The 52,629-nt window shown below is 36.0% G+C and overlaps 2 protein-coding genes across 2 annotated transcripts; one reads left to right on the forward strand and one right to left on the reverse strand.

Moving 5' to 3' along the window:
• Positions 1-5: 5 nt before the first annotated feature.
• Positions 6-16,715, forward strand: LOC148278789 (1-phosphatidylinositol 4,5-bisphosphate phosphodiesterase classes I and II-like; the record flags this gene model as incomplete). The annotated part of the gene is given in 14 exon segments (XM_088230888.1): positions 6-33; positions 999-1,156; positions 2,139-2,281; positions 3,500-3,728; positions 4,539-4,718; positions 6,446-6,599; positions 8,338-8,453; positions 8,455-8,598; positions 10,247-10,277; positions 10,280-10,523; positions 12,252-12,435; positions 13,226-13,360; positions 14,687-14,806; positions 15,438-16,715. Coding segments are annotated over 14 exon segments (1,944 nt in total), but the record flags the coding sequence as incomplete, so codon positions are not given.
• Positions 16,716-21,022: 4,307 nt separating this feature from the next.
• Cap-D3 (Chromosome associated protein D3) lies at positions 21,023-45,885 on the reverse strand. The gene is made up of 18 exons (XM_088230877.1): positions 45,118-45,885; positions 44,531-44,691; positions 43,376-43,495; positions 42,336-42,479; positions 39,677-39,853; positions 38,045-38,212; positions 37,134-37,280; positions 36,596-36,748; positions 35,855-36,042; positions 33,841-33,991; positions 32,125-32,382; positions 31,276-31,396; positions 29,783-29,960; positions 28,412-28,764; positions 27,172-27,254; positions 25,889-26,053; positions 23,975-24,112; positions 21,023-21,791 (listed from the first exon to the last, which is right to left on the reverse strand). Exons 1-18 carry the CDS (start codon positions 45,794-45,796, stop codon positions 21,516-21,518), a joined length of 3,660 nt encoding a protein of 1,219 aa, XP_088087003.1. The 5' UTR covers positions 45,797-45,885; the 3' UTR covers positions 21,023-21,515.
• Between the last annotated feature and the right edge of the window lie 6,744 nt (positions 45,886-52,629).

Raw genomic sequence — 52,629 nt, forward strand, 5'->3', positions numbered from 1 at the left:
TCGTGCACTTCAGCAGCTTTGAGAACTCAGAAAGTAAGACTAATTATGTTTGTAACTATAATGACGACAATATAATAGGTCGTACGGGGTTCAAGTTTCAACAAACTTTTGTTCCTACAAAATAATCCGTCGTAGAATGTCTGCAAATCAGCGGTTAGTACAATAAACGTCAATTAAACCCATGGTTTCTTTGCTTCTTGTCAATTATGTTTCACCATTCAGTTGTGTGTTTTGATCGCTCACCGACCAGAACTCGTGACGTCGCAGGCGGTGTAATTTCAACGTTTCGGGGGGATTTTTAAATTCAAAATTGAAAAAAAATCATAGTTTTATATATTATTTAATTTTTTTTAACTTTGATATGTATCCCTCTAATCAGAGAACTCTACCTAACTGATCAGTAAAGATTTATTCTAACCAATCAGTTGTGATTTATCCTGACCAATCAAATAAGAGAGTAAATGTGATAGCTTACCAATTAGATTACACCAATTCTTACCTTAGATTCTGACCAATTACAGAGTATTAATTCGACCAATGAATGGCCATGGATTCCGGCAAATCAGAACACAGTTTTGAACAATGAAACTGTAACAACTTGAGGCAATACACACACTACGAGTTCTTACCACTTGGGGTGCATGATTTTCAATCCAAACTCCATTTGTTTGTTTGGAGTTACTTCTTAATTTTGATTAAGCAGAATGAAGTCGCATTTTGCACAATTTAATAATTCAATATTCTATCCTTTTGTTATTGTGATTCTGAAACTGTTTGATTGTAGTGAAATAAACAGTAATTGGTAAATCTCTGCCAGGAATCGAACCAGGGGCCTCCAGCGTAGTAGAGGAACGTGCTGACCACTATACTACTAGGCAGACCTATCTTACATTAGTCCGTGGATTTGGTTCTATTTAACACACAGAACTGCATTCTCCATCCGCTCAGGCGCAGAAAATAGACTTACAAATAAATTTAATTGATTTCATATCTTTTAGAAAAGAACCGTTTCTACGAGATGTCATCCTTTGATGAGAAGCAAGCGACCACTCTACTGAAGGAGCGGCCCATAGAGTTTGTGAACTACAACAAGCACCAACTATCTCGTGTCTACCCGGCTGGCACACGCTTTGACAGCTCCAACTTCATGCCGCAGGTTACACCGATATCTAATTAATTAATTTATAAGTTATCCCCCACCCCCCCCCCCCCTTCAAAGCATGCCACAAGTCAAAAAAACTTTGTTTTGAGTAGTACACTGTGCCAGAACTAAAAAAACTCATTAAAATCGCATATGAGTGCATAATACCACTCTAACATGACATTCATACATAACATATTTATTTATTGTCAAAATTAACAATTAAAGATATTTTTTAACAAATAATTGTGGTTATTAAATATATATTACAGTAAAATTATATTTAGAACATTGTTTTATGTTTAAACTTGCTAATGTCAAAATCTTCAAAAACGTTTTTCTCAGATTGACGCATTTAGACTTGTGGGATTCTGGATAGCGGGTGCGATATATGTACAGTTAGTTCTATTGTTTAATACGCCGGTGATAATTTTTTAGTACCTGTCTGTGAACCGAGTAACCGCACTAGGCACACTAGAATATTTTATTTAAAAATGTCCTGTCACGCACACATAAGCAAAGGTTTGTCAAATATTTTAATGGACTGTACATATTTATATATTCTTATTGTTGTAAAGTCGTCTCATACACAAAATATGTCAGTTTTCATCGTCATAATCCGCACCAGATGGTGCGTAGGGCATTTGATTGGAACACCAGATGCAGTTTATTTCGATCATCTGTTACTTGAAGGTAAGGTGCGTGAAACTAGTCCCCGGACAGTGAAATATTGCAGTGTTTAACCACCTTTAAACCTAAACAAACTTGCCAGGAATCGTATCCGGGATCTCCAGCGTCGTGGGTTAATACGCCAACCGCCACAGGGCTGACTTTGCCCCACTCAGTTCTGTTTTCCTCAAATATTTTTTTTTATTGAAGTGTATAAAGTGGCCAATGACAGATCATAAGCCTTGTAAATACCTAGACTTGCATATTCCCGTCTCCCTCTCTGTTGCATTATGAATTTGGTGATTAATCAGAGATCTATCGTGTGCAGGTGTTTTGGAATGCGGGTTGCCAACTGGTGGCCCTGAACTACCAGACCCTGGACTTGGCCATGCAGTTGAATCTGGGAATATTTGAGTACAACATGCGAAGTGGTTACCTGCTCAAGCCGGAGTTCATGAGGCGGAAAGATAGGTAATGCTAAACATCATCTTCTTTACTTTATTAGAATATTTTAGTTGGTTCTGAATCTACGAGAACATCATATTGAGGTAGAGTGGACCATATTTCAAAAGAATCACCGGCAGCTAAGATTTTCCCTTCACTGGTCCCCTCCACGCCAATAATGAATCGGGTTGCGGTCCCGTGGCTAGTGTTGCGGACTCACGGATCAGAGATTCGAGGTTCGGACGCCACTCTACCCTAAGAATGCAAATATTTCCATTTTCTTAAAAAAAAAATAAGAATCTTGATAATAATAAATTCTATGACTCGGATCTAAAAGGGCCAATGTCAGATTTCATTTTTTCTTGCAACATTTTGTAGAGATTTGTAGTCAATTAAAAAATATATGTACTTATTTAACTATTTTGTATACACATGGGTAAGTGGCCATGTTTTTTATTAATATTCATTATCAAACATGTCAAACAGTTCATCATAACTTCACAAAATGGCGGAAAAAATACTTTCCTGTAATATTGCTATTGCAGAATTATTAGCAACACTCGCATAGGTACTATAATGCCTTTTAACTGTCCACAGCAAGCGAGATACAAATTAAATACACAAAAAATATTGGGAAAGATACAAAAGAATGAATAAAATGAAAGCAAAAGATTGGTTTGTACCAAAAATGATGTAGAAGGCTGGACCCTTTTTGTTACAAGTGTTCTTTCATTGAATGATATTGAATTAATTAATACGCTCAACAAGTCTCCAAAGATAGATTTCTCGCTGTCTTTGCATAACTTTTTATACTGTCTACACATGGAAGATGGCGTTATACTCCTAATATCCCGTATTAGAGGAGAAATTAATCAATTCAAATAATTTATTTAAAACAGAACAACCTTAATGGTACTCGTAACACTAAATGGCTAATGATTCCACGAATTATTCTACCATTTCAATAAAATTACTTCAAATTTTGGTATTAAACAGAAAATGTAAACTATAAATCTGTCAATCTTGTTTATTTGTTACATTAATTTCTACAAAAATTTTGTGTTTGCTGTTTTGGTTGTGTTTGACTCAAAACTAGCCAAAATACGAAATAGCCATTCAAAATACATTTATGTATTTATACTTGAGAGTGGTTTCTTAATCATTAAATTTATTGCCTACAAATCATTGAATAATTTGTTTATTCTTTTATAATTTTATAAGTTCACACTGAGTGAATTATTGCAGACGCCTGGACCCGTTTGCGGAGTCTACGGTGGATGGAATAATCGCAGGAACAGTGTCCGTGACGGTCATCTCGGGACAGTTCCTGACGGAGCGCCGCGTGGGGACCTTCGTGGAGGTGGAGATGTACGGCCTGCCGGCCGACACCGTCCGCAAGAAGTTCCGCACCAAGATGGTCCCCAATAATGGAATCAACCCCGTATATGGAGAGGAGCCTTTTGTTTTCAAGAAGGTCATTATTGTTTCTTAGAAATAAGTCGTAGGAACATAGCGAAGAATAGGGTCTTATATAATTATTTTACCATACTAATCTCGAGTTGTTCGCAACGTGTGTTAGTAGCGCATTCGACGGGGGCGGATGAAGGCAACGTGACGTGACGCCGACGGCGAACTGTTGTATATGTCATTGTCTCACAAACTGAAAAATCGTATTTTATATCCAAATCTGCTCTTAATATTTAATGTATTTTTAATGTATTCCCGATTTGTGAAAAAACCCTATTAATGAATATGTTATAGTTGAGCAAACTTTCTGTGCACATCCGGTACTCTTCCCTCAAAAGAACATTTGAGTGTTTTTTCAATATGTTGGTAGTAATGGATATAGTATATACAGAGTATATCATTCAGATATCAACGTCTTTCATATTACTTAAAGAAAATTCAAAAAGGATAGCTTCCTTTTACTTTACTCTATTTACCAGGTATTTTTATTTTACCATATTTCATATTCATATTTTTTTTTTTCTCATGTTATGTACTCCTCAAAATATGTGTTTCACAATGTACGTAAGCGTGTCAAATAAATAAATTGAAATCTTTGTATCGCAAATTATTTTAAAATCTTGGAAATGAGTGGTCTCGGGTTAAGTTGAGTTGATACATCTTTCGCAGAGGGGAGTCGCGGTGACTATTTAGAACCTTTTTTGCCCCTATAAAGTCATCTCTCCTTCGCCGTTGTTATTTGAATCCTTTATGTTTCAAGTAGCGCACATTTGTTTAAATTAAAATTGGACTTTTAAAACACATGTGTTTTATTTAGGTGGTGCTGCCCGACCTGGCGTCCATTCGCCTGGCGGCGTACGATGACAGCGGCAAGTTGCTGGGCCACCGCGTGCTGCCCGTAGTGGGACTCTGCCCCGGCTTTCGTCACGTCAATCTCCGCAACGAGCTCAGCCAACCCGTTCTCATGGCCAGCCTGTTCTTGTTAGTCGTCGTTAAGGTGAGGCAACTCGCTTCCTGATCAAAACTGTTGTATCCTGTATGACCCAATTATTATTATATATGCTGAAAGGCAAAAACTATGCACTCATCTCCGAGCAAAACTATTTTTTATTTTATTTAATTATTCGCACGGTACTAGGTCTTTTACAAGATTCAATAAAATTAAAGTAAACGTGTATGCAAAAATAGACACTAACATGTATAAAAGTAAAAGCAAAAATAATGAGGTATAAATAATAAATTTAAAATGTATATTAATAAATTACAAATTCATAATAATCTATTAAATAAATAAAAGACGCGTGATACTTTAATCCACAAATTTGGAAAATTCAGTGACCGGTTTCATCGCTTTCGCGACATCTTCGAAACTGGTATCTTTATTAAGGAGTTCAATGTATTTATACAAAACAGAGGTAAGGATAGATAATTGAAAATTATATGAAAGTAAATTAAATAAAGTTATTTTTATCTTAAGTATCATTATCAAAAAAATTTCGGGTTAACTAATGAGTTGATATAATGCTATTTCAATGAGTTTAAGTATTTTATTTTTAGTGCCCCATCCTTCATGAGTGTGATTTTTGTCAATTATGATTTCTGAAAAACAAAGGGTAAAACATCATTAGTAAAAATATATTACAATGGGTAATAATAATAATCGTTTATTAATTTATTTTTATTTAGAATATTAAATTTAAAAAAGAAAAAATAAAGTGGGTACAAATAATATGTTATTGCCGTATTAACATTACAGAGTTTGAAAGAAACATTGTATTTATTAAATTTATAACTAAATGTATAAACATGCATAATAAGTATTGAGAAAAATGTAAATAAAACATTGTTAGATTTTATAGTTTAATACAATATTTTTTTAATAGAATAAAAAAAAATATTTAAAAATGCATAAATAAGTAACAAATTAATTATATGTGAATAAAGTCATGAGATTATTTGTATAAAAACACAATTCTTATTTTATTCTTAGCATAAAAAAAAAACGCATTATAGAATTTATACAATGGTTTCAATATGTCGGTAGAAATATATGTATAAAATGCGTCCTAATTACATTATGAGGATAACTTTTACTATAACATAATAATATTTATGCTAAGTACTTGTTATAGTGTATCAGTGTTATTGTACATGTTAGTTGGGGTGAGTATATATATATTGTGTGAGGGTGTGTGTTATATATGTATTGTATATAGCGAAGGAATCAACACTAGAATATGGATTACTTTATTTATTTATTTATTATATATACAGCCTAAGCCAATTACAACAGTTATATGAAGAAACATATACATGAAACTGAACAAAAAGAACATAAAACTATGTATCAAAGACAAACAAGGGCAATAAAATAATGGTATACAATATATTCATAAACACAATAAACATATAGGAGTTCGAGTTAAACCACGCCAATTCATCTTCATCCCACGCTGTTTTAGTGGCGAAGAGATCTATAAATTATCTACTAGATTTACTTCATGTATTTTATTTACGATTGAATTCCTTTTTGCATTAGTATGAGAATGATCTAGAATATACGTAAGGTTTGGCATTTGAAATGACAACAAAGTTTATAGGGTACCTTTATTAATGTTTATACATAAAAAGAGATCAGGGGTATCCAACAAATTGTTTCCAATTTGAATAAAAATATTAAATGAGTCAATGTTCTCCCGTTTGAAAGATCATTTTGGTTTTCAGGATTATGTTCCGGATGGATTATCGGACCTAGCGGAAGCCCTCGCCAACCCTATAAAGTACCAGAGCGAGAGGGAGAAGAGAGAACAGCAGCTCGCCGTCCTCACTGAGGATATGGAGGCTGAGGCTAGTGAAGATCAGCTCGGGAACGCTCCAGGTATCCTCACCGACCATTCTATGATACTGTATAGATGACAATATTTTTAAAATGTCCAAATCTTTGTAGACTAATACTGGAGTGTAACCCTCTTAGGATTTTATCTAGAGATAGATATCTCAACAGAGACTAATTATTAAATTACATGAAAGCAAACCTGCTTTGACTAGACGCAGTGGGGGACAATAAAGAAATCGCACACTTTCAGCCAAATTCTCGTGGTATTTTTTTGTCGATACGTTGTAAATGTAACTCCACACCATGGGTCCCATTCCTCAGTGGTTAATCGAGGATCTGACTCGACCAGGGATTTTATTATATCGTCATCGAATTTTGAAGGCCGTCCAGAGGTCCACCTTTAAGATTTTTTATTACCCGATTTGAACCTTGAAACCAAAATTTACATCTACGTTCTGTTGGCGCTTTGCCGTAAACTTGTTTAATGGCGTCAGTGGCCTTGCTGGCATTCAAGTCCTGGTCGAAAAGAAGTAACATACAGTGCCTGATTGGAAATTTTACAGTGAACAATAATATAGATCTTATTACTTGTAAATAACGCCAAACAATAGTTTGCGACGTGTCAACTTCACCTTCAACATAAAAATGCACTCAAAGGGCAGGTCATAAAACACGATGGAACCCCGAAGTTACGTCCCCGCAATTTATGTATGATTTTTTAAGTCCCATTGAATTTTTAATTTTTAAAAAACCCAGTTTTACGTTTTTTCCGAAATTAATGTTGAAGAAATTTCCAATCCACAAAAAAAACTGACAGATCAAGGATCTGAAGTCAGTCTCTATCATTATACCAAATTATTAGTAATTAAATCAATAGACAAAACTTAGAAAACATCAGTTTATTTTTATTGTGTTTTACGAAACTTTATTGCCACCATTTTCATGTTTTAACTTTAATTTTAAAGATGGTTCAGCCAGTCTGAGAAACATACATTGGTCACTTATCACTTAAAAATTTCCTTTAAAACAAAACAATCTAGGGAGGAAATCCAGCCAGTCTGCAAGCATTTGGACATACTCAAAACATTGCTGAATTAACTACCTGGTAAAAGAAGAAGTATACGAAATTGGAATATTGTTTTCAGGCATTGCCTAGTAGGTGAATTGGTTCAGCCGGATGAATCTCACCCGCATGATAAAGGTTTCAGGTCTTTTACTTCACAAAAGTCAACAGATGGAAGAGTTGAGGAAATGTGGATGTTTAAACATAGGCAGAATGGTGAACGTTACACAGTGTGTATCGTGGCCACTTAAACCAGCCAATGACAGGTCATAAGCCCTGTAAATGCTTAGACTCTCATATTCCCTTCTCAAAAATATTTTCCCTCTCTGTGGCAACAAATTTCATTGTGTTTAACAGGAATGTACTATTTATGAATTCGAGTAAGTTGCAAAAAAAAAAGTTTCAAACATCGCTTTATAACTTTTTTTATAAAAAATAATTTGCTGATTAATTTATTCACTACCCCCTCCATTCACATTTTTTTGCCGGTCCACTGAAAAACATAATTTAGGGATTTTACTGTACACAATTTTTCTATGGTCAACGATGAAAGCACATAGCTCGTTCTTGGGCGAAGATCGTCCTTAAATGATATGTGCCACCTCTGACACCCGTGTCATAGATTACCCATCACTGCCCTTCTTCGTATGTACATCTTCGGAAAACTGGAAATTCGTATAGTCTATACTGCCCTTTGTTAACCCTTTTTCTTTACAGGAACCCTAAAACGAGAATCAGCCACCCCATCGAGCGCGGGCAAGAGCACCAAGGGCTGGTCCCCGCGACACCGTGCCAGCGTGGCCGGGCTGCCACACCAGGTTTCCCTCCAGCAGGGGGCCCCTCGAGCGCTGCGCCCCCTCCCCCCTCCCTGGCGGCGCCTCTTCCTCACCCAACATCGCACACGCGGAGCAGGCCCCCACAGTGCCTGCCTTCTCCTCCATAGACACCGACCAAGAGGTGTCTACTGTTGATGTGCAGGTAATAAAACAAAAGTCAACATCTACTCAATCCTGCTGATGGAACCATATTTTTATATTTACTGAACTGTGGTAAACTGGGCATAAAAATAAATGGTACATATCTGAATCATCTTCGTTTGATGACATAATAATACTTAGCCAATGATCCATCCTTAAAGATAGGCTTGGAAATTAATATGGGGAAAACAAAAATTCCGAGTGCAACCATCACGGAGTTGACATTGACAATAATTGATGATAGTCAACAATTATTTATATCTTGGACACGAAATAACGTTGCAGAAAGAGAACCAAGCTGCGGAAATACCACGGCGAATAGAACTATGTTGGGCCGCTTTTGGAATGTTAAAATGTTTACTTGGAAACAAAGAGGTGCCTATAAAGTTGAAAGCTAAAGTCTACGATTCGTGTCTCTTGCCAGTGAAGACGTATGGCCTGGAAACTATGTCCCTCGCAGAAGCCTATAAAGGTTAAAGCGCGTCCAACGAGCAATGGAAAGACAAATGTTGGGCATCAGTCTACACGATAGAATCAGAAATCAGGAAATTAGACACCGAACAGAGGTCATTGACATTGCAGAAAGAACAGCAAGGCTAAAATGGCAGTGGGCATTGATAATATTGGAAAATATTGAAAACGATTAGAAGAGGCCTATGTCCAGCAGTGGAACGAATGCGACTAGCAGTAAGTAAATAAGTGGCAAACTGCCTCATTTTAGTACAACAAAATAACAATATCAAAAACTTATGTAATTAAATGAAACGCTTTTTATTAGTGAAGAGGAAACTCTTCAGTGGCGATTGGTACAAAGGCAGTGAGTGTATTTCAAGAATCAGACTTATTAGATTTCGATTGTGGATTGAGATAACAAAACGTAAGAGTGATTTGATAAGGGCACTGCTTTTTTAGTCTCCTGAACATCATCATCATTCCCCTATCCACACCCAGTGCTGTTTCATAATATTTCAATTGCAGTGTATCTAGATCATCATTGATTGCAAATTTCAATTTCAATATGAAATACTGGATTTTCCCTAGTTGGAGGGATTTGAGTAGGAAACTCCTTGATGATTTTCTGAATGTTTGAGTTTACTGATTACCATATTGATGTGCCATATATGTATATTTAAAAAATAAAAATGTTTGTGATCCTATATGTAGTGATATACTCATGTGTCTGTGTCAACTAATTGCTCGTCCCATCTCAACACAGGACTTTTAGTCCCATAGAGTTGTGACTTATGACTCAAATAATGTACAATAAACTTATGTGTGTAAATAAATAAATAAATTGTCGGCCTCGTGGTGTAATGGTCAGGTGTTTGCCTACCGTGCTAGAGGTCTCGGGTTTGATTCCCAACACGGTTGGTTTAAAATATTTATTTAAAAGGGTGTTTTTACACTAGAATATTTCATAGTCCCTGGACTGGTACCTGAAGTGTAAGACTGATCATCTTACCTTCATGTAACAAAAAAAATAATAAGATACGCCGCAATTGATGTGTACTAATGCAGTGTCCTATGCACCATTAGGTTTGGAAAGGGAATGATGATGATTTTTTACAACATTCAAGGGATGTGTCCACCTTATTTTACCACTTATTTCTTATGTGATTTGATGATAGGCACTGTTTTGATGTTTTCAGTCCACCCTGGAGCAGTCGCTGAGCGCCGCCGCCGTGGGGAGTCGCTGTCCACCGCGGTACTGGAGGCCGAGTCACTGGAAAAGATCCTCGGCAGCAAAGCCGTGCGGGAGAAACGGCTGGAGCTGGACAAGAAGCTGGAGGCTCTCCGGCGCAAGCATGGCAAGGAGCGAGCTCGCGCCACGCAGCGATCGTGCGACCTCGCGCCGCCGCCCGCAGATCAGCGCCGCAAGTTCTACATAGCCAACAAGCTCGTCAAGCGCCTCTCCAGCAAGAACATGTAATATACATACTACTTGTATCCTTTCAACCTTTTAAAGGAAACACAACTCTATGACAGCGTATCTGAATTATAATGATTAAGAGTGAGGTGATCAGTTTTACGCCTCAGGTGCCAGCAATGAAATATTGCATTAATTGCACTCCCACCCTGCCAGGAAACAATGCCGAGATCTCGGATAGGCGAATACACAAACCACTGTACTAATATTACATGTGTCAAAATTTAGAAAAAACCTCGCTTGGAATATTAATAATTTTCCAAGCTCTAGAATGTAAAACGAAGTAGGCGAAGATCGTCCGTAAACAATGCGCGTCACCCAAAATGTCTTGGCATGTCACCTCTGACAAGCGTGTCATATGTTTCCCGTCACTGCACTTAAAGCGGCCTTATAACTCAGTATGATCTCCTACGAGCTACTACGAAGGTACACTATTGACCCTCTATCTTCAAGTTTTGGGTAGGTGCATCGATATGTACCAAGGGGATGTGTACACATCGGTACACATATCTGCGCATTAAACGTGTCAAAAATTTTGATCGACTGAGCAATTTTTGCTTTAATTACGATTAATTTAAAATACGAAAGAGAAATAAGTGAAATTTATATATAATATTAACATATAGTAGCATTTAACCTTTTGGTTTGAAAACTTGAGGTAATTATCGCACATCTGCATGACCAAGTGACCTTTGAGATTCGGTAAAAATATTGCCAGTATGAAAAATAAATATAATTATTTTATTTTTACCACATTTTTCCCAATCTTCCTGAGAGCACGTATCGACATATGGATAAAGTCAGATTTAGATGGACGGAAAGTTAACTATGCCATTTTAGGAATTGGCAAATGTCATATAAAAATCATATTGGAGCCAGCACTTTTTCCTTTAATTGTGATTTATTAAAAATTTTAATAGTTTTAAAGTGGCTGCTTTTTATCATAGAAGTCTATTTAAAATACAAAAGAGAAATACTTTAATTTTAATTAAGCATTGAACGCGGAATAGTTTTGGCTACACTTATTAGTTGAATTTGATCATATAATGTCTGAGATGACGTAATGAAACCTGTATCGACAGGTTGGTAGAGCATACCAAGGTAGATAAAGATAGTGGGAAAGTTAAGCATACTGTCTCGGTATGTGCTGATGAAGATGGCATTTGTAATTTGCTGCCCTGAGTTTGGGTTTTATTTCACGATTAGAACTTTGTTCTTTATCTGCCTGGAAAGAAAACAGGGGAAATGTTCAATTAGTAGTAAACAATAATTGAAGTACATAATTGTTGGAAATAGAAACTAATCTATTTTCTTTTTTTCCAAGTATATGAAGTGCCCATTTTTTTATTAGGTACTAATTAATAGTACATCAGCAGTTTAAAAAAGATAAGGACGCTGAAAAGGAAAAACTTACCAAGTAACTCTTAGCAACTTTACAGAAGAGATAAAAGTTTTTTTGTTTTTTTTTTTTACATAATAAAAACATCTTATACCTATGTATTATTTAGGCGTGATTCCTACATAAATTAAGTAAAAAAAATTAATGCGAGATTCTTTATTGATCGAAAAAAAAATACTTATTTTTTTTTCTGTAAAGTTGCTACATGTCGCTCAGTAACCTTTTCCTTTCTAACGTGCATTTTCTTTCAACACTTTTTTTTTAATAATAATTCACAAAGCATTCTCAGTGCATCCGAGAATAATGAGAACAGTTTTCCCGCCGGCAGCGAGAACTCGGGGGCAGAGCTGACGGCGGCGGCCGAGGGGGAAGCGGGGGAGGGGAGTGCGCCGCTGCTGCGCGAGCACGGCGCGCAGCTGCACGAGCTGCGCGAGCGCTACCACCACGCCATCTACGGCCTCGCAGACAAGTACCTAAAGCAGTCGCAGCAGGCGCAGCTCAAACTCCTGAGGGTATGTACCACGGCGACTACAGTTGCAATTACAATGGGAATTTAAGGCTGTAGTCTCATAAAAAGTAAGGAAATCATATGATTCAGTCATTTTAAAATGCTGTTTTTTCAAAATCTTTTGATTAATTGCGATTGTGTTATATTATGTAGTCCAAGCCGTTATTTAAAATTATATATTGATGTGCCTTCAAAATTTCCTTTTTGTCGCTTAAATACCCTTTAACTAGCAACATCGCCTTACATCGTTGATCAACCAGGCGGAAAAGTCATAGATTTTGTCTATGGAACAGTCATTAGATGTGTGCATTGGCCGAAATTGCACCAAATATCAAACAAGTTGTGAATATAAATCATTGACTTTCATTGCTTTTAGATTAAAAAAAAAAATGCTAAAAAAAAATATTTTTCTCTGTAATTTAAAGAAAAAAAAATGCAATTGCTCATTTGTTTTTTAAACAAAACTTATTCTGGGATATTTTCTAATATCTAATTATCATTATCATTCCCTTTCCGCTCCTAATGGTGCATAAGGCACTGCATCGGTACACCAATCGCGGCGTATTTTTTTTGTTACATGAAGATAAGATGATCAGTCTTACGCTTCAGGTACCAGTTCAGGGAGTATGAAATATTCTGGTGTGAAAACACCCTTTTAAGTAAAAATTTAACATCAACCATGTCGGGAATTGAACCCGAGACCTCTTACTTGGTAGGCAAACACATTGACCATTACACCTTTGTAATAGCTTGGTAACTGCTAAGTTAGAGTAAGAAATGTGTTCCGGTTGCAGGCACTCCTGGAGCGGGAGACGGGGGAGGCGATGCGGCGGCTGCAGGCGGCGCGGCGGGGGGAGGTGAAGGCACTGGCCAAGGTGCACAAGGACAGGGACGAGCTGGTGCGCATCAAGAGGGAGGTCGCCTCGCAGGTACAAACTTCATATTTACACCAATAAATACTAAGTGTGCCATTACTCAGCGACATATATTTAAAAAAAATATGAAAATATTTTTTTAAATATCATTTCATGGATGTCATTTTGATAAACATTGATGAAAATATTAATATTCATCGTAATTATGATGGAAGAGTTTATCGTCGTTCCAGTGAAACAATGACTTCTTCTTGCACTGCCTTGTCAGGTCCTCTCGAAGCTGGCGGTCACTATAGCGAAAGCATCTTGGTCCTGCGCTACTCGTATATTCCGCAGCCACAACAACTGCTTATTGGATATACTCGCCATTGTGATTCCAGATAAAAGAGGACCAGAGTGGTTTTCCGGTGCCTTCTCTGGTGGATTTTTCTGTCGGGGTTACCTTCCCTTAGTTGGTTGATTTTGGTTTTGAAACGCCAGAAACTCCCCTTTCATCCTCTCGTTATCTGCTATGATCGCACCGCTATACTATGAGTGTGGTTCCATTGCCCGGGGTTCGCGATGTGGATGTTAACGAGTTAGACTAGTCAGTAGTGTTGCTGGTGGAATGCAACTAGGCGTTCGCAGCATTTTAAAGAATCACACCCTTCAGCAAGATGTGACTCACTGCGACGCTACTGGCTACTGACAGTTTAAACCCCGCAACTCCAAATTTCTGTAGTTTTGGCAAAACTTCATTTGTTTCTAAATCGATGCCTCGATACGAAAAGTGAGTGTACCTCGTCCCGTCCTACTAGATGGTAGTTACTTGATTCATTTTTTTTTTCTATGTAATTTATATAAACTATGTATATTCAATTCATATTTATATAAAAATAATTACTAATGTAATTTATTAACTTTTTAAAAACTCGTCTTGTGTCTTGCCTAGAAATATAATATTACCCATAAACAATGCAGTGGAACAATTCGTTATCCTTCAAGAAGAATCAGGTCAAGTGGAGCGTTTCTCCAGATTTTATAAACATCTTATATCTGTTGTGTTTTGTCTCACCATTTTAGCTAATTTATGCCTTATCTCTAAATTTAAAAAAATATATAAATGCACCTCTCCATCCCAGGTACGTATGTACATAAAGTTAGTGCGTGCGGCTCGGGGGAGTATTTATAATGCATAAAGATTAGGCGATACAATGGGAGTGCGTTGCGATGAAAACCAGTGAAAACCATCCCTGTTTGCATAAAGATGCAACATCGCTGGAACAGTAATGCAAAAACAAAGGAGCAAAATATGACTTTCAAAATTGATCTAAAAGCGAGTTTTATAATTCTACATCTCATATCTAGTGTGCCGTGTCAGTAGTTATATTATGTGTTCAGGTGGTGGAGCGCGGTGTAGCCGAGAGAGTGAGACTATCGGAGTTGTACGAACGGCGCCGCGAGACATTATCGCGACAACAAGAGAAGGTTCGCCAGCAGTTGCAAGCGCATAAAGACAAGGTTAGTAATGCGTACACCTTCCTCCGTATTGTCTATAGTCGTGTTAGCAGAAAAGGAAAAATAGAAGAGTATAGAACATTTTATCTGGTTTAAATTATTACTTTATACACTTATAATTGTGCCTGTTTTTGTTACCTGTTATATTATGAAATATAACTATTTTTTTTTATTAAATTTTTTCGCATTATAAACAGTAATAAAAATAATGTGTCCTCATTGGGGTTACAAAAACACTTAACAATATACTTTTTCTTTTTTTTTTACATGTAAGAATATACTAAAAAGCTTTAATATACAGAGAAAAATTACAAAATGTTAAAACAGTTTTATACACTACATATTTATGTTTATATTTAATTTTTGTATACCTGTTTTATTTATATTACACATGATACAAGAACAAAAACATAACATAAACTATACATTGGGGAGCAGATGATTCAATATTGATTTGGGCGAATGAGAAAATCCATTTTACTTCTACCTAGCTCCACTATCCATTTTTTTATAGTCTTTTTGAACATTTTCTCATTACTAATTGTTTTAATGGACAGTGAAAGTAGGTTAAAGTGGTATTAGTTTGTATAATAATTATTATCTCAGTATGTTTGTAGCCTCTGTAATTTTTCAGGACATGGCCACCCTGACCCAAGAGTACGAGTGGTCAGCCACCAGCCCCGAGCGCGGAGAGTCGGGAGTCCAGCTGTAGGCTGACGTTCCTCCCCCACTGCGCCCGCCGCGGGAATGTTCCGTATTGCATATCTGTCAGATTTCTCTTCTGCAAACTTTCCTTCCGAGTGATCGACTTTTGGTCCGTGTATTTAAGGAACTATGTAACTTGTAAATATTCACTCGCCGAACCGAAGTTCGTCCTACGTGGACACAATATGACGTACCTACTATTGCGCTGAACTATGCCGTTCAGTTTCTCACCGATCATCGCTTTAGTCTCATTTCCCGCTGAACTTGTGTATTCTGGACTCTTCGAGAGTTATAACTCTGTATTAGTATTGTAAAACAACACTCGTTATTACGGTGGGGAGAATGAGATTAGAGGGAATAAGAATTAAGACGTATATTATTTTGACCTATTTATTTTTTACAATATGGAAGTACTTTAAGTCTGTTGATTTTAATTTGACTCCTATGTAAGTGTTTTTCTTCCATAAATCTTATAATAAAATGTTAATTCTCCATCGGCTCGATGCTGCACAAGTCGGGGTGATTCTACGCGTAATAGTGCTTATTGCATTTTACCCTATAAGAATGTATTTATTGTAAAAACAGATCTGCTTCATAGTGTAAAGAAAATATTGTATAAATATTATCGTTGTGTTGTTTGGTTGTGGCGTAAGAATATTACTTTTAAATAATTTATTTACAAGCTAACGCTACAACATTGTGCCATTCTTTTCAAACCCATCAATTTATACCGAACACGCACAATATTGTAAACTTTGTATATGGTTGTTTAATTATTTTCATAAGCCTTTAAGTATCTTAAATAATTCTTCGCCAACTGCGAAAGTATTCCACCGATCTTGTTTTCCAATCTAAAATAATATTTTACAGTTTTGAGACTTTTGTGAAAACATTGATTTTCTTTTTTGAAAATTATATTTTACTATAATATTTATTTACAGTTGATGGGGGATTATTTATGTAATATTTTTACTGTACTTAAGATAAAGACAATATTAGACAGGATTTATTGGGGGAGTTTCGACACTATCGTTGTTAGTTATTTTGTCCCTTCCGGCAGTGCTAGTCTATAGAATCTCACTTTACGAGTGTCACATTCACAAGTGTGACATTCTGATGACCAAATTAAAAATGGATTAAAATAACGAGGGTAGTATCGAGGCTACCTACCGAACTGATCTAATCTAATACTTGATTCTCACAAAAATTTACACAAATAACTTTTTACCTAAGAAATTGTGTATGTTGCCGGTAATTAAGTAATTGGGTAATAGTCAATTTACCGAGAGCTTGTTTTTTCTGTTACCAGTATCTGTACAATAGTATGTTGACAAGAAGCGTTATTAAAATGTTTATATATGATATTAAAAGACAAAAAATATAATCGATAATTTGAACAAATTTTATTTTATACTTTATGTTTTGTTATGTAAAATTCAAATATTTAAATTCTGTCATAATGTGATCAATATTATTATTTATATGTAGTTCATAGATATATTATTTATTTCATTTTAAATCATCACAAACTATTTTTTTTTATTATATTGCGCTAAATGAAAAACGCAGACAAAAAGCAGCACACGAGATATAGGCGCACCAGCTAAAGCTGCCTGCCTATAATGAATAGTAATAATAAATTATTCTATCATATTATTTGCGTTGCGTTCTAATCCGGTATAACGAGAGGCTAGTTGCTGCTTTGTGATGTATTTTAGACAAACATTCTGATTGAACAGGATCACACGAGCTTTATTTACAGAAAGAAAACTCGCTTATACCGGAAATGCCGTAACGCGTGCATTCTAAGCTTTAATACAATTGTGTTGTGAGTTCATATTATTTGCTCGAATGTTTTTTAAAACGTCTTATTTGATATATTTTTGCCGTATTGGTTATTTACAAGGTGCCATTGAACGTTTTGTAAATGGAGAAGTCTATTTACACTAACAGAATGCTAGAATAGCGAGTTGTGATATAAGCGAGCCTCAACATCAGACGAGAGCCACAGTGAGGCACCTTCCTATGTCCGCAATAGTCGCCAGTCGCAGGAAGTGTGATATTCCCTCTGTTATATATTGATATTACGTAAGAGTATTACTAAGATAAACTAAGTGAATAAAGTGACGATACAATCATTTTAAAGGATGTGGATCTCCCGCACCGAGTTTAGCCTCTCATTATTGTGTATGTGGATTGTCATAGATTCGGTGCTAAGTGTAAACTGTATCCCGCGTACTCGAGTACGCTCGTTAGGATTGTCGGCTCTACTTTATATTTGCGGGGAAATAGAGGCTTTTAGACTTGTAAGGAATTAAAGACGTCAGTCGGAACAGAGTACGATCCGACAGATCGATGCGCAATAACCAAAACAAACGCCATATTTATGTATTTTATTCTTAGATTAATAGTGAAATATACCACTACGATGGTTTAACGGTAGATGTAAGTGTTAGCGAGGCACCGCTCTCCGGCGGGCTGTTACACTTCTAGTCTTACTAAGTCCCCTATTAGATGACTAAGTTTCCTCGTTCCGTTCCGAGCACCGTGTTGATCACTCGCGCCGGCCCTCCCACTGTCTGCCCTCTGCGTCGGATATGCGAGATGGGACGGGACGCGACGGTGCTTTGCTCGCAGACTTCTCTAGCCACATTCGGTACTCGCCAATATTATGAATATTTCCAGACCCCGACTAGTAATAGGATGCATCGCCATTCCTGTGTGTTTGTGCACACACACTCAGTAGAGAATCTAACGAAGGATCTGTTGTTACATCGCCACTGAAATGTTTATTGATTTACTAAATTTGTTGGTTGTGCTACGAAATAATATTTTATTAATGCTTTCCCTTTCTATCGAAATGCATTTTTCGCATTAGTATTTTACAATAAATTATCCAAATTTTATATCGTAAATCTTACTTCAATATTTTTAAAGTGTATGAAACCAAAATGAACTAAATATATCGGGAGATCTGTACATAAAGTATTCCGCTTATACATAATATTATACATGTGTACCTAACTTTCTGTTCACTCAACCGGCTTTATAATGCTTATGGGGAAAGTATTTTTAGAAAATAAGTTTACAGAGTGCTCCATTCGTGTAACAAATTCATGAATCTTATTTTGGCAAACATATACTATTTTTTTTCTCTTCAATATATGTATTTCAAAACTTGGTATAATCGATGCTGGAAATGAAAAATACTGAAATGCTATTCGGCTTTGTGTAATTTTTATAATTAACTCCAAAATAAAGCATTTGGCATACGGCACTTCGGCGCTTTTTCCTTTCCAAACTTGATATTTGTGTGGACCACGTTTATCTTTAATGTTTCCTGATAATAATACTACATTAGAATTATTTACAATGTTGGTCTCGTATTATGAAAGTACAATGTTAATCCGTATGAACTGTTTATTATTTGCATTTGTATTGTTGACGTTATATTCTCGAGCGTAAGTATTTAGTTATGTTATTGTAAAACTCTGACGAGTTTAATGTTTGATAATGTGTTCATTAAAATTAATGTTTTTTTACTAAATGAAATACGAATTATGTACGACTGTGTTACCGACTTACTATGCCTCGTTCAGTTTATATTTGTTAAGTATTTTTAAAAGAGAATCATGCGAACTGTCTTTTGAGTTGTGATAACCTCGATTTCATTATTTATTTTCTTAAAGACGCGTACAATTTTTTATATTTAAAAACAATTAAGTAAGTTTTAACGCTTGCATCCCCAAAGCGCGGAGGACATGTCTCTAGTATATATATGTATATATATAACATGATTATCCTATAACTATTTGTACTCTCTATAGAACATCCTACGGGTGGTTGTGAGTGAGACAGAAAGATGTAGTACTACTGTTTGACCATTTTTCAGATGTACATTTCTTACAGTAAAATTGTTCTTTTTATAACTAAGTTTTGTCTAAGAAGTGGCGTAAATATTGTGAATTTAAAATTCAGGGTAAATAGCGCAGGTAAACATATGACCTGATATATTTCTCATAAAATCATTATTTACAATCCTCCTTATTGAAGTTGTTACCAGAGTTAGATCCTATTTTTCAAGAAACTTTTCGAGTACTCTCCACGGCCCCAGCGGGGATACGCACGACTAGCGTAGCGACTGTCTATCCGGTATTCCGCCACTCGAGTTGCCGTGCAATTAGGGCCCGGTATATGCAACGTGCGTTAGTTCGCTTGCCCATCATTCGTTAGTGTTTGTCGAACAATGTTATTCTAATTTTAGATGTCTATATTGTTAAATTTCTGTTAGATGATAAAGCCATTGTGTGGCGTGCGGGGCTAGCGGCTGTCAGTGCGGCTACATGTGCTGTTGTTATATCTCGCCTGCTGCTGCTAGGCCCGCACCTGTTAGGGTTACTTCTAGATTACTCATTCGCCGATGTACAAAAGTAAACTAAACTAGACAGCGCAGAATATGGACGGTTCCTTATGAAGGACATCGACATTTTACACTTTCTGTACTGTGACAATTATTTTCAGCATTTATACTGTTATGTATTCAACCCACAGTAGTTTGTATCCAGTGTTACAACATTGATGTAATTTTACCACACTCGATGTTACTCCATCCCCCGCCTGCGTACTACTACGGGCTTCGTAGGAATTATAACCTGTAGAATTGTATACTTTCACATGTCCTTAGTTAGACAGGCTTCGGTAATACGTGCCGAGGGCGCGAGACGAGTACCGTACGGCGCGACCGACTACGCTTCCCCGTTCGGTCCTCACCCCGTGACCGCACCGTGTAGCGCTCTGATCATCACCAGAACTCTCGACACTGTTTACGCTGTCAATAAATGTTGTTAATTATTTGTGAAATTCCATATCAACACATACTTGTGAAATATTTATTAATTGACAACTGTGTTTGTTCCGTTTATTGAAATATTTATTATAGACGTTACACGATGACGTATTCTACATTTTAAATGAACAAATATTTGTAGGACTAAATTTGACTCACTCGTATTAGAATGTGAAGGCCACAAGTTTTCTACTGACAGAGTGACGCCGCAGTACAAGACGGGAAGACGAGAGTACTTCAGGCGGCGTCACTCGCCGCTAGTCACGGGCAAGGCCTTATTCCCTCCCCTTCCCACTGGATAGTGCCATTTGATATTATGTATGTGGATAGTGTAATGATCTATTTACTTCTTGATTCTGTGATTACTTTAATGTTAAAATTCAATATTCCACGTGCGTGAGACGCCACTGGTTCATTGCCATGTATCGTAGTTAAATACTATGTTAGGAATTAGCTAAACAAATGTTTGTGAATGTACGTCAACGTAATAACAATACCCAATTTAATCGAGTTATCAAATAAATTTTCTGAAAGTTGATATTACTATCAAATTTTTGTTTTATTTCTTTCATTCTGTCCATTGTGTGGGTTAAATTATGTGTTATATATCTTTTCAGCGAACGCTTTGTGATTTTCAAAATACTTCAAATTTATAATGAAACATAATCCAGTGTATAAAAATTTAATTTTTGGTATAACTCTCAATATACAAGTAATAGTTTTATATCTTTTTTTGAATAACTTATTCACACAGTCGTCACAAGTTTTCTGGTAAAAATATTTAGATACATAGTAAATATGCATTATGTATATTCAGATATGCGGTAGTTTGTTGTGACAGCGTCCGGTCGAGTTTAAATCAAAATAAGCTGGTCAATATATATTTTTTTAAATGCTTTTAGAAAAATCACTCCAGTATCAATACCAAATGGTGCATAGGGCACTGAATTGGTACACCAATCATAGCATATGTAGAAGACAGATAATCAGTCTTATGGTAAAGTAGCAGTCCGGGGACTGAAATATTGGAGTGTAATAACATATTTTAAAATAAATATTTCATGTCGGGAATCGAACCCGAGATCTCTCGCATGGTAGGCAATCTCACTGACTACGAAGCGGACATATTTAGATAAAAAACCTTAATGTTAAATAAATGTTTCAAGTATCATTATTAAGAATTAAACTCCGTTTGGCCCTCTGTGTTCGCACATTGGTAGATTCTCTCCTCTTTTTCTTGGTGGGTGGTTTTGGTTTTCTGGTCAGAGGAGTGTCCATCATTCCCTCCAAGTCCGGCTCCAGGAAGGACTCGTCCTCGAGGCACAAGGGTATGTTGTCCACCCTGGACTTGTGGCCTGCGAGTGGTGTCGTTCCGCTGTTTTGAAGGATGTTAACTTCTTCCATCAATTCCTTATCTTCCTCCAAGAGTTCTTCGATCTGTAAATTATTATATTTGAAGAAAAATATTAAAAAATCATATCGATGGTAGAGAGGCAAAATTTCCTAAGCGACATGTAGCCAACTTTACAGAAGAGCCAATCAAAGTATTTTTTTTTACTTAATAAAAAAAAAACTATTTTTATTTAAATTGTGTAGGAATCACGCCTAAATAATCGGCATAAAACACGACTCTTCTGTAAAGCTGCTAACATGTCGCTTAGGAACTTTCGACTTTCCACCGTTGATATTCAATTTCAATTTTGAGTTATAAACCAATAATAAAATAGAACAATGAAACATGGGCGTCAACAAAGAATTTACAATGCCAAAAATTGAAACTACCTGTAGCCAAAGATCACCAGCCTCTAAGTAATCATTCAAAACATGTATGTAAAATAAACAAAATGTGAAAATATTCATTGAAACTTCAATTATTTACTTATTAAACTTCTTGTATAATATGTAATAGTGAAAGAACGGCTAAAAAGATTTACGATGTGAATGTTGATGGATGCAGAAAACATGAAGACAGAGAGAAAGGGTATGACCAAATACATGAAGATCTCAAAAGTCGGAATAATCAGCACGCATGCCCGAGATGTATGAATGTAGAGGAAGCGAGGTATGTAGGCAAAGAGAGAGTAAAGCAATAATTTATCTTGTACGCCTACCCCTACAGAGAAAAGGCTTGATGGTTTGTTTGTTTGCAATATCTTCAAAACGTACTAAAATTAGTTGTTCAAGGTTGGTACCAAATTTTAAAGCTGTTTGTAATTAGTGAGCAGAGATTGGTAATAAATAGTGCCATTTTCATCAATTAAAAAGGACACTTTACAAAAGTGATATAATAATAATAATGATTTATTAACAACCGTAAAAATTCCTTAATCTAAATTATTTTTGGTAATAGATCTCTCTGGATTATGTGTAGTCTGCTAGTTAACAGGCGTCGACGACAAGACGGTCAAATGTGAAACTGGTGTCGCGGGTTCGATTTCCACAAGTTGGGAGAAAAGAATCCAAGAAAGATTTTTTCTCAATCGGTCTGGGTGTTGTGTTGTATTTTTTATAACTTCCTTCAGTGCAGTATTCTGTCATTATAGATTATTTTTTGCACTTACAGCATTGTGTCAAAACAAAATTAAGTTCTTATGAATATACAAATGAAATTGATTAAGCCGTGTTAAGCCTAAATGCTATCTTCTTCTTTCTGTGCCATATCAGGTCTCCCCGACGTCGGCGATCACTCTAGAGTAGGCATTCCGGTCCTGCGCCAACTGGAACAGCGCCTCAACCCCGCGCACTCCCGTCCAGTCACGGATGTTTCTCAGCCAGGACATCTGTCGCCTTCCAACTCTTTCCCTCGATCGTTCCCATCATAATCAGCTGTAGAAGTGTATATTTGCTTCCGCGCATGATATGGCCCAGATATGCGAGTTTTCTCTGTTTTATTGAGGACAGGAGTTCTTTTTCGGCACTGGCTCGTCTCAACACCTCCACGTTGGTCACTAAATCAGTCCACGGGATTTTCAGCATTCTCCGGAGAAGCCACATTTCAAAAGCCTCTAATTGGTTCATGGAGTTCACCTTGAGAGTCCATGTTTCAAACCCGTAGAGCAGTATTGACCACACACAGCACTTGACCATCCTCTGTCTCAGTTTTAAATTAAGACTATCACTGCAGAAGAATGATTTCATGCCATTGAATGCTGATCGTGCTATTTCTATTCTGCATCTAATTTCCTTATCCGGATCCAGATCAGAAGTGATTTGACTGCCGAGGTATTTAAAGTTAGTCACTCTCTCGATTGTTTGACCATTTATTCGCAATACAGCATTATTGTGAGGGTTTCGGCTAAACACTATCATCTTTGTTTTGGCCACGTTGATGTTCAAGCCCATTACTCTAACCGCTTCGTCAATTTTACTAAGAAGAAGGACACATGCGTTGTCAGCCAGGATAACGGTATCGTCAGCATATCTGATGTTATTGATAATTTCGCCGTTAATTCTTATTCCCTTCCTGACATCAGAGAGAACATTCTTAAATGCTATATCTATAGGTATTGCCATAATACAGGCGAGCATCCTATAATATATTTGAATATTCCTGTAGAAATGTTGAAATAATTTGGATTAAGTAACAAAGTTTAAAATTATTCCTATAAACAGCAACCGACCTCCTGTTTATAGTCCCGGAGCAGGTCGCTGACGTAGGCCACCAGGTCGGGGATGAGGGGAGAGGAGGATACTCGCAGGCGCCGGTGGAGGCTGATCACAGTTGGGACCACCACTTCCATCACATCCTGTTTCGCTTTCTGTAACATTTGTACCACAAACAATTATGCGTAGAACCCACAAAACAGAGACAAATAAATATGAATATGAAAATATTTAGGTAAAATCTGGACAGCAATTGAATCATGTATTTAGCTATTATTAACATACTTTGTAGTCAGGTCAAAAGAAAGAGTCTTAGGTTGACATCCCGATATATCGGAAGAAAGAAAGCTGTTTCAGTGAAGAAGTTCAGTGTTTTTTCAAAATTATGATGATATTTTTGAGAATCATATTATCGGCGCTATGATTTTTTAATGTTTTGTAATTTTGAAATTACTCCACGTGTAACGTCACAAGTTCTCTTCAATGAGTTCTGCTGATTGATGAATTGGCTTTCCGTAAACCGGAAATCTATCCCAACATCATTGGTTGATTTGGAAGAACTAGTGACGTCATTTAAAGTGGTTTGTTTTAATTTTTTTTCATACATTTTCAAGAAACTTTGCCGTGCAATTTGATGCTCTAATTTTTTAAGAAAACATTTTTTATATCCCATTCCCCGTAGCACTGAACTTCCTTATATGTGAAAGGGGGTTGTAGAGAACGAATAAAGAATTTTCTAAAAAAAAATTTGTAAGTAAAACTATGTTTCATCATCATCATCATTCCCTTTTCGCATAGGATACTGGATTAGTTCACCAATCGCAGCATATCTCGATCAATTTGTTACATGAAGGTAAGGTGATCAGTCTTACGCTTCAGGTTCCAGTCCAGGGACTATGAAATATTCTAGTGTGAAAACAACCTTTAAATAATTATTTCATATCAACCATGTCGGGAATCGAATCCGAGACCTCTTGCATGGTAGGCAAACGCGCTGACCATTACACCACGAGGCCATCGTTGACGAATTATGTTTATTAACCACTAAATGGTAAATCACTTCACTCACGGCAAACTACTGAATTTGGCATACGAATATCGGTGATTATATTTAAATGCACTTTTAACTAGTAATAATGGCAGAAAATCTAAAATCTGCTTTCACTGTCTATTAATGTATTAATGGGCCTAACCAATTACATATTATGATTTCTGTACTTCCGAGGTGCCAGTTTTTGTAAGTTGTCGAACAATCTCAATAATTTATTACAACATGAAGTTAAGACGATCCTTACACTTACCGGTCCAGGGATTGTGACTATTGCAGTGTAAAGCTACTTTTTGAATCATTATTTCATAACTTTATCAGAAATCGAACACAGGACCTCAAACATGGCTGCCAATTGTTAGATAAATCTGCATATATATATTACATGATCGCTTTAGTTTTATTTGGTCAGCCATAGCTAGTGTTATTATACATATGGTAAGTATACTGGCAAAAAGATTCAACTCTCAAATCCCTGTTTTGAGAATTCAAGCATTTAAGTTTTTTTTCCAATTTTACTCTTTTATATCTTATTTAAATATAGTTAGATGCCAAGTGCTCATTTAAGAACATGTTTTTAATTTTTCCGTCTCTTAATTTTATAAAGGTAAATATTAAGTTATTTTAAGCTTTTAGCCTGAATAAAATGCCTGGTATATGACTTAACCTTAAATTTATTTTTAAAACTCCAGATATATGAAATTTAATATGGCTTAGTGTATTTTGCCAGTTTGTAGAGCATTAAAAACTTTACAAAACTGCATCATTAAGTCAAATCCGTATATTTTCGGGTTAACGTTTTTTGCCAGTATACCCACAATATGTTCTTATGTACTTTAATGGTATCAAGCGTTACTAACACAGTGAAGGAATAACTGTATACCTTTGACATGATGTTTGTGGTAACTCTGACTGCCATATCCTCGGACGGGGGTTTGGTTTGTGGAGGCCGGGCAGCACGACGAAGGCAGTACAGCGCGTCACGTAACACTTCTGTTCCCGCATCACCCACCTTACTCAACTCTCCCGCTTCCCGGCAAAGTTTTACCTGAAAATTATGTGTTCATAATAGGAAGCGTGTTATTCATTTTCCTTAAACTATGCATCAGATTTCGATTAGTAATAACTTCAACGGGTTTACTGTGATAAGCACATCAAATGTTGCTTTATACTTTTATTTATAATGAATATAGGTGCATAATTTAACCATTGATGTGTTTTGTAGCTGAAAGACATGCCGCATTCTTATCCTTATCGGTCAGGCATATTTACAATCACATTTACTATTTAATAATTACTAAACGACCCAGTACCTGCTTTTAATATTTTATTTTATTCAAATTATTACCACTTTACATCTATTATTTTTTTTTCACTTTACTATGCTAAGCGTTTTAGTTGAGTAATTTTAACTGCAAACGGGGACTACACCGGGATATGCATTAATGTAGCAAACGGCAAGAGGTGAAGATCGGCGCCTCAAAACCAAACTCCGCATGGCTAAGGGAAAGAAAACCATGACTCGAAACCGGCCGACCCTCGGGGCCCTCGCAGCCCAGGCCGCGAGAGCGTGGAACCAGTATCTTTAAAATCTTTGGATTACGAAAACATCACCATCCACAGTTTCGGATAAAAAATGGCTTCGGAAACAGACCTGGCACATCCCTACCGGAAAAAATAGACAAATCCTCTCTGACCGATCAACCCTGCGCATAGGGACCTACAATGTACGCACCTTGCAGACCCCTGGTAATTACATTACAATTTGCACATATTTGTAGTTTGACCAGGACCCATACTATCACCAAGGAGTGGCAATATTCATATCGTAGCTCAAAGCTCCACCACTGTCCTTCAGTGGCATGCTACCACAGAGGATGCAGACGCCTCTGCCGAAGAGCATTTGTTACACTCTGAGTTATCTAGGGTTCCCAGATAAGATTGTGTAGGGTCCACACGCTCCACTTAGGGAGGGTATAAAAAGAAGAAGAAAGAATTCCAACTGCTCATGCGGTGTATAGCTTTAAGCCCTAGGATTTTTTATTTATTTATTTTGTTTAGTGTTCTCAAGATAATTTTTCTTTAATGGTGCTGTGCTATACAATTCACCGAACTACATAATAATAATAATAATACAAGTGTAAGTTTGGGAAGTTTTAGATTTACCTGAGTGTTTAATCTTTGTACATCACTCATATGGGATAGCATAAGCTCATAGATGGTATGCCGAATTTCACGTTTTTCTTCACCTGCAATAAATATATAAGCTATAGTTTATAATATATATTAAGTACGAGGGCTGTCTGTAAAATAAAGTCTCCAAGGTGCTGCGGTCGCGAGGAACGATTTTACGTGCGATCCGGCAACATTGGCGTGTAGCCTGGTTTCCCTCCACTCCAAATCGCCACCACGTTGCACTCTCTGTGACGTTTAGTCTCGGCGTGGCAGCCGTTTGCGATAAAGCTTCCACTCGCTGCACCCGCCACGTGTGAATTACACTCTGTAACTTGTTTTTCGTGTGCAAAGAACAAAACCCCGGTAGCCATTCAGTCTCAGCTACGTGAAGTGCATGGAGAACAGTGTATGTACAGACGTCCATGATAAAAAGCGTGCCGGATGCATCAGTTTCAGACGAAGTAATTGTTAAAGTGGAAAAAGCAATGCTTGCAGATCGACAGGTGACGGTTCGGGAGCTCTGTGGCATGATTCGTGATGTCAGTAAGACCACTATTGACAAGATTTTAAGAGAACATTTGGGATAATACCACAAGGTCCCCACGCCGCTCATGCACCGCTCTCATTGCCAGATTTGGATGGAATACTCTCACACGCCCCTTCTACAGCCCGCCCAAATGACTATCATCTCTTCCTTGAATTGAAGAAACACCTAGGTGGAATAAATTTTAGTATCCACAAGGAGCTGACAGAAGATGTTGTGCGCTACCTGCGCGACGCGACAGGAGAGTTCTATGACACAGGCATAAAAAAGATGGTACAGCACATGCAAAAATGCAACGATCGCAGTGGAGATTATATAGAAAAATAGGAAAAAGCCCAAGCTTTCTTAAAACGTATGTGTTAATGTAAACAAATGTGTTTTACCGAGTGAAAAATCATTGGAGACCTATTTTACGGACAGCCCTCGTATTTATAAAATCGTAAAAATATTTTTGTAGTGAATTTCACTACTTTAACCGGGTTGTATGGTAGTATTGAAGACTCACGGACCAAAGGTCTGAGGTTGAAATCTCACTCTGCTACAACTCGATATCCATTTTTCCAGCAAAATTTATTTACGACTTTTAGGAAATGGTCTAAAAATTTTAATATTTTTATTATTTGAGTAAATAATAAGAACTCGAGTATTGCTCTTTTTTTTTAAAAAAAAAGTATTCCATAATAAAACCTTGTAAAGTAAACAGTCTCTTTTCCTCTTCAGTGACGTGGAATTTGGCATAGGTGGAATGTCCCTCATAGCGATTGTAGTAAAATATGCACTCCACAAAGTTGTGGTACAGGATATTCTTGTTCCGCTGCACGAGACAGTTGAGCAGGTAGTAGTTGGCGATGTCGCGCACCGCCTCCTCAGGGTCGCACACCAGCGGGAAGTAGTGGAAGTAGAGGGCTCCGCGCAGTCGCAGGAAGTCGCCCACCAGCAGCTGCGTGAGGAGTTGGGCTGCGCAGCGACGCACGCCAGCGTCTGCGCTGCCGAGGCAAGCGCACACGGCGGGAAGCATGGGCTCCACGATGGACGTGAACCTGGAGGTGAACGCCGGATTATTAAGATTTTTATTTTACTTTTACATAAGAAAAACTTAAAATTATTCGATGAGTGGGTACGTCTGTAAAAGTACCCCCTCCATACCCTAAAAAAACATTTTAAAGACGTGGGTCTTCTTATCAGTTTCGCTCATACAAAAAGCAATGTTTTTTTTTGGTAATAAATGAGTTATTCTTCTAAAATTTTCAATTTCATAAATCGTGATTTAAACTGAGTTTATCTCTACTACTTTCACTGCCCCTTCCAATGTGAATTTGGCAAATTATAATTATATGGAAGGCCTTTGTCGGATATTGCCACTCGAATGGTAGCAAAAACTGTGTTTACTCGTATCAAATTCAGTTACAAAAGTCTATGTCCAACGTCTATAGATCGATGACACACACACGCCAAATTCTGTGGGATTTACATTTAAATTGTAAACGCATATGATTGCGCAGGGAAGCCATTTAATATTTCTTACTGATTTCATTCTTCGACAAACAATTTTGGATGCCATCTTATAAGTCAAATAGGTGTTAGTTTTCACTGTAATTTTACACGGGATCACCCAAAAAATATTTTACATTTTTTACATTTTTTTTTTTTTGCACCACAACAGGCCAGTAGGCCTAATTACAGTGGTGAATTACATCACAGAGCATCCAGGCTTGAGAAAAATCACATTTTTATTTTTTGTGAGCTCACCGGGAATCGAACCCGGAACCTTCCGTGCGTGAGTCAAGCGTCTTGACCACTACACCACGGAGGCCGCCATATCTGTATAAGTCATATTGTGTTTCTGTTCATATTTAGTTTTTCTACGTACTTTCAATAGTATCTTCAAATTATATGACATTAACAAAATTTATTATTGAAATAATAAAAACTTATTATATCTCTTCACCTAACCTTCCACAAACCTTATAGAGTGGAACAATATTTTGAGTATTCTCTTTTTTTTGCTGGGATAAAAAAGGGTTAAAATGTCTGTTCTAAATAGAGTTAAAAAAGAACCTTGTGCACAGATCAGCCAACACGCACATGGCGTTGACTTTCAGGGGCAAAGGGCAGTCGGGGATGGCGAGTAACCTAGCACACAAGGGGGCAGCCAGCCCTGCCGTCGTCCGCTCGCGGATGCTCAGCTTGCCGAGCGCAGCAACGGCGCACGCACGCACACTCGAGGGAACTTCGTCTGCAAATTAATTAATCATTAAAAAAAATGATTATGAGGTGCTTTGTGATCGACGCTCATTCTAAAGTAGTCACTATTGTAACCAACCCGTTACAGGAGGGGGAGTGGCTTCGTCTCACTGGTTCCTCGCAATCGGCCTACCTAGAATAAACGGGAGGCCTGGCGAACCGAGAAAGTACTGATCGCTAAGTCAACCTCAAAAGCCCTGACAAGGGCTTTCCAATGGGCCGTGTTGGTGCAGAGATACGATCGCAGTCAGGGCAGTCAAGGCAGCAACCAGCAGCAAAGAGCGAAGTCCGGAGCGGGCGAAGGGCGTCAAATGAAACACACAACTCAAGTGCCTGGAGCAAACTGACTTTGTTTTTTCTATACTTGTTATAAAGCATATTTGGTCTACTGCCCGTCGCCCATATATGGGTCGCCGCTGCGGAAAGGGGGTAAGCGAGGCCCCTAAATTCGCCACCCCCCCACTCTTCCTCTACCTAGCGGCCGGCTACGTAAAAAGCGATATTCAGCCGCGCGTGGGTCTAGTCGGCAGTAGACTCCGCCGGGCACAACATTGATACAATAAATTAACATATAGTATACAAAAATCCCCAAATTACTCAAAAGGATGCCTTGCCACGGTAGATTAAAAGCCCTAGGACTTGCATCATTGGAAGAATGGCGGAAAAGAAGGGACTTGATAGAAACTAATAAGATACTCAATAATAACTGAATAAGAGATACTCAATAATAATGACTGCCCCCTGCATGAGATGTTTCAATTAAATCGCAACACAAATTTACAGGGTCATAACTAGAAGCTCTATCGTCCCCAATTCCACCTCAATCCCAAGAAAAACTTATTTTCCAGCAGGGTAGTTTCAGACTGGAATAAATTGCCGAGTCTAATTGTCCATTCCATTTCGGTCAACCAGTTCAAAAACCGTTTGGATGCTTTTTTGAAGGAAGAAGAACGCAGACAAAAGCAGTACACGAGATATAGGCGCTTCAGCAAAGGCTGCCTATCTTTAACGAATAATAATAAAGATATTATATTTTGTAATCTATATTTTCCTCATGATTTAGCCAAGGCTGAACCCGAAAGTGGAACGAACCACCTTTATTGGGATTCAGCAATTTCAAAGATATTTAAAGCCTTGGCAAAGGAACAGTTGCGATTTAAAACCAATCGATATCATTATTAAAAGTAAGGGATCAACAAAGGAATTTCTCCATAGAGAGATCAGAAACTGATATATAACCCATTTAACTTAAAATAAAATACACATTATAAACAACATTAATTTTATTATATTTATGTTTTACTGACCTGGATGTTCCGCATCAAAAGATCCTATGAGATCTATGAGTAGTTCGATTATGTCCTGTGATGGGCGGCGTTCTGCCGCTAGAGCTAAATCAGCCATAGCTAGCAATGAAGGGCCTTGGATCTAAAGAAAAACAAATATGCATTTTGTGAGAGATGTGGGTGTGACATTGGTAATAGCAATAGATAAGACTTGAGGGACTCCGTTGTGAACTGCTAATTTTGCTTATTGTGATAAACATACTTTTTAATTTTAATATTCTTTTTAATGATTTTTAAAAAATTGTTTTAATGACTTTTTAATTTTTAACACAATATGTTAGCGTGTTCATTGAATGAAACCATTGTGATATAATATGTATATATAAACTTTTTATGCTTTTTTTCCTCTTTTATCTACTGTATTGAAGTGTTTATTTCTACACAATATGTATTTTTTGTATAGTAAAAGGCACTACGTGCCGTGTATATTAATAAATTAATTAATAAATATATCTACGCAAATCACAAGAAGTCACTCATCTCTTTTTAATATATAATATGGTAAACTGGTTAGAAGATTATCTTCAATATCTGTTTTACAGATGTTAGTTTGGATCAATTGTCACGTTACGTTATCAGACATCGGTGTTTTTCATGTAATTTTGTCCATATTACAATTTTTTACAAATAATAATTTATTAGTAGTGTTTAGTTAAACTACTTAATGAGGAAAGAAAGAGTTTCTAGTGTAGTGGAAATTACACATTGGTTTAATTAGTGTCCTTATGAAACCGGACGACGTAGAAAAGTCAGTAAGTGGTTATATACAATTATTTGCGAACATTGAATAATACATTAAAATGAAGGTACCTGCGAGCGGGAGGCCCTCAGGAGGGCGGCCTCCCCCTCTGCCGCGAGGTCTCCCGCCCAGCGCGAGTCCCCGCCCAGGAGGCGCGTGAGGCGCGCGGCCAGCTCCACGGCCCCGCGGCCCGCGCCGGCCGGCAGCGCGTTGTCGCGCACGCCGTGGATGAGACGCGAGCGCAGCACGGCAGCCTCCACCTCGGGAATACTGGCCGACCACTCGCGCAGCACCTCCAGCACCAGCGTTATCAGCCGGCTATCGCTAAACTGAAATTATTATAACTAGTCATTGGTCGGTTTATTATTATTATTATAAATCTGGAATGAAAACATCTGTAAGTAACTACAGACCTATTTCTCTTCGGAATGTTATTTCAAGTTATCGAAAAAGTTTTAAGGGCTCAACTATTAAAATATCTGGAGGACAATAACACTTTATCTAGTTATCAGTTTGGTTTCCAAAAAAATATGAATAACTCTGATACACTTTGTTCTTTGACCTGTCAAGTAATAACTAAATTAGATGAAGGTAAAAGTTGCACAGGAATATTCTTAGACCTAAGTAAGGCTTTCGATACAATATCATATGACAGACTATATGGCAAATTGGATAATCTGAATATCGTTGATACTGAACAAGCATGGATCAAAAGCTATCTTTTAAATAGAACCCAAATAGTGCAAGTAGATGGATATTTGAGTAACCCGCCAATTACTTTTGGGGTACCTAAAGGCAGCGTTTTGGGACCAATCCTTTTTCTACTATACATAAATGATCTATATACTTAAGAGAGAAAACAACGTAAAAATAATAAGTTTTACTGATGACACTGCTCTACTCATTGATGGAAATACCTGGGAAGAAACTTACCAAAAGGCAGAAAAGGCATTATCTGCTATTAAAAATTACTCAAACCTTTTGACTTTAAATGAAGATAAAACAAAATTTGTAAATTTTAGTGTGACAAAAAAGGGAGATCCAAAATGTAATAAATTAATGATTCATACGTGTAAAAGTGTAATGCAGTGTAGTGATGAAAACAAGTGTAAATTTATAAATAAAGCTGATAACATAAAATATTTAGGAGTAATGATAGATTCGAATTTAGACTGGGCCACTCAAATCGACAATTTAACAACAAAAATTTAAAAAACTTTCAACTCTCTAAGAAACATTCTTGACAAAAAAACGTCTAAAAAAGTGTATTTCTCATTATTTCAAAGTCTTATTGAGTATGTTATAATTGAGTGGGGTGAGGCTAGGAAAAATGCTATTCAAGCATTAGAAATTGCACAAAAATGTGTTCTCAAGGCTCTACTCAGGGTCCCTATCAGGACACCTACAGCTGAGGCGTTTGAACGAGTAGGTGTTCTGAACGTCAGGCAACTATATGCTAAGGCACTTCTCGTTCACACTCATAAACATGAAAGAAATCAATTTTACAATACTAGCTATGAAACGCGTCTTAAAACAAAACAGCTATACATGGCACCTAAAATGGCAACATCATTTGGAATCAGCACTAACTTTGTGATTTTACATGTTACCGGTTAATAAATCTGTCATATATCATTGAATTTAGGTGAGCAGTTATATGCGTAGGCATGTGAAATTTTTCCTAGAAAATGTACTTTACAAATAATGTAAAATGATACAATTTCAGCAAAAAATATATACTATAATAATACATAAAACTTTTCATTATTTATTAGTAAGACTATTACCATTATTTCAGGAGTCATCTCATTGTAGTAGTCTAATACAAAATGTACATCCGAGACCTTAATGTGGCGAGTGATGCACGAAAGCAGAACCCAGCAGGCAAAATTATTCTCTGTACCAATATGTGTGTATAGAATATCTACAATACGAAAACTGCAAGAAAAAATACACAAAAATGTCAGTACTTTTACCTAACAACTAAAAACATTAATTTTTTTATTTTCACTGGGCTAAAATAATATGACAAGTAAAAGAAAATATTTAAGGCGTTAAATTGGGACAACGCATCAGGCCGGGAACCCTTGAGCAATGGTCCGATATTATAAAGGTGCAATACTCTTCAATGGCAAGAGTATTTGCCTCTTAAACATAGTTTCGCTGATGTCAATCTCTAAAGTTATCATGTTCAGCTGCACGACTGCTCTTCCTATCGGTGACCAGAGACAAGTTGGTCTTGAAAGCCTGGAGGTAAAATATCCTCGTAAAGGACACTAAGGTGAGCCCTCATTTTTATCTAATGACTAATGACGTCGCTTACAACCGCAATTTTGCTCCGATGGTCCATTCCAGACTTCTGATAATAATATACACTCTATTAATTTTTTGCACAGGGATGCATTCTAGAAACTACCATGGAAAGAAAGTAAAAAATAGACAGGTTTTTCCATATCTCTGGAAATATTAAATGACACTTAAACATACGGAGGCTTTCCTGTAATTTGTATTACTTAATACCTAAAAAGGGTATGACTTTCGCTAAAATAATTTTTAAACTGATTAAATTTATTTAGTTCGGATTTTTTTGCAACACAGAGGGAAAACATTTTCGAGAAGGGAATATGCAAGTCTAGGCATTTACAGAGCTTATGACCACTCATTGGCTGGTTTTAGTGGCCACTTTACACACATCATAAAATTCACCATTGTGCCCATGTTAAAACATCCACACTTCTTCAACTCTTCTATCTGTTGACTTTTGTGAAGTAAAGGAGCTGAAACTATTATCATGTGGGTGAGATTCATCAAGATGAACCAATTCAGTGTTCAAACACGGGCAGAATGGTGAATGTTACACAGTGTGTAAAGTGGCCACTTAAACCAGCCAAAGACAGGTCATAAGACTTGTAAATGCCTAGACTTCCATATTCTCTTCAGAAAAATGTCTTCCCTCTCTGTTGCAAAAAATTTAGATCTAAATTCCCTAGGAAGGAAATCCAGCCTGTCTGGAAATATTGTTATTTAGTGTATATTTATTTATTTATATATTTAATAAACGCCCAGAGGACTCTAACAATATTTGGTTAAGAAGTACGTGAAGTATTATAATAATTGACACAAAATATAATCAGAATTATTTCACTAATATGTATATTATAAAAAAGAAAAAGTAAATAAGTAAAGATGAATAGAAATAAAAAAAAGGGAGAATTAAGGGGATGGCCATTCAATGGAAAAGATAGCTAATTTAATAACAGCAGGAGTGGTGTGGAGCAAGTCCAACAGCTCAGCATGATTATTAACTGTTCTGTGGATGCTCACTAGGGGAGGGGAAAATGGTGGGTTGTTCAGATGCAGATATGAATGATGATTCAGATGCTGATATGGTGTTATTCAGATGCTGATATGAAATTGATATTTTTGATTTAATTTTTATTTTCATATTTTTAAATAATATGTATGCTTCCACTTTTCATTATGTTGAGTCCCAACTCAACAAATGATCTTTGATCTTGTGGAGTTTGGGATATGTTACTATTTTATGTAATATACTTTTGTAATTAAAAATAAATAACTAAAAGGGACACATACTAATAATTTGAGCATTTATCTCGCAGCCACTTATTCATACTTTGTATGAAATGTGTGGACATTACAATGTCTCCTACAGGTGAAACTGGCGTCATGATGATGCTCGTGACATATGGTTGATTACATGGAGTGTGATCTTGTGAAAAATAGGTATAAAGTTTGATTAATACAGTACTGTTTACAAAAGTAACTAATGTACTAAATCACCTGAGCACTTTGGAAGCGGAGTTGGCGAGCTTAGCAGTACCGCGCGCCAAGTGGCGGCGCATGTTCTTGCGGACAATGGCGGCCAGCAGCAACCACGGGCGGCGCTCTTCGGCTGAAGGGGTCGGGGTATACTTGCTCAGGGGGCTGAACAAGAGCTGACGCAAACAATCGACCACCAACTCTTGGGCCTGCAAATTTGTATTTGAAATATAATTATTACAAAATTCCAAAAATTTTTACAATCCATCAGAAAATGCAGCAATCAGGCAATGAGGAAGTTCAGTGCTATGGGCAATTTCTTACGCGCGGTAAAAATTAGAGCATTTCATTGTATAGCGAAGTTTCTCAAAAAAATAATAAAAATTCATAAAAATTAACTACTTTAAAAGACGTCACTAGTTCTTCCGAATCAGCCAACGATAGAGTGCTGTGATAGATTTCCAGTTAACGGAAAGCCAATCCACGGAACTCAACAAAGAGAACTTGTGACGTCACAGGCGGAATCATTTCAAAATCACAAATCATTAAAAAATCATAGCGCTGAAAATACAATACATAAAAATATTTACAAAATATTTTTGGCTCAGTTTGATAGTCTATTAAAAAAAACCACTGAACTTCCTCATTTAGACGCTGAAATTTTTTTCTTTTGAATGAAATGAAAAAGGATAGTATGTGTTTTGATGATACATTTGTACCTAATTAGGCAGACTACAAACTTTTATATAGACGGATGTTTACCTTAACTTCAGGGTCAGACAGCTGGTTAAGTGGTCCAGCTAGCCACGCCTCCAGAGTAGCGCTGTTGCTCCAGTGCTGAGCAAGGCCAGTGAGACAGGTGATGGCCGCACACCTCACCATCACACTGATGTCACGGCACAGGGCGACCATTGGCTGAAATAATTCATTATATTTAATCAGAAAACAGTTTAGGATAAGAAATCTAAAGCTCCTAAAATACTCCTTCTTTGCTTCATTCATCCTCTACCACTTCTCATCACTTTCCTTATTTTCCCATTCCACCGTCGCTGAGGAATTCCGTGCCGAGGAATACATTTAAAAATTATTTTTGTTGACAAATAACAGATTTCGCAGACCTGACAGATAAATTGCTGCCAAGAGATAAATTATTTCTGTTACAATTTAATGTAAACAATGTTTTGAGTATGTCCAAATGGACATTGTTTAATAAATACGCACTTACCTTTAAACAAAATGTTTTAGTAATATTCAAGTGTCTTATTTTTTATTAAATGCAATTTAACTTGTATTTTATTACCTCCAAATTGCCAGGGGTGAGTAGAGCTTCATTTTTTAGGAGAATGTTCTCGACGAGAGATAAGGCCGTCCGACGTACAGTCACCTTTTCGTCCTTCAATTTCTGTGCTGCCAGATTTAATAAGCCTTCTTCTCCTTGAAACACTTCCTGTAAAACAAATTTATTTGAAAATTCATTCACATATTCCGGTATAAGTTTCATTTGCATAAGTCCCTCTCTATACAATTTTCAATCTAGGCCAGTTGTTTGATTGGCAATAGGAGTATGGGTATCGGTTGAAGGCTGATAGTTTCGGTGAGGCATTCTTAACTTTTATTTTATTACTTTTTACAACTGCAACTCTTTTAACTTGGAAAGAGTTCAGCGGAAGTTTTTACGCTACATACAGTTCAAAAACAGTAAACCTTTAAATGAAATTTGCTACCAATTTTTGATGTCTGAGTCGAGGTTACCATTGCTCTCCACCAGAAGGACAATTGCTGACCTCACTCTAATGCACAAAGTTATATGCACCATAATAGATTGCGCAAAATTACTCTCCCTGATAAACTTTCGTGTACCCATGAGGACCACCAGACTCCAACACATGTTCTATAATTGTGCTGAGCTGTTGGACTTGCTCCACACCACTCCTGCTGCTATCAAATTAGCTATCCTCCATCGAATGGCCATCCCCTCAATTCTCCCCTATTTTATGTGTTTCTCCATACATCTTCACTTTATTTCCTTTTTCTTTTTTTTTAGAATAAAACATGTTAAGTGTAATAGTTGTGAGTTTATATTTGTTATTTTCTGTAATATTTTATATGTACATTTAACTGTATATTTTAAGAGCCCTCTGGGCGTTTATATTAAATAAATAAATAAATGACTCAATATTAAAGATTAGACACACATTTTTGAATGCCTACCTTGATAGCGGCCTGCATAGTGGGGTTGGTGGAGGAGGGGCAGGCGGCGAGGATAGCCACGGCGCGAGTGCGCACGGTGCTGGTGGAGTCCTGACAGCGGTCAAACACCACCCGCAGAAGGTCGCCGTGAGCTACCTTCTGATGCTGCTCCGACACACCGGGTACCGACTATCCGATAATACATGTATTAATTATTTGGGAATATAAGGAAATTATTTGTAATTGGAGACTTGACCTGACCATATTTGAACAATGAAGAGCAAGATGCGACCTTATGTGGGACTTCAAGGTGAATCATACACTTCATGTAAGCAAACAATAGATTTTCAAAACATTTAAATAACTAATAAGAAACTGCTGATACGAGCGTAAATAAAATAAATTGAACACTGGACAATAACTATATATAAGTGGCAGCATCTTTAGTTAGTCAGTTCATAGTCAGTTCCAACATGAAGTCCAGTTCAGTGCACAGTGACCAAGTAAAACATCTAAATAGTTACTTCCTCTGTTACTCTGTTGATTTAACATGTAATAAACGCACACCGAAGAACAACACCGTTTTCTTCTGTCAACCCCCAACTGGGTAGGAGCTCCCATGCATCAAATCCTACAAAATGTATAAATTGCAACATGGGTATTATGACTGCGAACTTGATGAAATTTTCACATTTAGCCAGAATATGCAACTGAGAGGACATTTAATGAAATAGAAGCCAAAGTCAAAATCTGCTATTTATCAAATCTTCCAAGAGCAACTTATGTTTTTATGCCCCCAATGTCCAGAATGTGTAGATTAGTCAATTTGAAACAAAACTTGGAACTCTTTAGGGTAGTTTTCGTAGATCTCAATTAACACAGTGTGAGATGAAGATGGATTGGCATGGGTTAGCTCAAAGCCTTATATATTGATTGTGCTTTTGAATATATTGCATCCCATTATTTTATTGTTCTTTTTTGTTACATAGTTTTATGTTATTTTTGTTCAGTTTCTAGTACTTATTATATGTGAAATAAGCTTACCAGAAAGACAAGATAGGGGCATATCAGCTCACACACTCTTTACATCTCACTCTCGATACTACAGGTATATTCGGGAGTGAGAGAGACAATTTAACGCATCACACACGCGAACATCAAAGTTGCCTGTAGTTCTGTCTCTCCGGATTTTGTTAGGGGCGGTTTTTTCGCCCGCGTTGCGAGCATGAGCTAATGGTTTTTTTTCATGTTTTTAGCAATTACTTTAAAAGTATTAATACTTTTGATATAAATTTTAAATAATTTAAGCAATTGGCTTAAAATTGGCTTAAAATTAAATTATTCTGATTTAAAATCTCTAATTTTTTGCATTACACAGCACAGTAAAGCGACGATGTTTTTAGCACAGTAAGGGAGGGGTTAAAATAAAATATTTTATGTCAACCTTTCCAGGAATCAGACCCAGGACCCCAAGTACGGAAGACGAAAGCGCCAACCATTACACTACAAGACAGACTTATCTCCACTGGATTTTCTTTTCAGGATTTTTACCTGAGAGTAGCCATCAAGTCAAAAACACTCACCCTGGGTTTTGGTTATATTTCACACACAGAATTGTATTTTTCTACCGCCTGGACACAATAAAATTCTCACAGAAATCTCCGGTTCTGCCTCCACATCCATTACAGAGTCATCTCGTGAGGTCGACGGAATGGGCTCCGGTGAGGGGGCGTCGTTTACAGGAGCAATAGCAGGTTCCATCTCTCCGCCACTATTCACAACCGCTTCTAAGTTCCTATCTTCCCCTGCCACAAGACTACCGAGAAGCTCCTGTGAAGAAAACAAACTATAATATCAGTTTCAGTGGTGTATTGTTGTTTCGGCGTTAACTTTGTGTAATGACATTGTAAACATTGAACAAATGATCACTTCAGACCATCAATGGCTTCCTGGGTTCCTATGTGTTTAGTTGTAGTTTTGACCTTGCATTTGTACCAAATACATTTTTTTAAACTGTTCAAAAAATTGTAAAATATCCATAACAGCCCCTGTAAGGAACATATATGTGTGTCAAACTTATGACTATTGGTATCTTTAATGTAAACCAAATTTTTCAACACAGCCGATAAAAGACATTCAATTGTTAATTATGAATGTAAAACTTAAACGGACCTTACCTGCATTTTCAAAACACTTAATGCTTACTGCACACATGTTTCAGTGTGAGTACAATAGGTCAAACTTAACCCACCATTCTCCCCTCCCCCAGTGAGCATCCACAGAACAGCTAATAATTATGCGGAGCTGTTGGACTTGCTTCACACCACTTCTGCTGCTATCAAATTAGCTATCCTATCCATCGAAAAACCATCTCAATTCTTCCCTTTTAAATGAGTTTCTGTATTCATCTTCCCTTTATTTTCTTTTTCTTTTTTTTCAGAATGAATTACATGTTAAGTGTAATGGTTATGATTTTATTTTTGTTATTTTTTATAATGCGCTCTGGGCGTTTATTAAATAAATAAATAAGTGATGCTCCATCTCTTTTGCAATTAATTTATTTTCATGTTCCCAACTATGTCACCAGAAGTCAAAATCTGTTATTTATCAAATCTTCTAAGAGCAACTTATGTGTTTATGCCTCAATGTCCAGAATGCATAGATTAGTCAATTTGTAACACAACTTGGAACTCTTTGGGATAGATCTTCCGGCTTTTCGTAGATCTCAATTAACACAGTGTGAGATGAAGATGGATTGGCATGAATTAGCTCAAAGCCTTATATATTGATTGTGTTTTTGAATATATTGCATACCATTATCTTATTGATTTTTTTTATATATAACTGTTGTAATTGGCTTAGGTGGTAATATAATAAATCAATTATAGACATAACTTTCTAATGTCAGTCACAAAGAAAGGGACTGACTGTCGCTGCGTAATTAGTCCGTCTCAAATGCGTTAGTGTGGTCATGTGCAGTAGCAAAATATTTTCGTCTAAACCCGGACATTCTTAGGAGAACTAGACTATAAACATACGATAAACTTAACACATTGTAGTCGGGCGCTTCGAACAATAGACTCTAGCCTATAGCGGGTGTTTTTCGCGATTAGCGCAAAAATATATCGCTTTCTTAAAATTGACACAATTTCTAAACCAAATAATATTTTCGATCGAAATTTTCAAAGAAATCATATTTGACATTTGATCATCAAAAATAAATAAATTTAGGTAAAAAGTGGTCAATAATTGGTTTTACTTTGCATAATCGGTCGGAACTATCTATGATTTCTTCATTGTTAGAAAAATGCCACGCTTTCCATATCTGCCGAAACCGGTCTCTGGACATCGTTTTAGCAAAATAAGGAGTTTCGGTTGTTGGTTCAGTAGACCAGTACTCGTCCCTTATATCCTTTCGAACTTGTCCCATCAAAATAATCAGCCCCAAAAACTTTTTCATTTCTTTCAAAGTAATATTTTTCCACTTTCCCGATTTTTATATAATTTGTAATTATGTGAGTTTTGGTGGTAATATCTATTAGATTCGTTTATAAAATATTCAAACAAATCATTACCGATAAATAACTCTATCGCATCACTTACAGTTTGAGGACAATGGACATTTGAATTCAAACCGCGGCGGCCTAAAAACGATTCCAGAACTGGAGGATTATCAAACGATGACCACTCGTCCACATCCTCATCTGAGCTCGTCTCCGAATCAGAATCACTTTCAATAGTGCGACGGGGAAACGTTCTAGGTCTTGGTATTTGTTCATCATCACTCGGTTCTTTGTCTGACAACTCTTCAATGTCATCATTCCATGAACAATTAGATAAATTGTCGGCATACACTTCATCGTCACTATCATTGGCTTGTAAAGACATTTTTGTAGGGGTAACGTCCTATACAATGCTAATATATTCAAATAAGAAAATACCAAACAGTAAACAAAACAGTGCGAGCGGTATGAAAAATAGTCCAATACGTGAAATGACTCAAACTAAACTGGAGATTGAGATCGCATAAAACTCTAGATTTCTGGCGACGCCTTTACAAGTGGCACACTAGCCAATCCGGACAAGGCATCTCAAATAACGTCGACAGACTGTCGCCTAGCACCCCAGGTAGCAAATCACCCTTCAAGGCGTTTTATTTCACGCTGATAACAAACCCGTTTAATGCCGTTTCCCGCCAACAACCGACAGTCGACAAAAACGGCATTTGCCGTGTCCCGCGGTTGACCGACAGTCCGCGAAAAACGGCAAATGCCGTGTCCCGACGACAATGTGTTAAAATAAATCAACTTACTACAGCGAACAGCCTCAGTTGAGGTTTGGCATTCCTCGATAGCTTCACAATCCACTTCAGGAGATCAGTGTACTGCTGGAGAGACATCAGAGAAAGAAGCCCAGCGACTAGCTTCACCCGAGAAGTGCGGTTATCTGCACGCTCCTAAAAGAATCAATAAAAAATCTTATAATACATAATGGTATTCCAGGCAAGGGACAATTTTAAAGTAATGACATTGAGCTCTAATGTGCAGCATCCTCGAAGTGAAATTTTATGAAAATGAATATATAAATTATCCACAGATACTATTATAGAATAAATAGCATTTGAATAAACAGCATTTAATAATTATAAAATTTAATTAAAAGCACTAACTTTGCGATTATTCATTGTAATTAATGAAACAACTTTGTTTTCAATAAGTTATATTGTACTAAAAATATTTTGAGTTTGTCCAAATTTTTGTAGACAAGGACTGGATTCAACTCCCTGGGGAGCTGTTTATATTAACATTTTACAACAGAGATGAAGAACATTTAAGAGAAGGTAATATAGAAGTCTAGGCATCTACGGGGCTTATGACCTGTCAATGGCTGGTTTAAGTGGCCACTTTACACACTGTGTAACATTCACCATTCTGCCTATATTTGAACATCTATATTTCTTCAATTCTTTCATCTGTTGAAGGTGAATCGGCAGAACGGTGAATGTTACACAGTGTGTAAAGTGGCCACTTAAACCAGCCATTGACAGGTCATAAGCCCTGTAGATGCCTAGACTTCTATATTACCTTCTCTTAAATGTTCTTCATCTCTGTTGTAAAATGTTAAATTATATTGTATTTTTCGAAGCTTCCTTATCAATATATAATCTAGTAATATAATAGCAAGGTATAAAATAAATTATACCTTGATAAGGAAGGTTCTGTAGCTTCGAAACCGGTCAGCAAAAAATATAAATTAAGCGGTTAAAACCAAAGTAGTTTTATTTTAATTTTAATCAACAACTTTGTTTTACTACCAAATTAATGTTTATTTTTATGAATGTAATATTTTTACCATTCCCTCGGAGTTAAAGCACAAATGCTGTAATAAGCAGATAAATCCCGGCATCGCCTTAGCTCCGTGCTTCATTAGAAGAGCACCACAATAAGTCACCCCGGAAGCTCTCCACAGCAACTGAAAATTGAAATAGAGAAAGTCATACAAGGGAATGTGACCAAGTGCATTTTTGGCAAAAACATAATGAGTAATGCATGACTATCTTGAGATATAAGTATCTTGTAGGCTCTTTGCTGGTTGAGGGTTGTTGAAGCTCCTACCCCAGTTAGAGATTGACGGGGGACACGAGGTTGCTGTTTAACACTATTTATTACATGGTAATAAATAATTAATTGTGTTGCGCGAGTGTTACGGCGATGAGGGGTTGAACTGGCTGCACTACATGCTGTTCGGCCTGTCTCTTTATAGGCCACGTTCCTTCGTTCTTCATATCTCCATGGTAGGAATGATGCTAATGTACTGCAAGACGTTGCTCTCGTCATAATGTGCAATACTGTTAGACTTGCAGAATATGCTGTATTGGATCCAATATAAAATGATGACTTGCTTCATCGTTCGTCGCTCTATATTTCGGGTAAAATGATTAAGCATGTGTATGTGTAATCGATCATGGACTGCAAACCCCACAATCTTATTAACATAATAACAAAAGTCCAATAGACATTTTGGAGTCATTTTATGAAAGGATTTAAATACCGTCCAACAGTTTTTTAACCAGTGCAAATCTCGAATATGTTGCGAATTGTGAGAATATTTTTTTTACTCCTGTAATATTTTGTTTATAATCGGATTTATAATTAAGACAATATTAAAATTAGTGGAAGTATTAAGGCCATAGGCACCATTCAGTGATAAAGTGTACCATAAACTTTCAGTGATCTAAAATTCACAAAATATATAGGACTTCTATAGTAATTCTGATTAGTAATTTGTAAAAAGTATACACTTTTCATTATTTATATTAATGTAAAAAAAAAAAGGTTACGCTGTTTTTCGGACCATAAGAATCACTCTTTTACTCTGAAAATTCAACCGAATTTTGGGGAGCGTCTTATGGTCCGATGTGTCTTATCGTCTGCAAAATACGGTAAATGAGATGGGATCGGGTTACTTTTGGTAGCAGTCAATTTTTAACTTAAATGGGTCAATAACCTGAGTTTTTTTCGTCCCATTTAAGGATGTAAATTTGGGAAGAAGTGCCTTATATATATGGCTAATTACAGTCTCATCGGGTTCTTCCTCTTCTTCTCCTTGAATTAATAGTTCTATTATTTTCAGTGCGAGGCCTGATAATTTCATTAAAATAAATTTATCTGAAAATAAAAGTTTTTTAAATCATCAATATCAAAATATGTTAATAAAGTTGTAGAGTAAACATACCAAAAAGGTGCCTACCCAAAATAAAAAAATAAATAAAACCTTTTATTTTCAAATTTTAAAAATGGAATAAAACTATGTATAGTGAACTAAATTCTTATTTAAAAAAAAAAAATTTTGAAAAGATATTTTAGCATTCTTATGATTAACCTAAATATTTCAATTCTGGGAGGCATATTCAACGAGTTGTGAATAACTCGCTATTAGAAAATGGGAATCAAATTGTGCCAGTGGGGTTCAAACCTCGGACTTCTGATCTGTGAGACTGCGACACTATCTACGGGTCCACAACCCGTTAAAATGGTTTTTTTTAAGTTACTTAGTGAAATAAATATGGTCTTAAAAATATGAAGAAAAAATACCTAATGGAACCCGCATATCTACATTTGTATTACCGACAAACTCGACTAGGCAGCAAATTGTCTCCTCCACGCTATCATCGTCAGTCAACTTCAAATTAAAGTTGTATACCGAGACGTGGAGTTCGCTAAGAAGAACTTTAAGTTGCCGATTTAGGAGATTCATTTCCTCGACAAATCCATCGCTGAAGGAATTGGTTTCGAGGATTTGATTTGTGTACTTGAAGCATGTAAGGCACTGGATATACATTTGGGAGTGGTAGATCCGATACACTCCGCTTCCGGGAATCATTAACATTGTCAGGTAAGTTCTTGCTGCTAGAATCGCTCCGACTCTATTGTCTTCTACCAGTAAGTTCTTAGGGGCTTTCTGCAGTAGATGAAACAGGAAAGCGGTGAGTTCTCGATGGTCAATCAAAGTAACAATGCTTCGCCAAGACCGGTCTGTGTTCCCATCCTCCGATTCTTCTGATTCGTGAAGCCATGTCTTTGACGCTTTAATAAAAGAGTGCAATATTTCATTGACGTCTAATGTTTCGATATGCGCCTCATATTCTGGCGGTAAATCGACATTTTCTAAAAATTCCTTATCCCAAATATCATCTACCCAGTCCCGGCTTAAAGATTTGAGGCTCAAAGGGTGTAGTAACTCGGAAATTTCCATTATAACACAATAATGCATACAATAAAGCCATACAGAAAATTATTGAGTATAGGTTACATTTGTTTGTTATGACGTTTGTTTGCACTCGTTTGAATTGCCCATAGATTAAAGATAAATGTCAGAAAACGACAAAACAGATCTGTCCGTAGTTGTTACCAACCTTTATCAAGTAAAATTCTATAACCAGAGAAAAAAATAGTGGTAGATCCACGGAAATAATCTACGCGGGAAAAATAAAAATATTGTTTTTTTTTGTCCTCTAGATTATTATTTAGATTTATAAATATATGAATTTTTTATAGGGTTATTCATTTTCCCCTACCAATAAATTGGTATATTTTTTATGGAATCTACCTACTCTGGAATTCTTTCCCTCCCAGAAAAATGTTGCCCATTTTTTTTTGGCCAGGATTTATTTCCCTAACATTTCTTTGATTTCTCACCTAAAAACATTTTCATTCATAAAAAATCTGTAGAATTAAGCAATCGGTAGAACAGGCAATTCGGGAAACGAATCGTTAGAAAATCATTTTATAAGTATCTATATTTTTTTTCGTCTTTGCTTTAATTTTATTAAGTTATATTTTATTTTTTTGGTACCTGTATTTATTATGAGAAATTGTATTTACCATTGTAAGAATGGACTGCATAAGTCCGTCAATAAATAAATAAGTAATAAATAAAACATAAAAAAATAAATAAATCAATAAATAAATAATAAGTAAATAATAAATAAATAAATAACATAATAAAAAAACTTTAATCTATAGTGAATTATTTAATCCAAATGTAGGTGCTTTTACAACCATTTTTTCGAAGTGGGTTTTAAAAAAAAAAAAACTATAATTAATAGTTGACGGTCATGTTTTGCGATAATTATAATTACTTATGAAGTACATTTGGACTCATCAAAACTAATTTGTAAGGTATGCCAGTATCTTTTGATAGTGAATGAATAATTAATAGCGAGTGATGATGATGACTGATATATATCTTATCATTTTTAAACAAAAGAAATATCTTTATTTATAATAAAAATGAAGCAGATTCTTTCTTATTACTAATCATATTTTTTATAAAAAGGAAACTTAGTTTTTAATCACTTTGTTACTTAAAAAGTGGTTGCAGACAAAGTTGTTTTATTTGTGTTTTTAAAATATATAATTAACAAGGGCATATTCAGGATGTTGACGGTGTATCAGACTCCCCCCTCCCCTCTCCTCCCTCCCCTCTCCACCCTCACCTCTCCACGCTTCACCCTTGCAGAAGTACGCAACTATTTGTTTTTTTCGATATTTTATTTTTGTAAATTTTATTCGTTCTAAAAAAATATTTTAATGTGCCAATATGTCTTCTTGCTCATACTGATCATCGTGGTTTCGGATGTGACAGGGTTTAAAGAACACCCTGTATAGGTATTTGTACGAATGTTAGAAGACCGGTAGCTGGGCGGTGTAGAAGAGCCAAATTGACCGCGATGCTGGCATTCTTCTCGGCTCAATATCTGCACAGTACCCATCAATGTTACTACTATTAGAATGTTTATTATTTTATATTTTAATATTTTAATAATTGTTATTATTATATATTTTAATACATTTATTTATATATGCATATATATATACATTTATGTGTGTTGATATACGCATATATTATTATAGATACCAACTACTATAGCTGGAACATGATACAAAAATAATGTCAATGAATGCCTCGACACTGGTTGTGCCCAGTGAGGTGTTCATAAAGAAAAGAAAAAAAAGTTTTCTGTGAAAGAAATGTTTTTTTCTATAAACGTAAAAGGAAAACACAGAAAATTTTATTCTGATACTCTTTTTAAAAAAAAACAAAATAGTTTCAATTTTGAGGTGCGGAAAACGGAACAACGAAACGTCGAAATTGTCGATTTGAGTTTGGTATAATCAGTCCGACGTGCAGTTGTCTTTTTCGTACAGTATCTGGGATGATCTGCGAGAGAGTAAAAATAATGTTCAAGTCCAATTCATCAAAATTCCCTGCCATCGCAAGAGAAACTAAGACCGTTAACTGTGTGGTCAAACATTTCAATAAATGTTAGTAAATATTTGTACGTAACAATAACCTGACTTTTCTGTCTCTACCGGTTTCGTCTGGACACTAATGAATTACACTAACATCCGTTTGCACAAAATATAAAACCAATGTTACAAAAAAACCAACGTTTAAAAGGTTACATAATATAGGAATCCAAGGGCAGTTATATAAATGGTTAAACAGCTATGTAAGTGGAAGATTTCAGAAGGTGAAAGTGAGTAGTGACTTAAGCGAACCTGCTCAGCTCTCATTTGGTGTTCCACAAGGGAGCACTTTGGGACTACTGCTGTTCTTGATATATATTAACGAACTTTGTAACAAGCCATCACTTGGACAAATCATTTCATTTGCAGATGATACAGCTATAATTTATAGCGCATCAACTTGGTCTGAAACTCATAAAAAAGCAAGTAATGGCTTAAGTAATATTAAAAAATGGCTAGACGAAAACCTGTTGACTTTAAATTCGGATAAAACAAAGTTCATACGTTTTAGTGCAACTTCCGCCGGGCAACCTAATTAAATTCACGAACTTCAACTACATAATTGTTCAGTGATGGTAAATTGCAATTGCAAAAAACTGAGTTGTGTTCAAAGTATAAAATATCTTGGAATAATTATAGACCAGTATTTGAGATGGGATGAACAAATTGTAACTATAACTGCAAAAATTAAGCGCTTAATACATTTTTCATCCCACTTAGAAATATACTTAAAGTCCCGGACTTGAAACACCTATACCATGCACTGGCAAATACTGTGTTGACTTACGGTCTAATTGGTTGGGGAGCTTGCACAAAAACCGCCCTTGAACCTGTAGCAATTGCACAGAAGTCTTTAATCCGAGTCATTTTTAAAAAAAACATTTCGTTATACAAGTGACTTGCTCTTCAAAGAATTCAGAGTACTGAATATTATTCAACAGTATATATTGAGAACGGTAGTGGTTACTCACATAAATAGAGACATTTACCCAAGCGTCAACTACAACCATAATACAAGATACTCTAATAGGGATCTGATACTAAGTGAAGGGGTCAACACTGTTCTGACATCGAGACAACACTATTACGTAGGCAAAAAGGTCCATAACCTTTTGCCTCAATCGTGGAAAGACGGGAGTGTTGTCAAGTTACGGAAGGTGTTGACCTCGCTCTTTCATGACATTGGTCGTAGGGAGTCAGAAAAGTTGATGCATGCCACGGATTGGAGAATCTTACTGGATGTCAAAAATAAAATATAAAAAATAAGGAATAATTAAAAAATATATATATTTATAGATGACAACCATGAAGTTTCGCATAAATAAATTGTCTATGTTTTTATGAATGTATGTATGTGTATGCGTATGGGTGTATGTACGTGTGTGTGTATGTATATATATATATATATGTGTGTGTATATATGTGTATGTCTGTATGTATATGAATATAAGTTTATATTTTGTTTGTTTGTGCTCTATATAAATTTGTTAATTATTGTAATATATTAAAATGTAATTGCCTAGCTTGGAACGGGGTATGTCCCCTTGTTAGCTGGGCAAAGTGAACATGGAATTGTATTTTGACAAAGAGTGTGAATAAAATAAATAAATGTCAATGTCCATCACTACCAGAAGTCAAACTAGAGGATGCGTCATGGGGTCTACCACAAACTCTGAATTCGGGCAAATAAATTTCAGGTTTCTGGGCCCCAAAATATTCAATATATTACTCAAACATTGCAAATCCATGACCCGGATTCAATTTAATAAGTTAGGTCGAGAAAAACCGCAAAATTCACTCAAAAACATTTTTAAGCAATAAATGGTATAAATGAATATCGTATAACTGTATAGTAAATTAACTAGTTAATTAATTTTGCATAAAAATGTCTGCCTTAAAACAGGTTGTACCTAGTTAGGCAGACTTGACATGATCCATAGAAACCTATTACCTATGTAGTAAAGTAATTGTAATTTTTGTTAATAAACCATGATTATTGTTATTATTATTATTATTATTAATGTGCTGATAGAACACGTGCTATTAGAAGCTAACACCAACGTGCATTTGTTGTAATAAAAAACCTTTAATCTTGCAGAAACTTGCTATACTTGTTATTCCTTCTTTATTTTTTATTTTTTCTCTGCTGCCATTGGCATGTTTTTATACTTTTAAACTATTTTTAATTACTTATATTATATATGTTAATAAAATCAATATATTGCTGCTCTTACTATAATGTGTCATTAATTTTGAAGATGTTTTTTAAATTGACCTAAATTTAAATTTACTGTCTTATATTTCACTTAAAGATTCTTCTCATTGTTTCTTTGAATCCCTTAAAATAAATATGCGTTTTATGTTTTTCCTTTTTTAAAAAAAAATGTTATTACTATTTTATTTTATTTTTACATCTGAGCACGTTTTTCATTCTTTATTTCCATTCTTAATTCTTAATTACTCTTACAAATTTTCTTCATTTTTAATATTATTTCCATTTGTAAATACTCACTACAAACTACAAACCTTAAAATATATTTTTTTCACTTAAATTTTAATTTTTAAACAACTTTCATTTATGTTTCCTTGTTCCTTCTCTTTTTTATACTTTCATAATTAACCTTACATTTAATTGCTTCTTAATATGGAAACTTCACTGGTCCATTAGAATTAAGTCCAATTGTGTAAAATATTAAACTTTGTAACTGTACTGTATGTTTCCTGAATAAAAGAAAATAAAAAAAAATATTAAAAAAAAAAAGAAACAATAGTTTAAAAAAAACTCCCCTCTCCTATTTTGGTGTTAGGGCGGACGCTGCAGCCTCTTAAAACGATCTGTTTGAGGATGCGGCGCGGCGTGGCGGTGGACCTGTCATGGACACGTGCTGCGGATGCCTCAGGATAGCATCCGCAACACCAATGACCTGTTTGGCCAGATAAATGGCATGTTTCGATTAAGTGTTCCGCTATAGCAGGATGCATTATTTTAATCTCTGTCGAAGTAGATTAAATTTAGTACTATTGATTTACGAAGATTTGAATTTACACAAAACAGTATTATTTAAATGATTTAAATTACGTCATTTTATTTTCTAAAAGGTATAGTGGTCATGACAGTGACTGAAATAATATAATAAGCCTCCAAGGTCTGCAAGTGACCTTAATTTTCGATAAGAATCGTTCATTTAAAGCAGAGGTCCCCAAACTTTTTTGTCTCGTAGATTCCTTGCCGATTTTTTCTGTTTTGTGTAGACCCCCGCTGTCATAATTTTTTTTTTTTAATTTATCAACTTTAAATATATTTTTGAAACTGGCGCAGAACTACCTATTTATTTTTATTTTTCGGTTTACTGTAAGGCGGAAAATTTTAAAATGAATAAAATATATTATTAACATTTAAAGCATTAACTTTGTGGTCAAACATTTTAATAAATGTTATTAAATATTTGTATAAAACCACTTACCGATTTTTCTATGTCTACCGGTTTCGAGACGTACCCGTCTCTTCGTCAGGACACCAATTAAACCAACATGCAAAACCTACTATACACCTTCACCATAGTTGTTGCACAAAAATATAAAACCAACACACATGCATTTTAATAAGCACATGTACTGATTAGGACAAACTGATTAAATTATGAAAATAATGAGAAATAGTTGAAAAAATGTAGAGGGGTTGGAGGGAGGGGATGAGCTTAGTAGGTTTAGGGTGACCATTACAGTGGAACATCGTATTAGGGGCTATATTAAAAGGTTGTTTGATTATTGATCAATAGAACATTTTTTTAAAAAGCTTTCCTAATGTGAAATATTTCCATATTATTTACTTTTAAACCCTTTATTATTTGTATGTAAGATTTGAACTCCTGTATTTTTATTAGAGTTTTTATATTTTTGTGCAACAACTAAGGTGAATAAAATATGTTCAGTTATATAGTTACACATTTAATAATTCTAACGGTATAAAATGAGACGAATGCACTAAAAAATCAACACTTTTGCCGATACTCGTAGACCCCTATTTACATCTCATGGACCCCCATTTTTTTCACTGCACAGGTCGCGGTAGACCCCTAGGGGTCGATATAGACCCCTTTGGGAATGGCTGATTTAAAGCAATGCGTTTTTACGCATTACTGATTATATCCGTACCGTACCAATGGACATGAAATCGATAATAGATCACAAATTAATAGTCTCTGGAAAATGGGCACAGGAAACATTTCAGTGCAATGAACGTATTTTTGATTAGAGATAAAGTTTAAGGTTTTCCCCGCTGGCGTCGAATGGGGCACTCTGAAAATATCTGGAAATAAATGGTAAGTTAGTTTTGCGTTTTTTCCATAGTAACAAAGGTTTTACGTCACTTAACTAAAAAATGACGCGCAGCGGCGATAATAAATTCCCCATTCGTTTTTTTTACGTTATGATTTAAAACATATTAATTTGTAAGTAAAAATTCTTGATGGACGTTCATTTTAATTTATTATAGAAATAAAAGACGAGTGATACTTTAATCCACAAATTTGGAATATCCAGTGACCGGTTTCATCGCTTTCGCGACATCTTCGAGACTGGTATCTTTCAATGTGTTTATACACAACAAAGGTAAAGATAGAGAATTCAAAATTATATGAGAGTAAATTAAATTAAATTATTTTTGTCTTACGGATCTTTAACAAAGTGTTTCAGGTTAACTAATGAGTTGATATAATGAGTTTATATAATTATTTCTAATGAGTTTAAGTAGTGTATATATGTTATTTTTTAATAGATATACAATACTTAAAC

The sequence above is a fragment of the Micrasema longulum genome, unplaced genomic scaffold (genome assembly GCF_059751315.1).
Source record: "Micrasema longulum isolate JH-2025_06_02 unplaced genomic scaffold, ASM5975131v1 h1tg000824l, whole genome shotgun sequence".
NCBI lineage: Eukaryota > Metazoa > Arthropoda > Insecta > Trichoptera > Brachycentridae > Micrasema > Micrasema longulum.

What these genes read in the sequence shown, in the direction of transcription:
- Cap-D3 (XM_088230877.1), bottom strand. Translation starts at nt 45,796, where the DNA reads ATGCATTATTGTGTTATAATGGAAATTTCCGAGTTACTACACCCTTTG. An exon ending in TGTCTGACCCTGAAGTTAAG is followed by an intron (nt 36,043 to 36,595) that starts GTAAACATCCGT and finishes ACAAATTTGCAG; the next exon opens with GCCCAAGAGTTGGTGGTCGA. An exon ending in CCACAAACATCATGTCAAAG is followed by an intron (nt 24,113 to 25,888) that starts GTATACAGTTAT and finishes CAAATGTTACAG; the next exon opens with AAAGCGAAACAGGATGTGAT.